Source organism: Odocoileus virginianus, chromosome 11 (genome assembly GCF_023699985.2).
Source record: "Odocoileus virginianus isolate 20LAN1187 ecotype Illinois chromosome 11, Ovbor_1.2, whole genome shotgun sequence".
NCBI lineage: Eukaryota > Metazoa > Chordata > Mammalia > Artiodactyla > Cervidae > Odocoileus > Odocoileus virginianus.
This window is the reverse complement of record NC_069684.1, coordinates 41,858,142-41,920,683: the sequence shown is the minus strand read 5'-3', so window position 1 is coordinate 41,920,683 and position 62,542 is coordinate 41,858,142. Positions and strand designations below refer to the sequence as shown.

Genomic DNA, 62,542 nt, shown 5'->3' with positions numbered 1-62,542 from the left:
TTTGTTCCATTTTTTTAGATTCTGCATGTAAATGATATCATATGCCATTTGTCTTTGTCTGTTGCACAATTCTATCTTGATACGCGCCTGTGACCACCTAAGGCAGTGATGACAGAGAGGGCTTAAAGAGTTTCACTGGGAGAATCAGACCAGATTTCAATCCCACTTACTAGCTGTGTTCTCTTGGATAAGTTTCACAACCTCTCTGATCTCAGTTTTGACATCAGGAGAATAAGGATGATAATAATAATTTTCCCCAATAGTGTGGTTGGGAGGATAAAGGAACACTGTGAAGTATGTAATTCCCAGAAGTTGGAAAGCACATAGCACATGTTGATTACTATGATTATATCTTTTCTGCCTCCAGGGCTCCTTACGTATCTCAGAGGAGCTGGCTGTTTCTCATGGCTTTAAGATATGATTTTGCTATGTATAGAGAATCTGAGAATTATCTTGTCTGAAGCATCATTGTGACTTATCCCAGGCTCCCTGCATCTACTTGCCTCCAAGCCTCTGTCTATGACTGTGTCAGGGGCTTCCCTGGTGGCTCAGTGGTAAAAAATCCGCCTGTCAATGCAGGAGACGTGGGTTCAATCCCTGGGCTGGGAAGATCCCCTGGAGAAGGAAATGGCAACCCACTCCAGTATTCTTGTCTGAAAAGTCCCATGGACAGAGGATTTGTCACAATAGCTCTCAATAAATTGTAATCTAGCACCTCACATGGGTTCTCCATGATGTCAGGCTCCTCAACAACCTGTCTTTGCTTCTTGGCTGACATTATTTGACCTACTAAGAATGCCATTCTCTTACTCTTCACTGTCCACTCTCTAAATTCCAATCAGAATCTCACCTATCTCCTTGATTCTGGGACAAAATGACTTTTCCATTTAATGAATTCCTACCACACTCTTCAAATAACATACTTATTTCTGTCACTTGTATTGTTGTCTCTTGTGTCCCCAGTTACATTATCAGCTACTGAAGAACAGGAATGGTGCCATATCCTTTTTCATCTATACTATCAGTGCTTTACAAAGCTGGTAAGCCATCAGAATTCCCTGGTGGGGGGTATTTTTACAAAATATAGATTCTGACTCAGAACACAGGGCTGATAATCATCCTCCTATAATACCGAGCCTAAGTAAGTAAGTGTTAATCGCTCAGTAGTGTCCGACTCTGTGACCACATGGACTGCAGCCCACCAGGCTCCACTGTCCATGAGATGTTCCAGACAATGATACTGGAGTGGGTTGCCATTTCCTTCTCCAGGGGATCTTCCTAACCCAGGATCGGTCCCAGGCCTCCTGAACTGCAGGCAGATTCTTTACCAACTGAACCTAGTGATCAGCTAGTTCTGAACCTAGTGATCAACTGAGCCTAGTGATCAGCATAACGTGAGCAGTCAGACTTGCTGTGGGCACTATCATGTGAGTGAAACCTTTTAAAAGCAGTGTGTCCGTAAATCTCAAGGTTACTACCAAAATTCTTGCAAAACCTTGTAACCTTTAGTTAGACTGTTTCACCATTTTTATCTGCGTGTTTTATTTGCATTTTTATTTGCATGTTTACCTAGTCTGTGTAACATGTTCATTGCTTCACTTTTCACAGAAAGGACAGCTATATTGTTTGGCTCTGTATTTTTTCTATCAGTTTCAGATAAGTACTGTGTAACTTTTTAATAACATATTTATTAAATATGTGAATCAAAGAATGGGTAAAACACATTCAGGTGATGAAGACTTTTCTGCTTCTCTGATTTTCTTCTTGTGTGTTTAGGGTGGTGGTAAGATACACATTTGCCGACTCTAGTCTGGAGTTTGTAATTGGGACAACCGTGATTGTGTATTACATTAATGTCAATAAAGTGATGGATACAGACTTTATTCAGCAAAATATCAAACACTAGGACATAGCATTTAGGGGAATCCTTTTAACTATACATTCAAGGATTGGTCTCTGGGTCCTCTGGGGGAGGGTGACGGTGGAGGGAAGGTCTAGAACCATGTGTACCTTCCTGTCTGGAGCACCAGTCTCCTGCAGCCTCTGGTGCCATCCAGAGGCCTCTCTTGGAGCTTCAAGGAAGTCCAAAAGGCTTCATCAACAGCAAGCACTGAAGACCCAGGAAATCCTATAGAAATTCCCCCAAGTCAGAGACATCTCCTGCCTTCCAACAAAGTAGAGGAGAACCTCCTCCAGTCCACAAATAAAGAGGCATTTTTATTTTTCCAGTCTGGTCTTCTGGTGAGTCATGCTCCGGGCTCTAGCTAATTAGTACCGAAAGTGACAGCCAGGTCAAAGCCCAGAGACCACCTCAGAAAGACTCAGTCCCAGCTTCTGAGCTTGTGTTGAAAGAAGAGGAAATGGAGCAGGAAAGGGTGGTGGGTGGAGAATTGGGGCTTGTGATCCAGTCCTTCTGCTCTGGTGCAGAACTAATCTAAAGGAAATTCCACGTCCTTTATTCACAAGTATTTACAGAAAACTGCAGCAAACACTCAACAGTTATAATCAAGTCTTTTCGGGAAAGCTGATGTTCAAAAATAGGATCCTGTGGCAGTTGGACGAGGTCACCAAGACAAGGACAGGTCTCTGAAAATGACAGCAGAAATTAAAATTATTGTATTTTCCTGAAAAAGATGAAAGAAAGCTCTCATCATATGTACCCTCTAAGGCTTTGTATAATCTTTTTCTAGATTCCAAATATTCTGTCATTTAGGCTATTTAGGAAACTTAACCACTCACTGAGCTTTTGGGGAGAAAGAAGGTATTATCATATATGGTATATATGATAATATAACATTATAATATATGACAATATCGTATTATTTTTTATAATTATATGACAATATCATATGATTTTTGTTTTCCCAGCAGGTTGCATAGGGAACTGGCTCCATAAAGTTTGTAAAATTTTTCTAGTTGTCATGATTTCTGGTGATCAAGCAAGGCCACAGGATCAGTACCATTTAGCAGCCAGTAATGGGAATGTCATACATCCTGAAATAAGTTATGTCTAATTAGAACATTTATATCCTGGAGTAAATGGAAATTCTCCTATGTACTCACTTTCTATAGTCACTCTATTGCTATACCTGTCTCCTACTGCCAACACAGTTTTCTGCATAGTCTGAACTTTAAAACATGCTTAAAGTGTAACTCCTGATTATATAAAGAAAAGGCAAGCTTTATATTTTTCCTTTTCCAACTGTCTATTTCCTTCAAAAATACCTCCATAGGCAACTTACCTTAAGGGCTTGGGTCAAATGCAGCATTTGTAAAAACTCCATATGTTCCTAGGTGGCTAAAGAACAGAAACAAAAAAAGATGAACTTGCCATTTGATGCTTTGTCCTTGGCCCCAGTCCTTCACATCGTTCATCCAGAGACCATGAAATACCACCCACCCCTGAAATTCTCTGATTTTAGAGGGAAAGAAGAGTAAAAATCAAAGAGATTTTCAAGATCCCAATTAATTGTTCTGGGTAATTTTCTTTGCACTTCGTACCCAAGTTATTGTTGATACTTTAGGTACTGAATACCTGCTCTGACCCCTGCTGCAGCCTCTTCCTTGTGAGAGGAAATCCTTTTAAAATTCCACCCTTAATACTTGATCATATGGCAATAGTTTTCAAAGAATGGTAGTACTGCTCCCTATAGCCATTTTTTAAAATTTTCGTAATGAGCAAGACTTACTATTGACATTTAGGCAGGGGCTAAGGATGAACTGAACTGAACTGAACTGAACTGAACTGAAGGATGCTGGATGTTCTAAAATGCCCAAGGCACAAAAGAATTGTCTTATACACTCCATACAACTTTAGAAAAGCTACTCAACATTCCTGGAGGTGAAAAATCTCTGAGCCTAAAACTGAACGGCTTTACATATAAATATTAAGTTTTTTTGTGTGTATCTTTTAAAATGCAATTACCATCTGAATTAAGAGAAGATAATAACAGGTTTTCCAACTCTTTGCTAGAATAGTTTATCATTTTAAAAAATCAGGTTGGTGTTGACAACACTTCTGATACTGTTTGACTCACTAATAGAATATTCCTGTCAGCTGACCTTTATGACTGTTGCCTTCATAGTGATTCTACTTGAATGAAGGTACAAGTATCTGATGGATGACCTCATAGCACCTGCTAGTGTGGTGCCCCAGTTCCAGTGTGCTATTTCTATGTCACTTTCCCTTATATCTTGTATTTCTCCTTTATATTATCATTAGGGCACTTAGCGATTTTTTTAAATATTATGTATTGCTGGGACATATTACTGGTAAATTTTGCTTCAGAATTAGTCTAGGGGACATTGCCAAAGACTATTTCATAAAAGGCATGTCTGTATAGTCATTCTGACATACTCATACAGTGAATTAATAATTCATAGAGTGAATTAAAAAGTCAAACTAGAAAAATTTAACCATAAAACATTTCCATCTTACCTTTGAGGGTTCAAGGGGCTTTTTCCATCATCTGAAATAAGCAAGAAGACACAGAAGATTGGTTTAAAAGAAAAAAAAAATTAGATGAAGGGGAAAGGTCATCAGCGATAGGGATTACTGGGGGAAGTCAGCAGACTGATTTCCAGGCGGGCTTATTTTAAGGGACTTATTGGGAACAATCCCTCCCTGAGAGATGGGACCTGTTTTAGGTTAAATTAAACATTCAGCAATATGTAACTCCAGAGTCCGCTCATCTTTCTTCTCCTCTCTTTCACTAACAACCTGTCCTCCTACCTCTGGTTCCTGACTTCATCCTCTTGGCTACTCTTGATATCATTGAGACCATCGGTTCTCAAAACCCATTTCTTTGGCACTTGAGGCCCTCTATGTTTGCGTTCTGTCCGTGCTCTGTTAATCATTATTTGGTGGTGGTTTAGTCACTAAGTCATATCTGACTCTTGTGACACCATTTACTGCAGCCTGTTAGACTCCTCTGTCCATGGGGTTCTCCAGGCAAGAATACTGGAGTGGGTTGCCATTTCTTTCTCCGAGGGATCTTCCCGACTCAGGAATCCAACCCAGGTCTCCTGCATTGCAGGCAGATTCTTTACCAATTGAGCTTGGGCAAGCTAATTGCATAAACAAACCCAAACCAACATAACAGTGGATGTTTTCCTTCCCTGATCATTTATACTACTGGGGGCCTCCTGTCATAATCCAGACACTGAACTCTGATCGTGGAAACTTTAAACATGGCAACATGTCTGTCAATCATCCCATGGGTAGATAAAAAGGGGATAGCATCTCATGCCTAAATACATTTAGAAAATATTAGGTGAAATGAAAAAGAACAAGTGTATTTATTACAAGGCATGATTGAACTTTCAATGTGATAATGAGGGTGCACTTTGAATTTGCAGGGGAGGGACATAGTATGCAGGCCTTTCCTAGTATTTGAACTTGGAATTCTAGAAAGTTTAAAAGCAAAGTGGGACAGATCAAGGGAGGACATTCCATACCCACAAATGAATTTTTGTATTATATAGATATTGGAGGATGGGTGGTGGCTGATCCCTCTCCATAGTTCAGAGGGTTCCCTGGAAATGTCTCAAAACTAAAGAAAGAATTTGGGGAAGATGCAGGAACAGGATTCCTACATGGCAATGGAGATTAGGATCAGGGTCTTAGGAGCTCTAGCCTCTGCCTTCTGGATTAGGTTAAGCAGGCACAGATGTTGCATGGAGGGACTGGTTGTAAATTTTTGGTCTTTAAGCAGAGTTATTGTTTATCTGTTGTCCTATTTACTCACTCACAGGATGATATATGAAGGAACTTTGGAAAATCAGCCTAATGCGATGGTGGCTTTGTGAAGAGGAGAGAGCATGAGAATAGGGAACAAGGGGTTCTTCCTCTGAGCAGTGAAAAATAGGATTTCAATAGCAGTTGAAATCTCAATTCCAGGAGAGTGCTGGCAGGTGCTTTTAACATAGCCAATTTCTGTCCCTGGATTTGAGCATTCCTGAACCCTCTGATACCCCCAGTTTCATGAAGAAAGATGAGCAGCCTCATTAGCTTATTTGAAGAGGCTTCTTTATGTCAGAAAGAGACAAATACCATATTATATCACTTAAATGTGAAATCTAAAATATCACACAAATGAACTTATCTACAAAACAGACCCACAGACATAGATAGCAGAGTTGTGATTGCCAAGGGGGAAGATGGGAGGAAAAGGGATGAACTGGGAATTTGGGGTTGGTAGCTGCCAACTATTACATATAAATGAATAAACAACGTCCTACTGTGTAGAATAGAGAACTGTATCCATCTCCTGGGATAAGCCATAATGGAAAAGGATATTTTAAAAAGAATGTATGTATGTGTAAAAATGAGTCACTTAGCTGTATAGATTGGCACAACATTGTAAATCAACTGTACTTCAATTTTTAAAAAAGAAGAGGCTTCTCAACTTACAGACAGGCTGAGCATCTCAGGCAGACAAATGAAAGGATGTTTGACCTCTTAAGGGAGGGTTCTCTTTTTATTCCTAGGCTACAGCTATCTTTTAATGAACAATTCAAGAAACACAGTTTCCCTTATAGAAAATCTTCATCCATTTGGATCACTTTCTTGCCTCAATCCTGAATTAGCTCTACAAGTTTTCATGAGCACATACACATCTCTTAGCTTTCATACCAAGTCATTCCTAAAGCAGCAGCTCTTTTACACTTCCAGCTTTGTTTTTCACTTCCTCCATTCGTTTTTTTTTTTTTTTTCCAATTCACGTGCAATAAACTATTGAACATAGCATTTTCCCAGTTATTTTGCCCTTTTAGGCCTTGTCACATGCCATTATCTCTGCTGTAACTCTATTTTGATTTTTTCCTTTGGCAAAATCCATTCCTCTTATTCTTCAAAGTTAAACTTAAAAGAGCCTCTTCTGCCCTATCAATCTGGGTGGGACCCTTCTATTTTGTGTTCCAGGAGTAGTCAGGTAGTGTTTTTGCCCTAATGCACTTGATACACTTCAGTATTAGCATTGATTTAACTTATCCAAGTCACCTACTGAATTATACATTCCTTAATATCAAAGACTATTATTTTGGGTTACACTACCTAATCAGTTGACCAATAAATGGCTATTGTGTGAAAGAATGAATGAATGAAGTATAACTCCTTTCTAGTTAGTTTTGGCAATAACTAAGGTTCCCTAGACCAGAAGCCCCCAAGTGTCAGTATGTACTCTGGCCTCGAAAATCTTAGTAGGTGGAGTTGGGGTGGGGAGGAACTTATGAAAAATTCAGATTTCCAGGCCCATCTCCAGATCTCCATTATATGAGGATCTGTGTTTTCTTTTATTATTTTTTCCCTAAATTTGACTCTGATGGGAGTTGGTTCTCAAGACCACTTAACTTGGCATTGTTTTCTTTTAATGCAAATGTTTTCAGACATGAACTACTGAAGTTGTGGTTTCACTGCCTTACCCCAAATCACATGAAAGAAGAAAATAAGGAGAATACTGTTTCCAATTTACCTTTTTGTCTGCAACGCCTTCTTAGTAGAGCCAGGAGTATCGAACCCGTCACTAAGCCTGTTGTACAAGCTGCTGCTCCACCAACATAAGTCAGGGTTTCCTGGATAGTCAGTGGCCCTGCTGCAAAACAAACACACACACACATGTGAGACATAAGAAGTGTTTTGTGCAGAAGACCATCATTCCCCAAGAAGGGCCCCAACAACGCTAAGGTGTGAGATCAAGTAAGTCCTCCAAGGTCCTGGCAGTGCTTACAACCCAGCACAAAAAACCTGGAAGTCGTAAATCACTCCAACAGAATGGGACACAAGCAGAACTTGATTTTCTTCCTAATGCTTAAGTATCAAACGTAGTTTCCAAGGAGTCAAGGTACGGACTCAATAAATGGAATTAGATAATTAAATGGCAGTTTGGACAAACAAAATACACTGGGTAATTTGAGGGGGAAGGTAATTGTAGATTCATTTTTATGACAAAAAGTAGTTACAACAAGGTACTAGAGGGGGAAAAAAATGGAAGGGGATGAAATAAACCTTACAAGCAGAGCTTGATTAAGGAAGACACATAGTATTTGGGGGAGGTATATGGTAAACAAAGGTATTCTGAGATAATGAATTAGGATTCTTCATTAAATAACCTTCAGTTTAAAACATCTTGAAACTTCAAGATGTATTAGGTTGGCCAAGAAGTTCACTTGGGTATTTCTGTAAGATCTTATGGAAAAACCCAGCTGGACTTGTTGGCCAATCCAATACTACACAAAGATTATAAAGAAATGAGAGGATTCATTTCACAGATTGGAGCTTTGAAAAAGTAGTGATGATTGTTTAAATTTGATTCCCACTGCGCTGTATAAGATTCAGAGATTCTGTTTGATTCATTGTGAAACAATTATTAGACGCAGGGGAAACCCAGTGATAGAAAGTGAGACCACTATTAAGAAACACACAGAGGAGAAAAACTGATTTCATTTTTTTCCATATCAAAGCGACTTCCTAACCTGTATGAGACATATACCTTGGCAGGTTGGCATGGTTGTTGACCACTGACCATTCTCTTGGCATGCTATTCTTTCTGAGCCACTAAGTAATTGACCCTCTGGGCAATGGAAGCTGCAGATTGATCCATAGCTGAAATTTCCCCAAGGGTTGGAGCAGTTCATCACTATTGGCTCAGTAATGGGTAGCTTGGAGCATTTGACAGCTGCAGAAGAAAAAAGAATGTAGGAAAAGCAAACATACAGAATGAACATAAAAGAGATTATGGTTTCATATGAAACATGGCTAAGGTTGCCAGTAGATGTGGTGGAATACAAAAGATCAGAAAGGACATGAGCTATTTTTGGCATTCCCACAAGGTCTTCCAATATCAAACGTACTGAGATATACACTCAAAGAATGATAGCCAAAGAACTAAGGAGGGCACACAGTGGCAATTCAATAAATAAACTTCCAGTGGATTGATCAGTCTTGCCCACAAAAATATTATTTACAGAATTTTGCTTCTCAAAAATACTGTTGTCCTAAATATTATTATTACTACCATGTGCCATGTCAGCACATATTTCTTGAGATAATAATTGTTCAGCATACCTGGCCCCTGAAAGTTTGAAAGAAGTAGAGACCACCATTCTCTTTAAACTGTTTTTCAGGGCATTTCAGTATATTCTCCCAAATTTGTGTATAGAAAACAAAATTTAACTCAACTCAGGAAACTGAATTTAGCAAATGTTGTTGGGCAATACTGACATTTGCAAAGCACTGTGCTGTGCTTCATAGGGAATACAATGATGGAAGAGACACAGTGCTTCATGAATAGGGTATAGGTCTTTAAGAGGTAACATTCACAATTTATCTTTTTAATTGGGTTCCAGTTATGAAATATGGAATGTTTACAAGGCCACATCATCAATAGAATTGTACCTTGTAACTCACAATTCATATAACTGGTTTCACGTTCAGCATATTTATGGCTCTAACACATTTTGTCATTTCCATGTGTTTCTTCCTTTAGGAGTACCAGGGCATTAGCTTGTGATGTAAGGAAGGGGAGACATGATATGCCTGTTGTTCATTACTTCTAATTGGGATTGGCGTGGGTTTCATGGAGGAGCTGACACCTGAAGTGGTCACTGGCGCTGGATAAGATTTCGGCAGCCATGGACAATGCCTAGCATGCTAGAAGATAGTGTCAGAGCTGCCTCCTATGTTTCACCTTACCTCTGCACATGGGAGCTACTGCTGTCCATTGTCTGGAAGGTCTGCATCGGACAGCACTGTCTCCCATGAGTGTGAATCCAGCTTTGCATCCAAAGTGGCAAGTGGTATTCAAACCAAAGTTCCTCAGATGATGCTGACAGGACATTGTTCCCTGCATTGGAGCGATGAGGGGTGGGCATTGCACCACTGGAACAGGAGCTGATGCTGTGTCCACTGCGAAAAAAAAAAGAGTTTCAATTTACAGAGCTCCCAACTAAGAGGAGCACAACAGAGTTAAGACTGACATGCAGTAACTGTCTTCTGGTCCTTTCATAATCAGGGAGGTTCTAGCAATAGCTCCTTAAGGAAGTTAAGGAAAACTACTAAAATCAGGCATGGAAAACCAGGGGCTTCCCTGGTGGCTCAGCGGTAAAGAATCTGCCTGCAATGCAGGAGATATTGGGTTCCATCCCTGGTGCGGGAAGATCCCCTGGAGAACTAAATGGCAACCCACTCTGGTATTCTTGCCTGCAAAATCCCATAAACAGAGGTACCTGGCAGGCTACAATCCATGGGGTCGCAAAAGAGCCAGACATAACCTAGCAACTAAACCATCCACTACCATAGAAAACCAGATGAAACAATTATCTAAAATTGTTCTTGAAGAGATGCTTCTCCTGGCCAGAAGAAGAATTTGGGGAGAGGATGTCAGTGTTACTTATATTAAGAAGAAAACGAAACCAAGAAAAAAAAACACAGAGTAATGGGTGTAGAAATATGAAAACTCAGCAAAATATGCATAGACCAATTGCTTGCCCATTGCTGCTTTATTGGGAGGTGTTAATTGTCTTCAGGCCAAAGGTCAGCATGAAATGTGAGGTGTGGAAAATGCCACTGACTCTGTCACTAACTTGCCACTTGGCAGAGAGATGACAACTGACCTCTCCCCACTTCTGTTCCTTAATTTGAAACATTCGACCAGTGACTCCACCCCTAGTACTCTCCTGGTGATGAAGAAATGGAAACCATTCAATGAACTCAACAAAGCTCTTTGAGAAAAAGAAGCCAAAATTATGAAAGAAAATTTGTGCTTAAAAATCAGTATATCTTTTATTCACAAATATGAAAAAGTCCTGCCACTCCTTATATATTTTTTAAATCCATAGGCCATGTCTCCTGTATCCCAGTAGATAACCCACTTCATGACAGAAGTGAAGGTTTCACAATAATAATAATATAATGTGTACCTGTCATATAGTAAGAGTGTATGTTAAGTATTTGTTATTTTTGTTGAGGAAATTTCTAGAAGAAAGGCTGTCTTGTGAGGATACACTGTTTTACCTTTGCAGACTGGTGGGGGTGCTGTCCATCTCCCAGAAGCTGTGCACTCAACATGGTTAGACCCCTCCAGCTTCAAGCCCTTATTACAGGAGAAGTGGCAGATGGAGCCAACAATGAATTCTCCATGCATGTCAGGACAGTCCAGGCTTCCCTGCTCGGGGGCAGATAGTTCCGGACACTTGATGGCTGAAGAACCAAATCAAGAATGTCACAATCTCCAAATTGATTCAAAACCCTGTTTTGCACCAAATTAATTCATTCACATTTTCAGCAAATACTTATTGCACTCCCACTATCTCCTGTGTTTTGCTAGGTAGCAGACATTTCACAACAAACACAAGTCGTGAAGTGCAGAGGGCAGGGGCAAGGATGGTGGGTCTGCAAAGAGGATATAGGGAGAAATTCCAAAAATGAAGGAGTCAAGGGTTTAAGCAGTCAGACTCAAGAATTCACCATCTCATCCTCTTTTCTCTAAACCTTCTGCTTCAGAGATCTTGTGGCTTCCCTGACTCTCACTATCCTCTTTGTAGAAGGGCAGTCCAGGGTTTCATCTCCATCCTTCCTTCTGCCTGAAATTACTTCCAGTTAGATACCCTGCTGTCTCCACAAATTCAGCACATCTATACCTGCAATGATCATGTTCTGTCCTAAACTACTATTCCTTCCGTTTGGATCCCCAGGCTTTTCTTTTTTTTTTTTCCCATTTATTTTTATTAGTTGGAGGCTAATTACTTTACAATATTGTAGTGGTTTTTGTCATACACTGACATGAATCAGCCATGGATTTACATGTATTCCCCATCCCGATGCCCCCTCCCACCTCCCTCTCCACCCGATTCCTCTGGGTCATCCCAGTGCACCAGGCCCGAGCACTTGTCTCATGCATCCAGCCTTTCATTTTTTAAAAAACCACAGCTTCATAGCACAAGTAAGTGCAAAACCTCCTGGTCAAGCTAAAGTATTCCCCGGGAATTCCCTTAACTGACCTCATGTGTTCTTGCCTCTGGGCCTTGGCTCCCACTGCCCTAAATTTCTTTCAGTTTTCATTAAATAAAATCCCAGCCATCCTCTGGGATCCAATCAAACACAGGCTTTCCAAAGCCTCTGCTGATCACTGCAGCCTGAAGTCTTCTCCTCTGAACACATTGGTGTTTTTTTTGAACTCTCATGCTATCATATCGCATGTCAGCTCTTCCCTCTTCTCCTGGATGGAACGCTCCTAAACCTGAGAATCATAAATCTTTGTGTATCCCACAATCACACTGCAGGATTTCAAGAGGTGGTGCTCAACAACCATATGCCAAGTGTATGAGTAACTAAATTTACTATTTCCTTCAAAAATTATTTTTTATATATTTATTGAAGTTACATATTTATCTTAGGATCATATCTTTCTCTCAGTGACATTCTCTGACACGAGACTATTATTTATCAACAAATATTGGGTTATTGGAGCTTCCCTGGTAACTCAGCTGGTAAAGAATCCGACAGCAATGCAAGATACCCTGGTTTGATTCCTGGGTCGGGAAGATCCCCTGGAGAAGGGACAGACCACCCACTCCAGTATTCTTGGGCTTCCCTGGTGGCTCAACTGGAAAAGAATCCATCTGCAAATGCCAAAGACCTGGGTTCGATCCCTGGGTTGGGAAGATCCCCTGGAGAAGGAAATGGCTACCCACTCCAGTATTCTGACCTGGAGAATTCCATGGACTGTAGAGTCCATGGGGTCACAGAGTTGAACACGACTGAGCAACTTTCACTCACGTTGGGTTATTGCCAAATTAAGTGACTGTCCTTTCTTTAAATCCAAGGGTATCTGAAAGCAATGCCTTAGTCAGATAAGGCTCCTTTTGCTTAGCTGTTTTGCTTTTTTAAAAAAAAAACCTCTCAAAGCCCTGTGCAACGCCTCATGCAAAAGTATTGGTTTTTACATGCTGGCCCACGTGTCTTTGGAGTGGGCTGTTCACTGAAGAACTGTGGATCCTGATTGTGTGAAACCATTCACATAGCCAAAGTAACATACTGAATTTCAGTTTAGAACTATGAAATGTTTGAGTAATTAATGAATCCATGCCTGGCAGATCAATTCTGTTTATCAAACTTTTATTATCTATTGGTATAAGTCATAGATATTAAATCATTTATGAACATTTTCACTAAAATATCTTTTTCAGAATCTCCCAGAAACTACATAATATCGGCTATACTCCAGGCAACAGTGCCTGACACAGAGTAGAGAGGTCTAAGAATATTTGTCGAAAGAATGAGTGTTAGTAAGCACAATTTAATTTGGATGCATTCTGACAAGTGATTTTACATGATGTGAAAAGAAACAAGAGGAGTTTCTGTTTTTAAAAATTGACTTAAGTGACCCCTAGCATACAAAGAGAATTCCACAGCATTAAATCTACTTGGGGGATATGCTTTGGTCTCAGTTCTATGAGTCTTTTTCTGCCAAGGTTATAAACATAGCCTTTTGTATCTAGGAAAGTCTCTGAACCCTCTTCTATAAACACAAACCTTGTTGAATCAAAGGCTGCTAAGAAGGATTTGACTAACTTGCACAAGAAAGCATGTTTTCCGGTCTGAGGGGCAGACTTGATGAGGTACGTGGAAGCCTAGTTCAGATCCGTCAAGTGGTGGGCACTCAGCAATCAGGGGCTGAATTAAATTTGAGGAAGTTGGTGGAGTGAAGGGGCCTAGTGCAGAGGTAGAGGAAGAGATTTTTACCAAGGGGTGACCTCTCTGGGTAACAACAAAAAGTAGTCATATTCTTGAACCTACTCTAAAACTTTATTAAAAACTGACTTATTACAAGAAGAATAGGAAATAGATAAGAGCTGCTTTTATCACCATACTTAATGCTCTATTTTCATGGACTTCAAAGCAATGCTGTCTATTGAAACATTGATGTTTTCTATAATTCATGATGTAGATGAACATGATGGCATGTGAATTCATGAATTAGTGGGTTCACTGGCATGCTATCATCAACTGATAAAATATTGCTTTATATTATTTTAATTTTGATGAATTCTTTGTCTCTGTGTATTATTATTTTTTTTTTTAGCTTGAGTCAAATGTAGTTTTGTCATGAAATTTTTGGAAAGTAAAAGTAGTATACATAATAAATTTCAAAAATTTCATTGAGTTGGTGGTTCTAAACTGAAACTTTGAAAATAAAGACTGGGAATCTTCATGGAGTCAGATAAAAGTTGGAGGAGTGGAGAAATGAAACAGAGATGTGAGCCAGGACAGAGCTTAGAGGGCAGCAGTCTGCTGTATTTTAGATCTTGGATGAGTGAGGGCGTGGCAGAAGGACAGAGCTAGGACTGGGACTCAAAACCAGGACCCTCACCTCCCCATCAAGGTGAGGTTGGTCAGTAGGAGTCAGGTCCAGCAGCTGAACAGGGTCTCCAGAGAGTCAATGACAATGTGATTGAGGGAACAGTCATCGTATCAGGATAGTGGCCCAACAGCCAGGAATGTAGGGGACAGAGCAGCCAGATGGGAGCAACTCAGTACCGCTTATATTCAGGGAAAGGAATTCAGGTCCTCGTGGGTAAAGGCAAGGGAGAAGATTAGGAAATGCAGGTGGAGCTCAAGTCCTAGAGAGCCCAGGAAACTGACATTCTAACAGAAAGGGGAATGTCTGTGGACCCAACTCAAAAAAAATGGAGCCCCACTTTGCACCATGAAACAAGAGGCTCGGTGCACTTGCCACACCACCCCATGTACGTGGTAGCCCTCAATCCCGTCTGATAGAGTCCAGGACTCTGCAGAACACCAGGTGAAAATCAGAGTTCACTGCTGAAAGTTTCAAAATTCATGGACTCAGGCATATGGGAATAGAAGAGGAACTCTGCCTAAATCTAGAGACTAAATTTGGAGAATGAGATAGAAACACAGGTCCAAAAGCCAGAGCTAACTATCAGGTTCAGACCAGGTTGGCAATTCCAAAGTCCATAGCTCACAAAAGCTGCTGCCCATGGTCTAGTTTAGTTTTAGGCACTGGGCAGGGCCAGGCCTGAAATGTCAGCTCATGTGGAGAAAAGGAGGTGGAAGAGACTCAGGAGGAATGGGGGCTTCAGAGATTACAGATTTAACAACCATGCTGATTGCAATGTATGATTTAAAACTTTCATGAGAAAAACAAAAACAAAAAAACTTCAGTGAGGTATTTCTTATATCTCAGTTTGTTTGTTTTTTTTTAGACTTAGAATGTGGAATACAGAACTCATGATAAATGCCCATGGAATAAACAAATGAGTGACTGAGAAACCTGTGATGAAGCACAAGCCCTAAAGATATCAGCTATCAAAGTCCTAGATTCCCTGGATGGCTTGTAGTGTATTTTTTTTTTTTTTGACAATAGATGATAGCATTTTGGACTTCTCAGGTGGTACAGTGGTAAAGAATCTGCCTGCCAATGCAGGAGACGCAAGATACATGTATTAGATCCCTGGGTTGGGAAGATCTCTTGGAGGAGAATATGGCAACCCACTCCAGTATTCTTGCCTGGAAAATTCCATGGACAGAGACCCATGGACAAACGAGACGAGCAGGCTACAGTCCATGGAGTCATAAAGAATCGGACAAGACAGCACACATGCATGCACAGTAGCATTTTATGTACTTTAGCCTACAGAATCCTTGTCCAGGGAAAGAGCCTCAGAGGTGTCCTTGTCCACTCCTCTCCTTTTGGAATCGAGAATATCAGGGTGTGACATGATCTATGTGACTCCATAACTTCAGGGAAGAGCAATACAAGTCTTTGTATATTAATCTAGTGCTCATTCCACAAGAAGGAATAAGAAAAAAGAAGTATTTAGCTCTTTTCACTAATAGATTTCTAAAAACATATTCACTCATTTGATCACTCATCTAAAGTTCATTTTAGAACAACTGCTACTGTAGTCGCCGCGGCAATTAGACAAGAACAGTGGAATTTACGAATGACTATCACTGCAGATGGTGACTACAGCCATGAAATTAAAAGACACTTGCTCCTTGGAAGAAAAATTATGACCAACCTAGACAGCACATTAAAAAGCATAGACATTACTTTGCCAACAAAGGTCCGTCTGGCCAAAGTTATGGTTTTTCCAGTAGGCATGTATAGTTGTGACCATAAAGAAGGCTAAGTGCCAGAGAATTGATGCTTTTGAATTGTGGTGTTGAAGACTCTTGAGAGTTCCTTGGACTGCAAGGAGATCCAACCTGTTAATCCTAAAGGAAATCAGTCCTGAATATTCATTGGAAGGACTGATGTTGAAGCTGAAATTCCAATACTTTGGCCACCTGATGCGAAGAACTGACTCAGTGGAAAAGACCCTGATGCTGGGAAAGATTGAAGGCAGGAGGAGAAGGGGATGGCAGAGGATGGTGGTTGGATGGCATCACTGATGCGATGGACATGAGTTTGAGTAGGCTCTGAGAGTTGGTGATGGACAGGGGAGCCTGGCGTGCTGCAGTCTATGGGGTCGCAAAGAGGACGCGACTGAGCGACTGAACTGAACTGAACTGAGCTGACCCGAGATTTAGAAACTGGCCACTGGGTGGCAGTGTAGTGTAGTGGTAAAAGCTCTAGTCCTGTAATCAGGCTAGACCTGGGTTTGAATCCTAACTGCCCTTTGTAGCTAAGATGTAGCACACACATCTTTGCCAGTTATTTATCTTCTCAAAGCCTCCATTTCTTCATCTTTAAAACAGGGATAATGATAACCATGTTAAGGATTTTGTGTATTGAATGCAAAAATGCAGATGTAATAGCTAGTACTTACTCAAACAATAAAAATTAGCTATTATTGCTGGTTTTATTATTCCTGACTGTAGTACATGGAACAGTAGAACCAAAGAATAAAAAAAGGTGACTTTTTTCCTTTAAGAATATTACTTTTATTCTGGGTTTCATATGTTACAGGTAAAAAAATACTGTATAATTGCTTATTCCTGCAACTTAAGTTGTGTAATGACTGTTTTATTTTAAATTAATTTACTTTTAATTGGAGGATAATTGTTTTACAATGTTGTGTTGGTTTCTGCCACACAACATGAATCAGCCATAGGTATACATATGACCCCTCTCTCTTGAGCCTCCCTCCCATCTACCACCCCATCCTAGCCCTCTAGGTTGTCACAGGGTAAAATGATGACATTTGAAAGTAAACATGAGCTATAAATGAATCCATTTGCAAACTTCTACTTCTACCTTAGAGCACATTATCTGTGGTAGCTCAGATGGTAAAGAATCTGTCTGCAATGCAGAAGACCTGGGTTCAAGCCCTTGGTTGGGAAGATCCCCTGGAAAAGGGAACAGCTGCCCACTCTAGTATTCTTGACTGGAGAATCCCCGTAGACAGAGGAGCCTGGCAGACTATAGTCCATGCGGTCACAAAGGGTCAGACGCGACTGAGCGATTAACACTTTCACTTTCATATACCAGATATGTGTCAGCCAGATGTTTCAGGGGAATCACAGACAGATAAGATCTGCCCATTGCCTTTGAGGATCCACTAATTCATTGTCAAAAAGGCTTGAGCTTGAATAAATTTAACTGGTAAATGAGAAGATTCAGTTCAACAGATACTTGTCACATGCCTACATTTGTTTCTGTCTAGCTGTTGCAGGGCATTGCAAAGGTGAAGATGGTGCAGTTCCTGCCTTCAGGGAGCTTGTAATCCACATGGAACTGGAGCAAGGAGAGGCTAGACACAAATCCGTAGACTGTGAGAGCCTCGAGGGGCTGGGATGGAATCACTGCCCCCCCCCCCAGGGAAGCTCAGTGTCTGGGACTTAGCAATGCTCAGTGAAGGAGAATGTGGGGATGAATAAGAGTGTAGTAAGAAAATTCTTTATAATGAAGTAAAAGTCCCAGTGACATAGCTGAGCTTCAGCATTAATAGTAGGAATTTCCATAAATTACCTAATCTCTGAGCCTCTATTTTCTCATCCATAAAATGATGATAATATTGCCTGTCCTCATTATTTCAGGATTGTGATAAACATCAAATGTCACAATGACACTGAAATACATTATGGAACTATGAAATGATTAAAGCTATTGTTACAAGAATATTTGGCGGGAGGGGGGAAACTTTTGGTCTAGATTGTTATGCCTTGAAGAGAAGGCTTCCTTTAGCTTGAGGTTTACATGAATTCCTGATGATGATGCTCCATTCTATACTGTTACCTGAGAAGCCATAAGAAAGGATAAACCCATCGTCCTACCTTCACACGTGGGTGGGGAACCCGTCCAGTGTCCAGATGAAGTACAGTCCAGTCTTTCTGGTCCGGATAAAGAGAATCCCTCATGACATGTGAACCAGCATGTGGACTTATAACTGGAACCTCCAAGAGGTTGGACACAAGTCTTTTCTCCGTTCTGAGGGTTTGGCAGAGGTGCGCAGGTAACAGCTAGCGTGGGCACGGCCAAGGAGGAGAGAGAAGGTTGTTTTAGAACACAGCCACTTAAATCAGCGTGTGTGTGTTTGTGTGTGTCCTTAGTAGACCAGTGCAGTATTGGGTTAGAACGATTGTTTAAATTTCATGGGACTAGTCACCAGTTAGACGTCCTGAATGTGTGAAACGGCAGCTGACAGTGGGTTGGTATCCTGAAATGCTTACCCCTAAAGAGCTTTAGAAGAGCTTTAGAGGTGATTTAAAAGAATGCTGGCACTTTTTTGGGTAAGATGGTGATGGTGATGCAGCTCATGTTAGTTACCCCTGGACGGGAGTGGGAGTGACTGCTCCCTTGACACTTTCTCCAGAGGTAGACCCAATAACCTTGCCAGAAAATAATGACAAGTGACTGGAAATAGGGAAATGGAGTAAAATACTTTCTCCCCTTCCAAAAGTTCCTTCCCCCAACCAAGTGATGAACTCTGGGTCCAAAACCTGCCTCTGTTACTCACTAGCATTGAAATTTCTGGACAATAAATATACTGAACCTCAGTTGCTTCATCTATGAAGTGGGAAAAATAACAATCTTTGCTTTGCAGAGAACCTCAAATTTATTATTATATAAAATAATAAGTTAACAAAATCATTGGCAAAAATTAAAAAATCATGGCACAAAGTAGGCAAATTATGTAACTGGCCATCTGCAAATGCTCTTTCCACCAGTCTTATCCTACAGTGACCAGCAGCAAATGACTCTACCTGTCTACTTACAAAAAATGGTCAATAAGATATCACAGTTCTTTGCCACAGTTTATCCATGTGGAGTTTGTGGTGCTAAAGGATCTGATTTGGTTGGAGATCATGCTCTGTGACTTTTGGCCAGTCTCTGAACTTCCATATGTTTATTCACCTTTAAAATGTGGATACTAGCATTACATAGTTCTCAGGATTTTTATAAGGCTCAAAAGTGAAAACACTGTGTATGCAAATGTTAATGGCTGCCAAGATATCTCTCAGCCAATTAATGAAATAAAACTCAATTAAACACACTGGCCTTTTAAAAAAAAATGAATACATGGTTTAGGGTGTTTCTTCTTCACTGTTTGACCTGATTGGGTCGTGTGTGGCTTCAGACCAGAGACAGTGGGAGTGTGGATGAACCAGGGCTGTCTTTCAGCCACAGATTTGAACTGCTTGAGGCTTTGTGAGCATTTTCTGTACCTGTCTCTTCCCTTCCTCCCTTCTCTCCAGCTACATCCCCCATCTCATCCATTTGTCCAAAGACCTGGTATTTTCCACCACTTGAAAAGTCTTTCTGTATTCAGTGTGGGGGTGAGGAGAGGGGAGAGGAGACAAGTCAAGAAGCCTATGAACTGTAAGGACAAACGGGGCGGGGGGCAGTGTGGTGCCATGAGTCGGTTTGCAGCTTTTTTGTGACTTTGCCTTCTGATAGCTGGGGTAGGAAGGTGGGTGTGGGGGTGTGGCTTTGGAAAAGGAAACTGATAACACATTTTGGGGCACGTTACAACAGCTAGTAGGTTGCAAGCCTCATGGTACCTTCCTGCCCAGACCACATTTGGGTATTTCACATGATGCTCGCTCAGCAGCAAGAGGAGAAAGTTCAGTCAGAGTAAACAAAGAACTAAAAGCGGAAGGGAACTAGAAGGTCACAGGAAGCCGTGATGAGTGTCAGCCTCCCTCCTGTGAAACACCCACAGGCAGGCCAGTATGGGGCAATGAGCTGTAATCTGTGCCCTGCACAGCCCAAGGCTGTCCGGAAAGGTGCTGTGCCCTGGAACGCCCTCAGGGACTCCCAAGTTCTTCCCCACAGTCACCGGGACTTCGTAGTGCATCCAGGCTTCAGCGTAGCCAGGGTGAGAGCTGAGGGCCCAAGGTCACAAGCCTCAGCCTGGTCTCTGCAGACCCAGCTCAGAAGGTGGGCTCAGCCCTAGCCCTCAGGGCTTGCCAGGCTCTCTTGTGTCTGGGGATAAAGGCATGCAGTTCTGTTGAGTTGGTCAGCCCCTTTGTTCATTCATTTGTTCACTGTGTTGACCTGACTTAATAGTAGTGGGCGTGTGTGTGTACTTGTGTGTGCTTATGTGTGACCTGAATAGCAAGTGGTTTCCTGTTCATTAAAAACATGTATCTGTCTGCTTTTACTCATGCTGAAAGTGGGCACAAAGTGAAAAGTGAAGGCAAACAATGCAGAATTGTCTAGTATTTTACCTATCTAATTTTATTATTAAACTTATATATGCCTCATGAAAATACTAATTGTGTTGAGGGTAAAGTGGAAAAACATTGGAGGAATTTATACAATAATGGAAAAACATAACCAGTGTCTATTTAAGGGTGGGGTACTTTGGGGACAGTATGTAAGAGGATTTTTTTGTTTATTTATTTTTCTAGAGCTTTTATAAATATAAATGTTATCTTTTAAATGTAGGGTTTTCCATAAATATAAGTAAATAATTGGGTAGAAAAAGGAATGGGGAGTATAAAAAGTATATATCTGTCTTTCAATTTCCAAACCCAGATGATCAGAACCAGTTCTATTTCATTCAATAACTGGCTTTATTTTATATCAAGTGAAATGCAGATATATATGATTATACTGAATAGGTACTTTTTTTTTCTTCTGAGAATCCTGTGATTTTGCATGTATAGATTAGTTTCTTTCTGTTTTCATCACTCTTTACTTTACTCTAAGTGGGTTTCTCCAATCTTATTTGCAACCAGGTACCTGTAAATGCTGCCCCTCCCATTCTCCTATTAAACCCATGCGTTACCTGCCATCCCACCACTATATGCTATGTTTCCTAGGACTAAAGTGCCAGATTAGTCTTGGAACAACATCCTGGGACTATCTTTTCCCCTGGCCTTGTTTCCAGAGGCTATCTTTAGCCAAGTGAGAACAGTGAACCTAGTCCATGATAGGGGCCTTCAGATCCTGGTAAAGGCCCCAGGGCAGAGCTGGCAGCAGCCTTTCCTGCTGTCAGATATCCCATCGCTTGTGGTGTCTGCCAGCCCATCAAGGCCTCTGCACTTGGGATCCCCATGTGACCCGATAATAAGGGCTTCCTGATGATAGTGTTTATTCATTTTCCAGTCCATTTCAAGTTTCTGTCCCCTAGACAGTTACCACCTTTTAAATACAGCTTTTTAAAATAAGCCGACAATTTGTTTCTAAGACACTGGAAAGAGTTCATCCTACCTTGGCATTCTGGAAAAGGAGCATCCCAGTTCCCCGTATCCAGGCACTGCAGCACACTTGCTCCCACCAGGAATGATCCTTCATCGCAGGTAAAGCTACAGGTCGACTGGTACCTGAAGTCACCAAAGGGATGTGAGCAGTTCACCCGGACCTTGTTTGAGGTCGGAAGATTCTGGCACTGCAATGCTAAGAAGGGAGGAAGTAGGGAGTGAGGAAGGAGTAATACACAAGTAATATACAAGTACTCATTGATTCCCACCCCTTAACTCTTTCTAATGCCAACAAGAGGGATCTTTGAATTGGGCATGTTTAACCAGGAAGATGAGAAAAGTATCATATAGTCACAATGCCAGTTGAATGACTTTATGAGGAAATGCCGAGTCATTGTTAAGCATTTGATAATATGCATCCATAGTTTTAAAAATATCGTAATTTTGGACCCAAGAATTGATGCTAAGTATGTAACAAGGTGCATATCAAAAATCAATTTGGAGAAATTTTATCATATCATTTGTGAGAGCAAAATACTAAAAACAAACATAAATACCACTAAGTTTTTATCATTTATCATAAGTGAAAGTCACTCAGTCATGTCCGACTCTTCGTGACCCCATGAACTATACAGTCCATGGAATTCTCCAGGCCAGAATACTGGAGTGGCTAGCCTTTCCATTCTCCAGTGGATTTTCCCAACTCAGGGACCAAACCCAGGTCTCCCGCGTTGCAGGTGGATTCTTGACCAGCTAAGTCACCAGAGAAACCCTTTTTTTTTAATCATATGTGAGAGCAAAATATTGAAAACAAACATAAATGCCACTAATTAGAGGCTGAAAATTAACTATGGTGGAGCCATGAAAAGAATATGATCTGTTGCACCTTGAAAAGATATGAGAGGTGTCTCAATGTACAATGTTAGGTGAAAAAGCAGAAAAAAAATTGTATGTATACTATGATCTCAATCATATGACGTAGATGGCTTTAAATGGAGAGAACACCTATATCTTATATATGTCTTTTCTCATCTTTAAAATGGGAGCAATGATTTTAACTACCTCATGGAGTTAGACTAAAATGCTCAATAATATATATATTGCTACTATTCCTGATCATAGTAGTAGCAGCAGCAGTGGTATCAGTAGTAGTCATAGTCTTAGAATCATTATAGCTACGCATCAGGTGCTGACCTAGCCTGTCAGAGTGGAGAGCGCTAGGAAGGCCTATCAAGGGAGTTACTGAAACTTGTATCTGGCTGCCGGTTTTCTATTATCTGCCTGCAGACAAGAAGGGCCCGGCAAGAACTTTTAAGTATGTCGCAGTGCTGTCTGCGTCTTTGTCTCTCGGACAATAGACCCCATTCCCCTCCCTAAGCCTCACCATCATGGTGCATAGTGATCTACCCCTCTGCTGCCTCACTTTTATTTTTTTTCTTCCATTTTTTACCTGTAGTAAAATACACATTGCCTAAAACCTATCTTTTACCAGTGAACCATTTCTAAGTGTACAGTCCAGTGGGATTAAGTATATTCATAGTTTTGTGCAACCATCAACACCATCCATCTCCAAAACATTCTTCATCTCCAACTGAAACTCTGTATCATTAAAAGTAACTTCCTACACCCACTCCCTTCAGTCCCCAGAAACAACTATTTTAATACTTTTTGTCTCAGTGATTTTGACTACTCTAAGTACTCATATGTGGAATCCCTGAGTACTTGTCTTTTGGTGACTGGCTTACTACCCTCAGCATAATGTCCTTGAGTTCATCCATGTTGTAGCATATGTCAGAAAAGTGAAAGTGTTAGTTGCTCAGTCATGTCCAACTCTTTGTGACCCCATGGACTGTAGCTGGCCAGGCTCCTCTGTCCATGGGATTCTCCAGGCAAGAATACTGGAGTGGGTTGCCATTCCCATCTCCAGGGGATCCCTACTCAGGGATCCCTACCCAGGGATCGAACCTGAGTCTCCTGCATTGCAGGCAGATTCTCTACCGTCTAAATAAAAAAATTAACTACCAGGGAAGCCAGAATCTCCTTCTGTTTCAAGGCTGAATAATATTCCATTGTATGGATATATCACATTTTTCCTTATCCGTTCATCTGTGTGGGACACTTGGGTTGCTTCCATATTTTAACTATTATGAATAGTGCTGCTATCAACATGGGTGTATACATCTCTCTACAAGACCCTGCTTTCAAACCACGGCCTCATTTTAAAATCAGGGTATACTTCAACCCAGGGGATTCATGTAAATTGCTTGGGATCTCACATAAGATACTATTAATAGTATTTCACTTCTGGGACATAAATTCTGTGTAGGGTACCCCTTGTAAAAGAAAATAATCCTAGTGACTTCCCTATTTTGTTCTTCAAGAGCAAAATATTGAGAACAGGAACTATTTTAAGGAGATGCTTTTGTAAAATCAGATCAGAGACATATGATTTACACAGTAATGTTATTATCATTATTTTACCTCCATTTGTGAAGCTCATGCAGTTTTAAGCCATCATTTACACACTTTAACCCACAAGCATTAGTGAGGTGGATAGGTAAGGCAAATAACAGTACCTTTACTTTGCAGGTGACACTAAGTTTCAGAGAGACCAAGAGCTTGTTGCCAGGACATGACAGAACTGGACTGCTGCTGCTGCTAAGTCACTTCAGTCCTGTCCGACTCTGTGCGACCCCATAGATGGCAGCCCACCAGGCTCCCCCATCCCTGGGATTCTCCAGGCAAGAACACTGGAGTGGGTTGCCATTTCCTTCTCCAATGCATGAAAGTGAAAACTGAAAGTGAAGTCGCTCAGTCATGTCCGACTCTTCGCCACCCCATGGACTGCAGCCCACCAGGCTCCTCCGTCCATGGGATTTTCTAGGCAAGAGTACTGGAGTGGTTTCCATTGCCTTCTCCGAGAACTGGACTAAGTTTTGTCATTACTCTTGCACTGTACCATGCTGTTCCTCATGTATCATTCCTCTGTCCCAACCCCCTCTCCTTCATGCTAACTCGCCACATCTGTGTCAGTCAATACAGCTCTCACCTTACATTTCAGGATGCTGTAATGAGCATGTCCCTTAAGACTGCCTTCACTCACTACTTCATCCTAAGTGCCCAGCACAAAGGGTCTGGCACAGGATAGATTCTCAGTGAACATTTGAGCAATAACTGAATGACAGAACTAAATGTGGACACTTATGCCTTTAATAAGCCAAAAGGCACGGAAGCAACATTATGATGTCACAGTATACCTTGACAGACTGGGGCTGGCGCTGTCCACTGTCCCGAATCAGCACATCGAACTGTATCAGCTCCTCTCAGCGTGAAACCCTCAGCACAATGAAAGCTACAGTTGGTGTTGTATTGGAATGCTCTCGAAGATGGGGAGCAAGTCATGCTTCCATGGACAGGACTCTCCAGGGGGCTCACAGGCAATGGCTAAATGGAAAAAGTGATTGTCAGAAACTGGGTGGTAGAAGGGCTCGATTCTTTTGCAGAAGAGCCCCTCAAGAGATCATGCATCTTTTTTACTCACAGTATATTCAGAACCCCAAGTCCTCCTTTTTCCAAACGAGGAGTCTTCCTGGAGCGCATTCCCCTTCCCCTCTTTGCCTGGATTGCTCACCTGCCTTTCAAGTCTCAGCTTACACTGCACTTTCCTTAAGAAACCTTCCCTGCCCATCCCAGCTCTGGGGAGAACCCCTTCCAGCATGCTCCTACAATCCCTCTGCTTGAGCTGTTCATGCCCTGTTATAACTCTGCCCCTTAGACCGCAGTCTCCTTGCGGCTGATGCCAGTCATCCAGAGTTGTATGCCAGAGCCTGGCATGTTTGGGACATTGAAGGTGCTCTTTAAATATTCATTGAAAATATTTGTGAAAATTGGATCTGTAAGGAGGAGATCTGAACTTCTAAGGAAAAGGCTAGAACAACATAGCTTATTGTTGACACTCTAATACCCAGCCCAATAAAAGGATTCTAAATGAGCCTTGTTTCTGGAACACAGGATGTCATCCTAAACAGACGTCGGTTGCCAAGTGAGTGTGCAGCCCAAGGTCAGTTCCTGAGCATAATTAAGCCCCGAGGGACCTCAGTTCTGATAAAGGCTGATTTCCTCATGCTCTTCCTTGACAAAGCATTTCATCTCCAGAATACTCCTGGAGTTTTTCAGGATACAAAAACTGCACACAGTGACCTTAGACCTCTGGGTTTTACAGAGTCAGGGTAATTTAAGTTCCAAAGATCCTCTAGCGTTTCTCTCTAACTTTGCAGATTAAAAGTGAGGTTTAGAAATTTTAAGTGACATCCCTAAGGTCTCATATGTAGACAGTAATAGAGCTGGGCTTATAATTCAGGTCTTCCAGGAATTCACTTATCCAACATTTAATTTCCCGCTATGCTATTCCCCATTTTTGCTTTATTAAGATGCGACTGGTGTGAGGTGTGAGGCAATTGCACAGAATGCAGCTTTGCAGTATTAGGAACCTGCCTTGGGTTGTATCACAGCCTCTCAGTGCAGTGTTCCTTTGATCCTTTGTCAAAGACTGCCACCAAGGACTATGCTGAGCAATCTGTCTGTGTATCCTGATAGCCGCTGTTCTGACTCTGTCTGAAGTATAGCAAGGACACTGACCCACAGCTTCTAGACACCGGTGAGGCAGACAGGGAAAAAAGAGGCAGAAACAAAGGCTCTCTGCAAGGTACTTTATACATACTATTTAATTGTATACTTTTTATATGCGTCATCCTTATTAAAGCTCCTTGCAATTCATAGTTCATATCACAGAAGCTCCTTACAGTTCAGAGCTCATTTTCCAGAGGGGAAAACCATCCCTCCTGGGGGCTGAACAGCCCATTTCAGGATCAGAGCCTGGGAAAGGTCATATTGATGTTAAAAGCCCTTGATCTTCCCCGCTGTGTCATGACTCCTTGCCTAAATAGGCAGCATGAACTCATACTTCCTGGTGGACTGGGGGCTGCTGCTGAAAAAATCCTACCCTTGAAGGCTGGCAAGGGTGGGGTCTCCCAGCCAGGGCCGAGGCAGCAGTTTGTCGTCGCCCCTCACTCAATGAGTTTTGCATTCAAATTTGCAGCGAGAGCCACTGCAAGGGAAACGAGGGCATGGACACAGTCCAGGATTCCTTTGGTAGGGGCTTCCAGGAACTCACACTGCATAGCTGGACATCACCAGCCATAGAGAAAGGTACTGAGGAAGGAGAAGAACCATGCTCACAGCTGGGAGAGCAACGGTGAAACCACCTCTGGAAATCTAAGTGGAGCTAGGAATCTGTAAGGGTCAGGAGATCCTAATGATGTTTGTCTAGACTTGTAGAACCAAGCTTCAGGAGGACCTAAATCTCCTTAAAATAAAAGTTTCTTTTAAGACTCCTTTATCAAATGTCTTTTATCCCCTTTACTGCGAGAAACCTCTCCTGGTAATTCTTCTAGCATCTACTTACAGATGGAGATATCACCGTTCCATCTTAGGTGAAATTTATGAATGAGGTCATTCTGAAATTTCTTGAGGGCAGTGAGTTTTGGGGAGAGGAGGACTTCTAAATTTTGTTTACAGTCAGTAGTAAAATCAGTCTCTTGTTCTTCTAGAGCCTGACACTCCTTTCCTATCCCAGATGAACTGACTGAGTCGCTTAACTCTTTGCGAGGCATGGATTATAGCCTGCCAGGTTCCTCTGTCCCTGGAATTCTCTAGCAAACCTGGGTCTCCTGCACTGCAGGTGGATTCTTTACTATCTGAGCCACCAGGGAAGCCCCCAGCCTAGCTGAGTGGTAGGTAAAAGGAGAGTCAAGTTGTGATTCAGACTGGTTTCATCTGTGCTCCCAGCAAGAACCAGGTGCAGTGGACATGATACATCCCCAACCTCCTGGAACTCACCTTTACACACCGGAGTTGGCGCTGTCCACACCCCTGAAGCTGTGCAATGCACTACCTCTGGCCCAAGTAATGCAAATCCCTCTTCGCAGCTGAAGCTGCAGCTGGACTGGTGCTGGAATGCTTTTGTGGAATGGAAACAGCTCATGCTTCCTTGCTCCGGAGACTTCAGAGCCGGGCACTGGACAGCTAAAAACAGCCACAGAGCAATGGCATGAGGCCTGGTGTCATGCCAAGCACCTTGGAAACCTTAGGATGCTGCAACAGCTGTGTGTGTGTGTGTGTGTGTGTGTGCGCGCGCATGCACTCAGTCATGTCCAACTCTTTGTGACCCCATGTATGCTCCTCTGTCCAAGGAATTTTCCAGCCAAGAATACTGGAGCAGGATGCCATTTCCTACGCCAGGGGATCTTCCCAACCCAGGGGTCGAACCTGTGTCTTTTTCATCTTCTGCATTGGCAGGCGGTTTCTTTAACTACAGCACCACCTGGGTAGCCAGTGATAGCTGTCTACATCTTCCCAAAGTGTTAGGCAAGGTGATGAACTTGGTTGGTAAAATGGTACTTTCAGTAACTGTTCGGAAAGACCCAAACATCCTTGCTTTGTTTACTTTTTAAAGAAGCAAGGTGAAATTCTCAAATTAATAATACCCAAACCCTGAATCATTATTGTACTCTGTTCACTTTGCAGTGAACAAAGGGAAGGGGACCTTTTTGTAATGCTTTTGCGTGAGAATCAAGAATTAAACTCCCTCACTCCACAGATGAAAATTAAAACTACTGTTACTCTGGTTGATGGGCAACAGTAATAAGCAGAATGTCCCATTTAGTGTAGATCTTCTTGTTTTTCAGATTGAGAAAGACTTTTGTGCCCTCTGAAATTCTAGTTGTCAATGAGGATGGAAAAGAATTGGGTGTACATACCTATGCACTGTGGGGGTGAATTCGTCCAGATTCCAGAAGCCAAACACTCCAGCTCCCTAGGTCCATTCAATATGTATCCTTCAGTGCAGTGGAAGCTGCACCGTGAGTTGAAAGAGAAGTTTCCAAGAGGGTGACTGCAGTTCATGTGCACATGTTGAGGAAGGTCAAATTCGCCACACTCTCTGACTGTAAGAACAAAATATTGATTTCTTTCTTTGCACATTGGAAGACAATGTCAGGTTTGCTAAAAGCTGAAACAGTTTGTATGACCCATCTAAACCAGTCTCCCTGGGCTTCTAACCCAACCTGTTCATCTTTACTTTGTTCCTTTGTATTGATTTGTTTGTTTAGTTGCCCAGTCATGTTCGACTCTTTTTCAATCCCATGGACTAAGCCTGCCCAGCTCCTCTGTTCATGGAATTTTCCAGGCAAGAATACTGGAGTGGGCTGCCATTTCCTTCTCCAGGGAATCTTCCTGACCCAGGGGTTGAACCCGCATCTCCTGCTTTGGCAGGTGGATTCTTTACCACTGAGCCACCTGGGAAGCTCTTATATTGGTTGCATCTTGGGAAATGATCATACTTTTACTGGTGTTTATTTCCAGCAAACAAAATTAGCCTGAAAGAGTTCTCTTTGTTTTACTGTCCTTACATTTGCACTTTTAAATTTTGCAATTTTAGGAGGAAGTGTTCACTCTAAAAATAAAGTGGTTTAACCCCGAGTGTGTGATTGGCCAGTTTGAGTGGGGCAGACTGACAGGTGGTAGAGAGAGGACCTAGGACTAGCCTGTACCCACTGGAGAGTCTCCAACATGATGATCTACTTCCTGGCATCGCCTGTAGAGCAAGACCATGGACCATGTTGCTATCACCAGAAGAGTGGGCTCACCATGTTCACACTCCGGTCCGTAGAACCCAGGGTAACAGGAGCAGGTGTAGTTCCCGATGGTCTCAATGCACTCTCCTTGTTTGCTGCAGGACATGTCCTGGCAGGAGGCTGCGTGGATACAGATGGGTCAGAATCACAGACATTCCAAGGAGGTACGAAGAAAAGCTGGCTTCTTATTCCAAGTCTTAGCCCCGCTTGGGTAACCTTGAGCTAGTCAGACAACAGCAAACCACAGCGTCCCCCGGAGAGCCAGCCTGTTCCCTGTGAAGGGTGCCATAGGGGCCTGCTGGAGCATTGCTTGGCTTGGATTTTTTAAGTTTTTGATTAGAGGAGAGTTGTTTTACAGTGTTGTGTTGGTTTCTGCCATACAGCCATGTGAATGAGCCATAAGTACACATGTGTCCCCTCCCTCTTGAACCTCCCTCCCATGGCCCCCCACCCCAGCCCACCCCACCCCTCTAGGTTGTCACCGAGCACTGGGTTGAGCCCCCGTGTCCTACAGCAACTTCCCACCAGCTCTCTATTTTCCGTATGGTGATGGATATGCGTCAGTGCTACCCTCCCAGTTTGTCCCCCCACCCCACCCCCTGCCCCCACTGTTCTCAATGTCTGCGTCTCTATTCCTGCCCTTGCTGGTTTGTCAGTACTGCCTGACTTCGGTTTTAGGCTGTATTTAATGTGGCCTAAGGAGGGGTTGCTATGTGGGGACACAGAGGGACGAATGGCACCACTAGTAGGTGGGCAGACAGAGGAGCTCCTCTGTGTGGTGCAAAATAGGCTGTGGCTCTTAACCAGTCACACTCATAGAGTTGTATCATTATGGAAGCTCCTGTGACAGATATCAGAGCATGGAGGTTACGAACTAGAAGAGGGGTGGCAGGGGTCACACTTACATAATCAGAACCCATGCCCCCCCCCTCTACTATTATGTGACCTCCAGCAAGTTCCTTCTTTGAGTCCAACCTGTCTGAAGTTAGGGCCAAAGCCTTTCCACTTTTTGCCTGCTTTAAGTCTATGCCCAGCACCACATGGCAGAGGAGTTGAATGAGATGTTTAAGACCTACTCATGATCAAAGACGGAGAAGGCAATGGCACCCCACTCCAGTACTGTTGCCTGGAAAATCCCATGGACAGAGGAACCTGGTAGGCTGCAGTCCATGGGGTGGCAAAGAGTCGGATATGACTGAGGGACTTCACTTTCACTTTTCACTTTCATGCATTGGAGAAGGAAATGGCAACCCACTCCAGTGTTCTTGCCTGGAGAATCCCAGGGACGGGGGAGCCTGGTGGGCTGCTGTCTATGGGGTTGCACAGAGTTGGACAAGACTGAAGCGACTTAGCAGCAGCAGCAGCATGATCAAAGACAAATGACCTTATACGGAGCTGTGTCGTAGGTCTGGATATATGAGATTTAGATGGTACAGAGCATGACTGGCCTGCCAGGCCCTCCTCCTTAAGTCTGTGCCACTTGGATGACAGAATAGAGAAGGACAGAGTTTCCTCCCTGCACGAGACTCTTTGAGGACATAGACACTGCACCTGTGGTTGGATTAGTATTAGAAATGATACTGCAAAAGCACTGAGTGTCTGTGTTGATGAGGTCATAGCTGGGAACAGGTCTGTGGCTAGGCTGTTTTCTGGTAGTGTTTCCTAAGCCTGGCCACACACCGGTCCACACTGGAGTCTATCACAAGAGGAAATCCGTATGTCACATAGCTGGTTGTGCCATTTGATCTCTATGTTCCCTCTCAACTCTCAGACACTGTAGCTCTATAAGCCGTTCAAGGTTCTATAGCAGTAAGTTCCCATGGCAGCCAGTGAGTTTGATGAAGCTTCACTGAACCCCTGGGAAGCATTTCAAGTAACAAGAAGATGCAGGACGGACTTCCCTGGTGGACCAGTGCTTTAAGACTCTGTGCTTGCAATGCAGGGGGCCTGGCTTTGATCCCTAGTCAGCGAGCTAGATCCCTCATGCCCCAGCTAAAAGATTCTGCATCCTGCATTTAAGACATGTTCAGCCAAATAAAAATAATGAGAGAGAGAGAGAGAGAAGATACAGAAAGCAACAATAGCACCTGTTTGGCCCATGTTTTCCCTCCTACTCACCTTGACCTACCAGTGCCCTACCTGCCTGCCCTATGCTCTTGAAACATAAAAGTTTTGTTCTGACTGCAGCTTCCTCAGGCTCTCAGAACTCTAGGAATGGAAAAACAGCTAGGTTCTGTATTCTACTCCGTTTCAGGGTTTCCAGGCACATTAGTAACTTATATACTTCTTGGACCTCCAGGAAAGAACATAATGGTGATTCAATGAATCATTCTTTTTTTTTTTTTTTTTTTTTTGACACCTTATTCTGAGGTCTAACCAATCCTGACATTTAGGGAATTATTCCAACTTAGTTCTCTTGTTGCAGGTTAGCATATGTATCTATTTCTCATCTATCTCCCACAGAGAACTGATGGTTACCTCCACGCTTTACCTCTTGGATGGAGAAATATCAATGATAGTGGCTGCCTAGAGTATTGTGTTAGTAGAGATGGAAGCCAACTGTGTTCAGGTATCAATTAGTGACATCTGCCATTGTCGCAGGCTAGAGGAGTAGAATTGTTCCTTATCATTTATGCCAGTAATGGTCAATCTCTGTTCTTACTGGTAACTTTTTGCAAGTTTTTTTTGAGGAAGACCATGTTGCAGATACAGATGCTGAAGTCCAAATGGGGAAGGGAAGCAGTGGCATGCTGCAACATCCTGGTGGCAGCCAAGACAGTCTGATCAGAGTGGGTTTAGGGAGCTCCAGCCCAGGAAAAGTAGGGAGCTGACTAGGAGATCAGTAGGATGAGCTAGCATTCTGGTAATGTCCATCCTGGCCTATAAGACAGGTCATTGTTTTCTTTGTTAATGTAATAATAAATAAGTTACTTATAAAATGAGATCTGTCTATATGGCAATGTGTATATGGATGTGTTTTCCCTCAGCTAGAAAGCTGTGCGAGGAAAGGGAGAAAGTAGGGGGAATGCTCTGTACTCTGTGTTCCTTTCCATTACTGCTGAGGGCTTCTGAGGGGAGGTATTTATCATCTAACATAATTTAGAACATACACAGCAGAGGGTGGCATCTGGTAGATGGTTTATTGAGGAAGAAGCTTCAGAGTACTCAGGACTCTCTTGCCCAGGGCAACCCATACTCTTCCTGGCTGTAGTATGCCTGTGCTACCCAGGGCAGGGATGGGAAGTCACTCCATCAGAGAGATGGAATCAGTTCTGACATGAGGTGTGTGGCTACCAGAAGACCAAGCTTTCACACATGTCTGCTCACTCTGGAACCTGGAGAGTAGAGGATCAGATATATTCACAGGATCTCACTTTCAGTTACCTCTTACCTTTCCTCACCTCTCACCTCCTACCAAAGTCAAATAGACCCAGAGATATGCTGTTTTTGGAGGGAATCTGTAAAGCATTGTCATCCTTGGTTATGTTCTCAAATTGTTTCCCAAGAATGTCAAGCCAAGAGTGTGGTCACATATATGGCCAAAAATACCACCTTGGAGTCAATGTGAATTTGAAACTGGCTCCATCATCAAGGGGACTTCCCTCATAGCTCAGTTGGTAAAGACTCTGCGTGCAGTGCAGGAGACCCAGGTTCAACTCCTGGGTCAGGAAGATCCCTGGAGAAGAAAATGGCAACCCACTCCAGTATTCTTGCCTGGAGAATCCTAAGGACAGCGGAGCCTGGCGGGCTACAGTCCATGGGGTCGCAAGAGTCGGACACAACTTAGTGACTAAACACCACCCCGCCCAACATCAAGGAACTTAGAACCTTGGGCAGATTCCTGAATAGCTCTGAGCCTTTCCCTCATTGGCTAAATGAGAATTGTATTTGGAGCTGATTGGTGAGGTTTTCATGAAGAAGAAACACAACTAATACTAAATGGACTAATGACATAAACAAATAATGATGCCTGGAACATACCGATTATCTGTAGGTGTTAGTTCCAACTGTATCTCCTAGAGACAAAGCCAAATTCTCTCTATATACAGTCTCTTATTCTAGGGCCCAGTGATGCCGAAAAGCTCTGGACATAAATTTGAGGAGACCAAAACTTTCTGAGCATCTATTTTGGCCATTATAAATTATAAGGGTGGACTGAATGATATTAAAATTTCCCTCTGGCTTCAAAAGGCCAGTTTCTTCTAATCTTGATCTTATATTTTTCAAGATGCTCAATAATGCTGCTTGACTGACAGTTCACTCTTTGTTTCCATGTCCCTGACTTTGAGACTCAATGTTATTGACTCGGGGGCTATATTAACGAACCAGGGAAGGCATATTTTTTTAAACAGGTAGATTTTAGAGTCGAGAAGCCCCTACCTCTATAGCAGAGTGCTCGCTTTTTTTTCCAACAGGGCTCATCATTCCACTTGCCAGGTGCTGACGGACTCTTGATGTAGATCTCCACACAGTCCTGGTTGTTCTTTTTGTTGTTAGGCTCATTGTCAGCCCAGTTCTCAGCTTCCTGAGTGAGAGTCTTCTTGGTTCCCACCCAGGTCCACTTATTGTTGATCTTTCGAATACCAATCCAGTAGTAAGAGCTGTAGTAAGGTATGGTCTCATTGAGATAAGCAATCTCGTTTTTATTCTGGATGGCCACTAAATCCGTGTAGTACTTCTGGCAGAATGCCCGGGAATAATTCCATGAATATGATTTATTGCTGTAGTGGTAGGTCCATGCTGATACTTCTTTCTGGTTCATTAGCTCTATGTAAAGGAGAGTGAGGATCAAGTTAGCATCCCTAATGAGAAAGAGGTTGTAAGCATAAGTATACTTCTGTATAGTCAGATGAGTCTGACTAGAAGAGAAATACCAAAGCATGATCCTTTTATGTCTAATCTAGCTGTTTTTAGGAAAAAGAATGGTTTCCGTCTTTTAGTTATAAGTATTGATATACTTTAAGTCAGAATAAGAAAATGTGCTCTTCTCAACTTGTGGACACAGTGTGGGAAGGAAAGGGTGGGACGAATTGAGAGAGTAGCAAAGAAACATATTCATTTGTATGTGTGAAATAGATTGCTAGTGAAGTTTCTGTGTAATACAGGGAGTTCAGCTCAGTGCTCTGTGATGATGTAGCAGGGTGGGAGGGGAGGGGTGGGAAGGAGGTTCAAGGTTGGGGAGGATATATGTATATTTATGGCTGATTCACATTGTTGAATGGCAGAAACTAATACAACATTGTAAAGCAACTATCCTCCAATTAAAAATAAATTTTCAAAAAAGAATAAAGAGGTGTCTTCTCCTGAGGATCTTTGGTATTAATATTAAAGATTTTGAATTACAAAGTACCGGCATTGGAAGGGACCTTACAGGCCATCTAACCTTCTCCTTTTAGAAATATAGGAGATGTTAAATACTTTTCCCAAGCCCAAATTAAATGACATGTCAAATGTCTTGATGGCCGCCTCATATCTACAGGTATGGCCTCTTCACATGGAAAATGAGATGCTTTATGATCTGGAGCCTACCTGCTGGTCCAGCCTCATCACCCACCCATATTTACTTTTCTTTAGCAAAAACAGAAGTCACCCACTTCCATGCCTTTGCACATGCTCTTCCTTCTCCCCCGGCTACCCTTTTCTGCTTAGTCTTGGTAAACTTTTCCTCCACCTGCTTTCCATGACTCCTGCAGGTGGGTTTGGTGTTCCTTCTTCCAGGCACCCTGTCTCTATCTGCACCTCCCTTACGGCAGCTGTTGTAACATCTGTTTGTATGACATGGACCACACCTGCTAGATTGTGAATCCAACTGGGGTCTCTTTTTACCACTGGACTCTTAACACCAAGCAAAGAGCTTGGCACTAATCAGGCATTCCCTGCATACTTGTTGAGTGAAAACACCAGGTTTGTGGCAGAGGCTCACCGTCTCTCCAGGGGTGCAATCTTACACTCATCCCACTACTCCGGGCTGTTTCCCTTTGATAAATTGCTCCACTTCCTCCATCTCTGCTTACTCACTTCTTAAAATAGCACTTAAAACAGGCCTTTAAAGGAAATATTTATGAAATCAAGTGAAATAAAGAATGTGCCCTTCAAAAGTATAAAGGGCACTAGGACACAAAGTAGTGTTAACCTAGCCAGTGGGAGCTCACCCCTACCAGAAGAGGCCAGTTCCCAAGTGGAGAGGTGCACAGTGTAAGCAATCAGGCCTGGAAATGGCTCTTTTTCCTGTTTATGAGGCCTTGCTCCTAATCAACCCTCTCCTCAGCTGCCCACATGACTGTCGGTTCTGTTTGCCTTCCCTCACAGCCACCTGTATGGCATTGTTTTGCTATAGACTTTATTCTGATATCACCAGGGCTGTATTCTGACTTGCATAGAATTTTGCCTTCAGCGAGGGTGGGATGTTTCAAGAGAACAGCATCGAAACATGTATATTATCTAGGGTGAAACAGATCACCAGCCCAGGTTGGGTGCATGAGACAAGTGCTCAGGGCTGGTGCACTGGGAAGACCCAGAGGGATGGGGTGGGGAGGGAGGTGGGAGGGGGGATCGGGATGGGGAATACATGTAAATCCATGGCTAATTCATGTCAGTGTATGACAAAAACCACTACAATATTGTAAAGTGATTAGCCTCCAACTAATAAAAAAAAGAAGAAAAGAAAAAAAAAAGAATTTTGCCTTCAGAATCCCCTTCCTCAGAAATAAAATTAAAAATTTTATAACTGCATTGGTATAAAGATGAACATATCAGTATTATATGTGAAAACATTTTCTTTGGCCTAGAAGAAAATGATCTCCAAAGAAATTACAGCATTTTTATGGGTCTCCAAAAGTAATGCGGGCCTGTGTCTATTGAGTCTAATGCATAAATTGGCCCTGGGTGTATTTCCATATGTTCTCCCTGAAGCCTCTTCTACCAGTATGGTGGTATTGGAGCCATTTTTCCCCCATCCAGGAATCTGGGCTTGGACAGTCTTCCTATGCCTCACAACTACTGGCTACCATCTTTAACTTTGCCCATTTGGAGAAGTTACCCTAATCCCTGAGAACCAGGTGAAAGGTTAGCATAAGGTTTACCGAAGATCAGGACACTGAAGCAAAGGAGTTGGACAGTTCTGAAGACCACTCTCTGAAATCGCCAGTTCCAGATGGCTTTTGGGCAGCTGGCCTGAAACAAGAAAACTTCCTTTTAGTGTCCATGTGCAATCAATGTGGCCAAACATTTGTGCTTAATAATCATGGTCTTGAGTGACCTGTTTTCATTGGGGGTGGCTCAAGTCTTCTGCTCCATTTTTATTTCTCACTACTCTGCCTAAGTCCTCTCCTAGTTGAGCATTGCATCAAGGCTCAGAACAAACTTAATTTCTTCATTCATTGAACAAATATTTATTGAGTAACAACTTGGTGTCACTAGTATTTTCTTTTATGATGCATTTTGTAATATTATGTTAAAAATACTATCATTATTGTTATATAATAATCTCCCTTTAAAAACTGGTATGCCATACTCAAGAGTAATAGGAAGTCTCAGGAAACCTTTCTGATCTACACAGTTGTCTGGCCTGTACTTTGATGCACAGAACATCAATTAATCATGCTGCACTCTGCCATCTATTCTGTATTATTGATCTATGTTTTCTTGCTTTATTATTTTAACAGATGTCTATAATATCATTCAATGCTTAATGCATGTGTGTAGACATATATAATTTTTATTAATATATGAATAATAAGCTTATTCACCTTGAATCTAGAGCAAGGATGACTTCTCATAAGCTCCCTGATGTTGGGATTTCATCAAATTTATTAACATGTTTAAAGTGTTTTTGACTGTGTGGATCACAACAAACTGTGGACAATTCTTAAAGAGATGGGAATACCAGACCACCTGACCTGCCTCCTGAGAAATTTGTATGCAGGTCAAGATACAACAGTTAGAATTGGACATGGAACAACAGACTGGTTCCAAATCGGGAAAGGGGCATGTCAAGGCTGTGTATTGTCACCCTGCCTATTTAACTTATATATAGAGTACATCACGCAAAATGCAAGGCTGGATGAAGCACAAGCTGGAATCAAGATTGCTGGGGGAAATATCAGTGACCTCACATATGCAGATGACACCACCCTTATGGTAGAAAACGAAAAAGAACTAAAGAGCCTCTTGATGAAAATCAAAAAGGAGAGTGAAAAGTTGGTTTAAAACTCAACATTCAGAGAACTAAGATCATGGCATCTGGTCCCATCACTTCATGACAAATAGATAGGGAAACAGTGGAAACAGTGACAGACTTTATTTTGGGGGGCTCCAAAATCACTGCAGATGGTGATTGAAGCTATGAAATTAAAAGCTGCTTGCTCCTTGAAAGAAAAGCTATGACCAACCTAGACAGTGTATTAAAAAACAGAGACATTACTTTACCAGCAAAAGTCCATCTAGTCAAAGCTATGTTTTTTCTGGTTATCATGTATGGATGTGAGAGTTGGACCATAAAGAAAGCTGAGTGCCAAAGAATTGATGCTTTTGAACTGTGGTGTTGGAGAAGTCTCTTGAGAGTCCTGTGGACTGCAAGGAGATCCAACCAGTCCATCCTAAAGGAGATCAGTCCTGAATATTCATTGGAAGGACTGAAGCTGAAGCTGAAACTCCAATGCTTTGGCCACTTGATGCAAAGAACCAACCCACTGGAAAAGACCCGGATGCTTGGAAAGATTGAAGACGGGAGGAGAAGAGGACAACAGAGGATGAGATGGTTGGATGGCATCACCGATGTGATGGACATGAGTTTGAGTAGGTTCCAGGAGTTGGTGATGGACAGGGGAGCCTGGCGTGCTGCAGTCCATGGGGTCACAAAGAGTTGGACATGACTGACTGACTGAACTGAACTGAACTGAACTGAACTGAGAGTGTTTTTAGACAAATAAGTTCTGGAGATGCTCATCCAGCACCCTCATGTTACACATGAGAATACTGAAGGTTGGTAGAGTCGAAAGCAACACATTGAAAATGACAGAAACAGAACCTAGCTTTGAAACAAGAACTTTTGCCACTCTACTTTTTCACTTTTGTAAATCTCCAGGTTTTCAAACCCACCCTGCCTTGCTGTTGGAGATGATGGAATACGTGACATGCCCGAGCCTGGTTGCCACATCTGTGCTCATCTAGAGCCGCTCCAGCAAAACCACCAACATAAAAATCATGCATTTGTTTTCTACTGAAGCTATGTTGCTCTTCAGCCAGATTGCTACCTGAAACCCTTCCTAGATAGAAATTCTCAATTGCCACAGTCAGAGTGCAGAGATGGATGATGTAGGGTCTACGGGGGTAAGTGGCGGTTGTGGTGGTAGCGTGTGTGTGTGTGTGTGTGTGTGTGTGTGTGTGTGTGTGTGCGCACACGGTGTATATGTACTGTTGACTCCAGTCAGACCAGATAGTGTGGGGCATGTAACACAAATCAGTGCAAACCTTCCATACAGTGGGGTTATCTTTGTATAAGAAGTCTGGCACTTTTCTATCTAGAGTTTCTGAATATTGGCTTTGATAGGCAGGCATGTTTTGTGTTCTTACTAGGATGCTAATCAACTGGCCACTGCAGGACCTATTATCAAATGTTGAGAGTATCATCATGTTATAATTTATGGTGCTGTTTCTTTGCATAGGAAGTATGGCGATAATCCCCTTAGTAGGAACTTAATCCCACAGAGTTCTCTGTGGATTATATTATATCACCAGTTACTGTTATACCACTTTCAATTCAGTACCCAACGAGTGTCATGCCGGGTGCTATAGCAGCAATCTTCAAACCAGAATGAGCCTGGCTTCCCAAGGGGTACATAAGCAGGGAGCATTTAAGTAAATCTCTGTTCAGATTCCCAACTTCATCTTCAACATGTACACTTCCCTAAAACCAATCTGCCTACAAATGTATCTACTTCTTCCATTTTACAAAAGAAATCACACCTTTTGTAACCTGACTCTTATTCATCATTAGGCCTGGCCTCTGTATGTAAAAAACATCCGATATGCCAAACAGAAACCACCCAAAGTATTGGTGTAGATCTGACAACTTGAATGCTTCAAATGATAGTGAAATAAATCCTTTTCAAGTCAAGGAGTTTTCCATTTCTCTCTTTTCATTAACTTGATTGGGATATGAAACTTGGAAGGAGTTCAAAGAATTGAAGCTTCCATTTCCATTTACTTATTCATATGAATAAAGGTCCTTAATGTTTAATAAAGTCTTTAAAAAATGAAATATAGGAATAGTATTGATGGTGAACTTGTTTGACTGTATCAATAAATAATATTCACACAAGCTTACATGGATAGGGAAAAAGCCCCTCTCCTTATGTAGAGATATGTCCTCAATACCATTTTAAATATGGAAGTTTAACTTACTTATTAAAACTTATAGTATGTTTATGCTATTTTTAAATTATGTACTAAAAGTAATTGTTATGCTAACTCAATCAAAAAGGAAAACATTTAATACATATAGATTTATGATTTCATAAAATTGAATCTTTTACATTTCAACTTAATTATATTTTTATTTGTATAAAAATATATGATATAGTTATCAATAAAATAAGCTTAAGATGTATTAGGTTAAAATTCTGTACAGGAAATGAAATAGGTATTAAAGAAAAGACAACAAAAAAAGAAAAAATATATAAACTTCCCTATTATTAGGAAGTAGTTTGTATTTTTTTAAGTGATAAGTGTTATCAGATCATTGTGGTATTTATTCCATTGGCTAAACTCTAGGAAATGATGTAACATTTATTGTGAAATGCCAATTTTTACAATTCACTGGAAATTCCTTCTTTTATTTTAAAACTTATGACTAAAACTTTAGCTCTCCACTTAGAAGGATTCAAGAGGTTATATAATTTTCCAGGATTTTGATGGGAGGCAAGTACAGAAGCAAAAATAAAGAGCTGGTAAAGAGCACAATAATGGAGCTAGTGAGATTCAATATTTGCCTTTGAATCTGCTGGCTTTCTCTCAGGTAGACCAGAGGATCGTAGTGTTTATCATCTAGGGGTGCTCTTCCTGTGCCCTGAGAAAGTGATTTTCTTCCTGTGGAGAGTATTTCTACAGGTTTCTCTGGCTTTGGGGCCAGCTCAAGGAAGAGTGTTGTAATAGTGAGCCAATGCGGCTCCTACCCCCATCTGCATTTCCAAGTCCACCCACTGTCCCAGCAGAACTGTTTTATGTCTTGTTTGTGTAAACTTTTCAATATGGTTTGGCTTAGCAAAATAGAGACAGAGAGAAAGAGAGTGTGTGCTGGTTTTAAACTTTTTAAAATTTTAGAGGACTGGCAATTGCTTCTGATTAAGACACAACACCTGAGAAAGGAAAATACAAGTCATTGTATGTGTCTCCTGCTTTAATCTGACTATCCTTTTCTGTTTTCTAAAATCACGATTATACCAAGAATCACCTCTCATTCTATAAGAGCGGCAGGAGACTGTAAAGATGACTACCAAGTCAATTAAGCATTTCCCCAGCATTCTATAGCAGGTCTGGGACTACCATCACTGCCTATCACTGAGACTCAGTGAGTTCAGATGATCTGCCGATGCTTGCTCACTGGAATGTATGTTGGCTTAACACAGTGAGTCTTTTTTTTCCTCCTAAATTTAATTTTCATTTTATCTTGGAATATAGTTGACTTATAATATTGTGTTAGTTTCAAGTGTACAGCAAAGTGATTCAGTTACGGATATGCATATATCCATTCTTTTTCAGGTTCTTTCCCCATATAGGTCATTACAGAGTGCTGAGTAGAGTTCCCTGCGCTGTACAGTAGGTCTTTGTTGGTTATCCTTTTTATATGTATAAAGCACAGTGATTCTTATTCTCACAGAACTCATGAACTCCTTTGAAAGTCTGAAAAAAAACATAATCAGGATTCTTTTTTAACAATTGCACACTTGCAGTTTTTCAGACAATTTCAGAAGGCTCATGGACTCCGAGAGCAAATCTCTGTGTTAACTGTAAGACACTCCTTGACTCATTGGCAGCTGACATGCATTTGGTATGTGGGTGTGGAAGATGAATGATGTTTAAAAGCCTTCCTTCGGGCAATAATTTTCCTCTGAAACTTCCTTGGGGTGAGGAAGCTTTCTCACATTTGTCCCTTCTCTCACTGTCACCTTTAGGACAAAGCAGCGCTAGGTCTAGGATGGTGAAGAGTTAAGGGCTCTGTCTTGATGTCTGTGACTAAACAAGTGCTGAAACACCAGGAGATACCTCCCGAGAAGCAGCCGTGTGCTCTGCTCATTTTTGCTTTAATATTCTTTGGCAGCCTGCATCAAACCGGAAGTCACTGGGAAGGAGTCTGAGACCGGGTTATTGGAATAACATCCTGTGCCTGTGTAAACCTTCATGAAAGCTGCTTTCCACTATGCTGGTCTTTAATTTTACTTTCCAAAGAACTAAAAGTGAGTGTGGGGTGAAGAGAGAGGCAGAGACAAAGTAGAAGGGGCAGGAAGTGTTTCTTTCCCCTCGACCTTTGCATAGAGTTTTTAGATGCCAATAGTAATCCCATGTCTGCCAGCATGAGTTGTCAGGAAAGGTGCCGCAGAAAGGTGATTCTTCTCCTGCCTATGTTGTAGACCACAGCCTTGCACTTTAGAGGAGGAACCTTCAATGTCTCTCCCTAGACCCCCTGTCTTCTGCTTAGGTCCTGTCTCATTCTTCTCTGTCCTCTGCATTTCAGTTTTATTAATTTCCTTGCCTCCTCTTTCTTCCTCAACCCCTAGTCCCACCAGCCTCCAAAACAGCTCCTGCTGACTTTACCACTGACATCCCAATGACCAACCCCAATGCAGTTTTTCCATTATCTTCCTTGACCATTCTGTAGCAATAAATACTACTGACTACTTCCTTTTGCTTAAAATGCTTCCCTGGTTCTTCTCTTGCTTCTATCTGACATCCTGAGTGATTGTTCTCAGTCTTTTCCCGAATCCACCGTTAACACTCTGCCTTCACTTGCAGAGACAGAGATTACCCTAGGTTTCTGCCTCCAGGACCTTCTTATCTTATCAATCTTCTGCTTTCCTGAGGCCTCCTTATGGTCATCTGCATGTCAGTGGCTCTCCATCAGCATCTCCACCCCTGACTTTCCTCCTGAGCATGAAGTCTGCAATCCAAATGCAGAAGAAACCTATTTGCACTCAGCTGGAGAGAGCGGCTGGCAGAGCCATGTTAGGACAAGGTTCAGATGACTTACATCTGAACCCCAGCCATAGTAGAGAACAGATGCTTACTGCTTAATAAATGTGTTACAGAGGGTTTCCCTGGTGGCTCAGTGGTAAAGAATCTGCCTGCCAAGATTGAACTTGTGTTCAATCCCTGGTCCAGGAAGATCCCACATGCCAGGAGCAACTAAGCCTGTGTGCTGCAACTATCGTGACCAACTAACTGTGGTCTAGAGCCTGGGAACCACAAGATGAGTCACCACAATGAGAACCTATGCACTGCAGCAAGGAGCAGCCCCCTCCCCACCACCTGCTCTTTGCAACTAGAGAAAAACCTGCACAACAACGAAGACCCAGCACAACCATAAATAAACAAATAAAATGATATTAAAAATATGTTACAGATTAATAGATGAATGAATAAGTGAAAAAATAGCAAGGGAATGACTGAAAATAAGAATGGAAAAATGTTGGGAAAATGTGATAATTAGAATTAAGTACAATAGGGTTACAACAGTGATTGTTGTAATTTAAAAGTGTATTGTATGGGAGGTGGGAGGGAGGTTCAAGATAGAGGGGACATATGTACACCTATTGGCTAATTTATGTTGATATATGGCAGAAATCAAACCAATATTGTAAAGAAGTCCTCCTTCAATTAAAAAAAAAGTGTGATTAAGTAGAAGAGTATAAGAAGGCTGTGCAAAAAATATGTTCTAGGCACTTTGTCTCATTCTCTTGGAGTGTGAGAGAAACAAGGGCATGATGGCTCACATCCCATGTGAGAGAACAGAGGAGCAGGACTCACTCACTGAACTCCATGTGGGTGGCTTTGGGGCCAGCTCAAGGAAGTGTGTTGGGACAGTGGCCAGTGGAGGAGAGGTAGAGAATTCAGAACCTACCATAGCTGGTGTGTCTCGAGAAAGCTTGGAGAAGCATCAGATAGCAGCAGCTCTTAGAAGAGGGAGAGGAGACGGCAAATACCATGTAACTTTCTGGAGTGGGTGTGTCCCTTTGAAAGGCTCCCGCACCAAAGAGGGCTTGTATAAAGAATGCATGTTCTTATTATTAACAGTATCCCTGACCCAAGTCCCACAACCTACTTGCCCACAGAGACCCTCAAGTCCTCCATCAAGTAGGACCAGGGAAGGAAGACCAAGGATTCCTTCACATCAATCTGCCATCAAACCCTATGGACTTTACCTTTTGATCAGATACCTGGCCATTCTCCAGATTTCCACTTCACTGCTGCAGCACTAATTCAGACATTATCACTTCTTTCCCGGACCAGAGAAATCATCTTCCCCTTGATCTCTTCTTCTCAAGTTTACCCATCTCCAGTTCTTTATCTCTAATGCCATCAGAATGATATTCCTAACACAAAATCTGATCATATTGCTTCACTACTTAAAGTCCATCAGCTGTTTCCATTCCCTGAAAAATACATACCAACTTCTTAAGATGACACTTTGAGGCTCTGCAAGATGAGGCTTCTTTTTATTTATCTAGTCTCATCTCTTGCCATTACTCTTCAATTACCCCTCTCCTCCACCACAATCCTACCATGCATTTATAACAAGACATCTTGTACTTTTCAGAATACGCTGTATGTTCTCTATGTTCTTTTTATGCCCAGAGCACCCTCTCCTTCTGTGGGTGCCTAGCTCTAGTAGACCAAGAATCTCCTCCTTAAAGGAGCCTTCCCCATACTAACCTCTTCCTCCCCACACCAAGATAGGCATGCCCTTGTATTGCCTGTGTTCTTTCCCACTACGTATTTCAATAACTATTAATTTGTTAAGTGCCTATAATGTGCCAGGTACTGTTCCAGGCAATGGCATTAAAATGATTAAAAGGATACAGTTCCTGTCCTCATGAAATGTACATTCTATGGAAGACACACAATGAAACAAACACCAATACATATACAACAGTACTGAACAAGTATATGTAAAACACAGAAGATAGTGATAAGGGGTAGTTAGAGAATTAAAGCCAGGTTATGTGATAGAGTGATGGGGTAGTGACATTAGACAGGAGGGAGGTCAGGGAAGACCTCTCTAAAAAGGTGATATTTAGACTGAGAGCAGAATGACCAGAAGAAAGCAGTGAGAAACAGGAGGAGGAGCATTAAAGATAGAAGGAATGCTAATATGAAGGCTTTAAAATGGAAGGAAAGTGTGTAGTGTTCAAAGGACAGGAAGAAAACAGTGCAGCTGGAATGGAATGAACAAGGGGAAGCAAAGCATGAGATGATGCTGAGGACAGATCACTCTGGGCTTTGGGAACCAAAACAGGGAGATGAAATTTTTGTTCTAAGTGCAAGTCAAGTAGGGCAGCAAGCAGATTTTAAGAGAGGGAGTGATGTGGTCTGATTGCTGCTGAAAATTGGGAAGTCCTGGGGGTTAGTTGAAAAGGAGTTGGCTTATGGCCAAATTGTGTGAGTCAGAAATACTGGTTGCAGAAGGAATCCAACTGCCAGGGTTTTGAACAGAGAAACATCCTGAATAGATGGTGTTTCTCTGTCTCTCTTTTTTAAAATTTGTGGTAATAATCTGTAGACTTTCAAATTAAAAATGTAACAAGTCTGTGCTCAGTCTGAGTCATGTTTGACTCTTTGTGACCCCATGGACTTCAGTCCACCAGGCTTCTCTGTCCCTGGGATTTCCCAGGATTTCCATGGGATTTCCCTTCTACAGCAAGTCTACAGGTGATTTTAAACAAATTATTTCTCTTCAACATTTATTTACGTGTGTTTCTAGCATACTGCTAGGTACATGGTGGGGCACCAGATGAATATTTGCAAATGTTGGGTATTATAATATCTACAAAATCAGTTTGTTTCATCTTAGAAATTTCCTATGGGAAGGAAAGAAAACTAAAGAGGGTCAATAGGAATGCAAAGGCGGTAGGTAGATATGAGAGTCATTGAGGAGATAGAATTATGAAATTTCTTGGTGGCAGATTTGAGATTTTCTAGGTAGTACAGCTGATCATATAGTTTCCTTTAAGTTTCTGGGTGGTGGTGGTAATATAGTATAGCTTTTAGTGGCCCCAGCCTAAAGGCAGAAAATGAAACAGTGAAACAAAGAGGTCTAAAAGCCAAATAACCAATAGAAATAAAGACAAGATGGAACCCAGGACATCAAAACTAAGAATCAAAGCATATGTATATATTTAAATCAGACTCCTGATCACCATTATATAGGGTGAAATATTAATATTAAAAATAAAGTAGCCATACTTAAAAGATTTTAAGTCATCTAGACCTTCACTGAACTATATCTCTAAAATATAAAGGATTCATTTTGTGTATTTGACTTTATAAAATTTCTATTTTGTTTTTCAATCAGAGAAATGAATTACTTAGAAGACCATGTAATAAATGCCATTTATGAAACACCATATGCTACCCTCTAGGGTCAGGTCTAGGGTCTTTTCCCAGGGCTGCCTGTTGAGTAGTAAGTCACTTTGATGTTTGGGGGTTTGATTAATAAGTTTCCACTTACAAAATTCTGAAGCTGAACTTTCTAGGAGCCAGCAGCCAGCCCAGGAGAATATGAACCATTTAATTACATTTTGAAAAAATAGGTAATGAAAGGAAGAGTAAGAACTAGAATTAACAGACCTAAGATGGTTAAACCTACAATGCGGGAGACCTGGGTTCAATCCCTGGGTTGGGAAGATCTCCTGAAGAAGGAAATGGCAACCCACCCCAGTACTCTTGCCTGGAAAATCTCATGGACGGAGGACCCTGGTGAGCTACAGTCGCAAAGAGTTGGACACGACTGAGTGACTTCACTTTAAGATGGTTAAAAGGCATAGATGAAAGTGAACCCAGACCTCCTCTTTAGCCCACTGATACACCCTAATGCTGGCATAATTTAACTGTAAGTTCCCTATTTAGAGCTCCCACACTCTGAGATCCATCTGGTTGAAAACGCCCCAGCAGATAAACCTTAACGTGTTTCCTCACACCCTAGGGTTAATTGAAGCCATTCTGAACTTGAAGTTGAATTTACATGCAGAGTTTGAGGTTCCTGAGTCCCAAGAGACAAATGTGCTCTAGGGCAAAGGAAGAGATCTTGTCTTCAGAATATTTAAAACAATTCCAGGGCTGGAGTTCTTAGCACTTCATTGCAGAGTCCCAGCCTAGTTCCAAGAAATCAATGGAGAAACTTCTGAGCTTAAAACATAGGAGGTGAAAGGGTGGGGTTCTTAGACATGGAAGTTTGGGGACCCTCTGCAGTCATCCATAAAGCTCAATGTTTATGTGGATGTCTGACATTTTCATCTGGGAAAGGATTCGAACCTTTCTTCAGAATCTCAAAGAACTCCATGATTCAGTCTGTTAACATTCCTCTAAAATAAAGGAGGATCCCAAGGAGAATAGATGAAAGAAAGAAGTAACTGTTCAATCATTTAAGTTGACCAATTCAGGAAAAATATGCAAGAGACAAACAGATAAAAGAAATCTACATTTTTACATCACTGGAGTTCACACTCAGAACAGACTCAAATTCCTTCCTTTCCTTTTCATCATCCTTTTATCCCTGTTCAACCCAACCTGGAAAATCCTCACTAAAGTGTTTGAAAATTGTTCTATGGTAAAGCAAAGAAATGGGGGTGAACTGAATATAAGCACTACTTTCTTCTGGTATTCCATGGAAAGGGGCTCAAAAACAGGGATAGCCTGCCTCCTCTCTAGCCACAGACTAAAGGATTTTAGACCCTAGGACTGTATGAGATACACCTCATAAGTCAAGGCTAAAACTGTGTGTTTGTGTCTTACTTAATGAGTTCAAGAATGCCCTTTTCCTTGGATCTTCTCTGGATTTCAGATCCTACAAAATCCCAAGAATCTTCTCTTCCTCATAACAATAATAGCTAACATCTACTAACCCAGAGCTATATGCCAGGCTCAGACCTACTTGTTTTTCAGCTTAAATAATCCCCACAATGATGCTACAAAGTAAAGTACTATTATTCTGTCTGTTTTACAGATGAGAAAACTGAGTCACTAGCAGGACTGAGAGTTATGGCAGAAACAGGAACTGTGTGGCTAGTCCACATCAGTCCCAGCAGACTCCTAGGGCACAGAGAAAGAAAGGGGAGAGCTGGGATGAGAAACCATTTGACAGTAGTCTTGTACCAGGGCACTTGCTCAGCCTTGCATTCAAGCCGGACAGAAGAGCAGTCCTGGAGAAGAGTTGAGGGTTAACCAGGATTTGCTCCAAGAGAGTCCCCGTAAGCCCTGCTAGGAAAGACAGCGGCTGTGGAGCAAGAGGACAGAAATTCAGATCCAGACCACATCCAGTCCAACAGTGCACCTTGGGTCAAACACCTAGCCTCTCTGGAAGGCACAGCGGCTTCATTTGTAACATGGACATAGCAACTCAAAAGGATGCTGGGAGGATCAATGTGGGCAGCAGGCTTTGAAATTCTTACAAACTCCATGGGGCTACTCAATGTAAAAATCCATAACTACTGCTATTCCACATTTTAGAAATCCTTACCTGCTTAACTCAGCTCCAAACCTCTTCCACCCAACCACTTCCCATAGCAAAAAGAAATGAACTTACCATCTCTTTTGCGACACGGCTGGCTTTCTGCTGTCTGTCCGGCCCAGACTTCTTATAATCTCGCTGCCACCCCTCAGCTGTCAGGCTGTTTAGAAAAGCACTTCCTATTCACTTTCCTGAAAGTCACCACAGCCCTTCCCACAAAGTTAGAATGTTGATAATACGGGAGCAATGTTGGCAACTTAGAAATAACAGTCACTGAGGAAGGGGGAGGGAGGGGGGTGCAGACTTCCATGGGAGGTGGTCTGAGGACAGACGGGGGCAAGTGTGAATCACTCCTTGGACATTCCAGGGTGGGTAGTGCAGAAATCATACCCACATCCCCCAGTGGTCAGGTTTCCTTGATATGACCTGTGATAAGTTACTCCAATTTAAGATCATATATCGGAAAACACACTTGGTCTTAATCGTTAATGTAAATTTTCCAGTTACTGTAAAATCTCAGTAATGTTTTCTATTCCAGCAGCCTTCTGAGCAAAAATAGCTACAAAAAATAATTAAGTGGGAAAGGGAAAGCCACTGAGGGCTTTCTGGCACCTGGAGGGATTGTTAGAAAGAGTTTTGGAGTGAGATATAAAACAGACATGGGTCATTATTAGAAGGGAACTTCTGCTTCTTAAATTAGAAAAAAAACATGTGAAAAAGGTTAGTGTTGGGAAGTAAAAGACTGTGTATCACAGTGGTTAAGACTTGGGCTCTTTGAGTCAACTGCCTGAGACCCCTCTTGGTTCCATGTGTGGCTGTCCTCTAGGCAAAAATGCTTAAACTCTCTATGCCTCTTTTTTTTTTTTTAAACCTGTGAAATAGAATGGTAATAGAACTTACCTTACAGAGTTGTTATGTGATTAAATGAGTTGATATGTGGAGTGCTGGAAACAATAACTGGCCCACAGTTGGCACTCAATGAATATAGGCTATTATTACTTTTCAGATAGGCCATCAGACAGTAAAACCAAGTATCAAGCATTTAGTGTCAAGTCAGAAAACGTAACTCCAGTTTATCCCTTCACAATTCAGTTGTGCAGTAGTGGGTGTTCTTTTCCATTCACTACATGATTATTACAGCTTGTAAGCAGGCATCTCATGGACCAATTGAAAATGGAATAAAATGGAAAAATCTGGAAGTCCAAAGATAAAGATGATTTAAGGATCTTGGAGCTGCATTTGAACTGAGGAGTTTGGAATGAAGAGGAAAGGATTAGCACATGGTAGAAGTAGAAAGCCTGGTAAAGGAGGCAGTGATGGAGGAATGGAAGCAGGGGAACAAGGGATGTTGAGAAATAGGAAAGCACAGGGATCTTTGAGCAGCGTGATGCAAGGGTTTAGAGCCAGACTGCCTGGCTCCATCACCAACAAGCTGTGTGACCTGAGGAGGTATTTTCCTCCTGTGACTCAGTTCCCTCAGCTCTACTAACAAATAAGAGTAATAGTCACCAGTCATCATCACCGCATGGAATTGTTTGGACAGTTAAATGGATTTACATTTGAAGTGCTCGAAACAATACCTGACCCAGTGCAAGTGCAGTGGATGCATTCACTGTTATCTTTCTAAGACTCACCCCCCCTTCCTCCAATTCTTATTTTTACTCTCGAGATTCTCCTTTTGACATTGCTTCATTTAAAAACATTTCTCAGATGGATATGAGGGAAGGTGCTAGGTAACCTCTAGGTTCTATCAGCAATAAGTTTTAAGTGGGATAATGTTAAATTGTAGGGAGTGTGAGGGAAGTAGAAAAGAATTCCAAGCAATAGGAATGGAAAGAAAATACCATTGACTGTTTAAAAACTGTTCAAGATGAAATCATTTGCTCGAATGGATTTAGTCTAGTGGAAAAATCTATATTTCTAATTAGGTGGCCACTAAAAACATGATGATTCTAATATAATCTGATTAATAGTATTTCTTCTATGTTCCATACATGTTTTCTCATCTTGTATTGTACTAGAAATTCCCAAAGGACGGGACCTCTTTTTATATTAATCTTGATTCTCCTGTAGTATCTAGCAGAGGGCAATCAGACACCCTACAAAATACTTGTTGATTCATTGATTAGATCTATGACTCTGGGTAGGCACAATAAAACTGTCCCCTTCATCTTCCTCTCTGATTTCTGTTTATATTATTTCAGTGGTGCATTTATATACACAATAAATAGTTGAACTTTCCTGGTGGCGCAGTGGATAAGAATCTGCCTGCCAATGCAGGAGACACAGGTTCGATCCCTGCTCCAGGGAGATTCCACATGCTGCCAAGCAACTAAGCCTGTGTACCCAAAACTGCTGAGCCTGCACTCTAGAGCCTGTGCTCTGAAGCAAGAGAAACCCCTGCCGTGAGAAGTCTGTGCACTGAAAGGAAGCATAGATCTTGCTTGCCAGAAATAGAGAAAGCCCATGCAGAGTAATGAAGACCTGGCACAGCCATAAAATTAAAAAAAAAAAAACAAAAACAAAAAAAGCTCACATCCAGGATACCTTAAGACACAGAAGTGCATGCAGCTGAGAGCAGACAGAAGTCCCTGACCAGCAGAAAAGAATAGATAGACCCACGCAAAACTTGAGATCAAGCCCTGAGCCTTTGGAGTGGGAGCACTGACTCAAGACCCCAGACCACCAGAGAACTAGCCCTGGGGGGGATCAAATAGTGAGAACTCACACAAAGGAAACCACTGTGATACAAGACCCAGCATCACCCAACCACCAATAGCACCCTGTGCAGGACGCTGCATCTAAACAACAAACAAACCAAAGTACAAACCCAATCATCAGCAGACAGGATTACCATCTCACTCAGCCTTGCCCATCAGAGGAAAAACAAACAAACAAAAACTCAGCACAAATATCACCCTATAAGAAGCTTACACAAACTACTGGACCAACCTGAGAGGGCAGAAACCAAAAGGAAGAAAGAATTCAACCTTGAGGCCTGGGAATAGGAGACCTCAAACACAATAAGTTAAAAAAAAAAAAGTGAAAAGGCAAAGAAATACTATACAAATGAAGGAACAAACCAGAAACACAGAAGTCCAAATAAATGAAGAAGAAATAGGCAAGCTACCTGAAAAAGAATTCAGAATAATGACAGTAAAGATCATCAAAAACCTTGAAAACAAAATGGAGAAAATGCAAGAATCAATTAACAAAGACCTAGAAGAATTAAAGAATAGACATGCAGAGACAAACAACACAATTACTGAATTTAAAAATACTCTAGAAGGAATCAATAGCAGAATATCTGAAGCAGGAGCACGAATCAGTGAGCTGGAAGATAAAATGGTGGAAATAACTTCTGAAGAGCAGAATAAAGTAAAATGAATGAAAAGAACTGAGCATAGTCTCAAAGACCTCTGGGACACTTACCAAATGCACCAACATTCAAATAATAGCGGTTCCAGAAGAAGAAGAGAAAAAGAAAGGGTATGAGAAAATTTTTGAAGAGACTATATTTGAAAATTTCCCCAAGATGGAAAAGGAAATAGTCAATCAAGTCCAAGAAGCACAGAATACCATACAGGATAAACACAAAGAGAAACACACCAAGACACATGCTAATCAAACTAACAAAGATTAAACACAAAGAAAGAATACTGAAAGCAGCAAGGGAGCAACTAATAACATATAAGGGAAACCCCATATGCTTAACAGCTGATCTTTCAGCAGAAACTCTGCAGACCAGAAGGGAATGGCAAGATATATTTAAAGTACTGAAAGGAAAAAAATAATCTATAACTAAGATTATTGTACCTGGCAAAGACCTCATTCAAAATTGATGGAGCAATCAAAAGCTTTTCAGACAAGCAAAAGTTAAGAGAATTCAGTACCATCAAACCAGCTTTACAACAAATGTTAAAGGGACTTATATAGTCAAGAAATACTAGAGAAGAAAACAGATCTACAAAATCAACCCCAAACAATTAAGAAAATGGCAAAAGGAGCATATATGCCAATAACCATTTTAAATGTAAATGGATTAAATATTTCAACCAAAAGACACAGACTGGCTGAATGGATGCAAAAACAAGACCCATATATATGCTGTCTACAAGAAACCCACTTTAGACCTCAAGACACATATAAACTGAGAGGATGGAAAAATATATTCCATGCAAATGGGAAGCAAAAGAAAGTTGGAGTAGCAATTGCCATATCAGACAAAATAGACCTTAAAATAAAGATGATTACAAGAGGTAAGGAAGGACACTACATAATGATCAAGGGATCAAGCCAAGAGAAAAACATAGCAATTGTAAATATCAATGCACCCAACACAGGAGCACCTCAATACATAAGACATAAGACAATACATAAGACAAACACTAACAGATATAAAAGGAGAAATTGACAGTAACACAATAATAGTAGGAGACTTTGACACCCCACTCACAGCAACGGACAGATAATCAAAACAGAAAATTAATAAGGAAACACAGGTCTTAAATGATGCATTAGATGAGATGGATCTCATTGACATCTTCAGGACATTCCATCCAAATGCAGAAGAATACACCTTTTTCTCAAGTGCACATGGAACATTCTCCAGGATAGACCACATCTTGGGGTCACAAATCAAATCTCAGTAAATTTAAGAAAATTAAAATCACATCAAACATCTCCAACCACAATGCTATGAGACTAGATATCAATTATAAGAAAAAAAAACTGTAAGAAACACAAACACATGGAGATTAAACAACACATTTTTAAATGACCAACAGGTTACTGTATAAATCAAGAGGGAAATAAAAAATTTTCTAGAAGCAAATGACAATGAAAATACAACTCAAAACCTATGAGATGCAGCAAAAGCAGTTTTAAGAGGGAAGTTTATAGCAATACAATCCTACCTCAAGAAAGAAGAAAAACATCAAATAGACAACCTAACTTTAACCTAAAACAACTGGAAAAAGAAGAAAAATCCCCCCACCCCCCAGATTAGCAGAAGGAAAGAAATAATAAAGATCCAAGCAGAAAAAAGAGAAAAAGAAATGAAAGAAACAATAGTAAAGATTAATAAAACTAAAACTGGTTCTTTGAGAAGATAAGCAAAATTGACAAACCTTTATCCTATCTAGATAAAGGTTACTGTCAATTTTCATCAAGAAAAACAGAGAGAAGAATCAAATTGACAAATTAGAAATGAAAAAGGAGAGGTTACAACAAACAATGCAGAAATACAAAAGATTAAGAGACTATTATGAACAACTACATGGCAATGAAATGGATAACCTGGAGGAAATGGACAGATTCTTAGAAAAGTTCAATCTTCCAAGACTGAACCAGGAAAAAATCAAAATTATGAACAACCCAATTGCAAGCACTAAAATTGGAGCTGTGATCAAAAATCTCCCCAAAATCAAAATCCCAGGACCAGATGGCTTCACAGGAGAATTCTATCAAACATTTAGAGAAGAGTGAATGCCTCTCCTTCTAAAACTCTTTCAAAAAATTGCAGAGGAAGGAACACTTTCAAATGCATTCTATGAGGCCACCATCACCCCAATACCAAAACCAAAGACTACCCAAAAAAGAAAACTATAGGCCAAGATCACTGATGAACATAGATGCAAAAATCCTCAACAAAATTTTAGCAAACAGAATTCAGCAACACATAAAAAAGCTCATACACCATGATCAAGTTGGATTTATTCCAGGAATGCAAAGATTCTTCAATATAAGCAAATCAATCAATGTGTTATGCCATATTATCAATTTGAAAGATAAAAACAATGTGATAATCTCAATAGATGCAGAAAAAGCCTTTGACAAAATTCAGCACCCATTTATGATTAAAACTCTTCATAAAATGGGCATAGAAAAACCTATCTCAACACAGTACAGTCCTACTATGATAAGCCTGCAGCAAACATTATTCTCAATGGTGAGAAACTGAATGCATTCCCCCTAAGATTAGGAACAAGATGAGGGTGTCCACTTTCACCACTGTTATTCAACATAGTTCTGGAAGTCCTAGCTACAGCCATCAGAGAAGAAAAATAAATAAAAGGAATGCAGATCAGAAAAGAAGAAGTAAAGCTCTCACTGTTTGCAGATGACATGATACTGTCCACAGAGAACCCTAAAGATAGTATCAGAATATTACTAGAGCTAATCAGTGAATTTAGAAAAGTCACAGGATACAAAATCAATATACACAAATCACTTGCATTTCTATATACTAACAATGAAAAATCAGAAAGCACAGTTAAGAAATCAATCCCATTCACCATTGCAACAAAAAGAATTAAATATCTAGGAATAAACTTACCTAAGGAGACAAAAGAACTGTGCACAGAAAATGATAAGACACTAATGAAAGAAATCAAAGAAGACATAAACAGATGGAGAGATATTCCATGTTCCTGGGTAGGAAGAATCAATATTTTGAAAATGATTATACTACCAAACGCAATCTACAGATTCAGTGCAATCCCTATCAAACTACCAATGGCATTTTTCACAGAACTAGACCAAAAAATTTCACAATTCATATGGAAACACAAAAGACCCTGAATAGGCAAAGCAGTCCTGAGAAAGAAGAATGGAGCTGGAGGAATCAACCCTCCTGATTTCAGATTATATTGCAAAGCTACAGTCATCAAGACAGTATGGTACTGGCACAAAAACAGAAATATAGACCAATGGAACAAGATGGAAAGCCCAGAAATAAACCCATGCATCTATGGGTGACTTATTTTTGACAAAGGAGGCAAGAATATACAATGGGGCAAAGACAGCCTCTTCAATAAATGGTGCTGGGAAAACTGGACAGCTACATGTAAAAGAATGAAATTAGAACACTTGCTAACACCATACACAAAGATAAACTCAAAATGGGTTAAAGACCTAAATGTACAACAGAAACTATAAAACTCTTAGAGGAAAACATAGGCAGAACACTCGATGGCATAAATCAAAGCAAGATCCTCTATGACCCACCTCCTGGAGTAGCGGAAACAAAAACAGAAGTAAACAAGTGGGACCTGATTAAACTTAAAAGCTTTTGCACAGCAAAGGAAACTATAAGCAGGGTGAAAAGACAACCCTTGGAATGGGAGAAAATAATAGCAACTGAAACAACTGACAATTGATTAATTTCCAAAATATACAAGCAGCTCATACAACTCAATGCCAGGAAAACAAACAACCCAATCAAAAAGTGGGAAAATGGTCTCAACAGACATTTCTCCAAAGAAGACATGCAGATGGCTGACAAATACATGAAAAGATGCTGAACATTGTACACTATTAGAGAAATGCAAATCAAAACCACAATGAGATATCACCTCACACCAGTCAGAATGGCCCATCAAAAAGTCTACAGACAGTAAATTCTGGAAAGGGTATGGAGAAACAGCACCTCTTATGCTGTTGGTGGGAATGTAAATTGATACAACCACTATGGAATATGGTATGGAGATTCCTTAAAAAACTAGGAATAAAACCACCATATGACCCAGCAATCCCACTCGGAGGCATATACCCTGAGGAAACCAGGGTTGAAAAAGACACATGTATCCCATTCCTCACTGCAGCACTATTTACAATAGCTTCCATGTAAGCAACCTAGATATCCATCAACAGATGAATGGATAAAGAAGTAGTTGTACATATACACAATGAAATATTACTCAGCCATAAAGAGGAATACATTTGAATCAGTTCTGATGAAGTGGATGAACCTAGAACCTATTATACAGAGTGAAGTGAGTCAGAAAGAGAAAAATAAATATCATATTCTAATACATATATGCAGAATCTGAAGAATATTACTGAAGAACTTATTTACAGGGCAGCAATTTAGAAACAGAGAAAATAGACTTATGGACAAGGGGAGAGGGGAGGAGAGGGTGAGATTGTGGAAAGAGTAACATGGAAACTTTCATCACCACATGTAAAATAGATAGCCAACGGGAATTTGCTGTGTGGCTCAGGAAACTCAAACAGGGGCTCTGTATCAACCTAGAGTGGTGGGATGGGGAGGGAGATGGTTGGAGGTTCAAAAGGGAGAGGATACATGTATACCTATGGCTGATTCATGTTGGGATTTGACAGAAAACAGCAAAATTCAGTAAAGCAATTAACCTTCAATAAAAAATGTATATATATTTTTAAAAAGGGATGGGATATATATATCCCTGTGACTGATTCATGTTGATGTTTGACAGAAAACAACAAAATTCTGTAAAGCAATTATCCTTCATTAAAAAAATACATAGAACTAAAAAAAAAAAAGCTCAAATCCAAGAGTTCCAATGAAATGATTAAAAAAGAAAGAAAGAAAGAAATGTTTATGCTCCTTCAAGGCTTTGGGCATTGTGCTAACACTAGGGATTCAATAATGAGTAGAGTGCTCATGGAGCACAGTTGTTTTATTTGGGTGGGGGGGGCATTAGATATTAAATTAAAATCACACAGTTAAATGCAGGAAGAATAAAAGTACTATGTGGAAAGAACATTCTGGGCCAATTGAGGCTTGGAGCAGCGTGGGAGCTACCAAACAAGCACAGTGGCTGGGTGGTGGTGAAGCAGGCTGGAGACTTAGGGAGCACCTAGACCATGCCAGATCTCACAGGCCATGTTAAGTTTGTATTGTCATGTGTAGCATCTGTCGTTGGGTCAAACAGAAGACAGTTAATTCCTCAGGGAAGTTCCACCTGTACAGCTGATCCTCTATGCAGAGAAGGGACATTTCAACAGAATAGTCCATAGGATGATGACAAGTTAGAACTTCAAAAAAGAACATGTAATTTTTCCCTCTTTTGGTTAGTATAATAGATGTTTGTTGTAAAGAAAAGCATGGAGAAGGGAAAAAATATTATCCAAAATACTGTCATCAGTGTAATTGGAATCACATTGTATGTTCAACATAGTGCTTTTTTTCCATTTGATAATATATCATACTCTTTTTTGATATAATATTTTTTTCTCTAGTTACAACTGAAAAAAAAAAAAAACACAACAAAAACCCTACATGTCTGTTACTCCCCTGATGGCTGACACAGTCATGGACAAAGATGTTATCTCTCCCCACACAGTTTTTGAAAGATGTCTGACACACATTTCATGAACTGCTAACTCTTCCTGCTGAAGTTCTATTTAAATTGGTCTGTGGTATTCAAAGTATTTCATGTCTATATCTTTGCTCTCCAGTTTTTGAAAGGGAAGGAAAGGCAAAGGAAAGGCAAAGTCATCTGGGCAAAGGTCTCAAAGAGCAAACATGAACATTCATAAAACTGTCTACCCACATAGCCTTAAATAAAAGTCAGAGTCTCAGGACACACTCCACATTATCCTATTTATACCTACTTAGCCCCATCCAGGGTTTCATTTATTTGTTCTACACATTTTTACAGGGTCTATTCTGTGCATTTCATGCAAAGATGGGTTTGATAAAGGACAGAAATGGTATGGACCTAACAGAAGCAGAAGATATTAAAAAGAGGTGGCAAGAATACACAGAAGAACTGTACAAAAAAGATCTTCACGACCCAGATAATCATGATGGTGTTATCACTACCTACAGCCAGACATTCTGGAATGGGAAGTCAAGCGGGCCTTAGAAAGCATCACTACGAACAAAGCTAGAGGTGATGGAATTCCAGTTGAGCTACTTCAAATCCTGAAGATGATGCTGTGAAAGTGCTGCACTCAATATGCCAGCAAATTTGGAAAACTCAGCAATGGCCACAGGACTGGAAAAGGTCAGTTTTTATTCCAATTCCAAAGAAAGGCAATCCCAAAGAATGCTCAAACTGCTGCACAATTGCACTCATCTCACATGCTAGTAAAGCAATGCTTAAAATTCTCCAAGCCAGGCTTCAGCAATACATGAACTGTGAACTTCCAGATGTTCGAGCTGGTTTTAGAAAAGGCAGAGGAACCAGAGATCAAATTGCCAACATCCACTGGATCATCAAAAAAGCAAGAGAGTTCCAGAAAAACATCTATTTCTGCTTTATTGACTATGCCAAAGCCTTTGACTGTGTGGATCACAATAAACTGTGGAAAATTCTGAAAGAGATGGGAATACCAGACCACCTGACCTGCCTCTTGAGAATCCTATATGCAGGTCAGGAAGCAACAGTTAGAACTGGACATGGAACAAGAGACTGGTTCCAAAAAGGAAAAGGAGTACGTCAAGGCTGTATATTGTCACCCTGCTTATTTAACTTATATCCAGAGTACATCATGAGAAACGCTGGGCTGGAAGACGCACAAGCTGGAATCAAGATTGCCGGGAGAAATATCAATAACCTCAGATCTGCAGGTGACACCACCCTTATGGCAGAAAGTGAAGAGGAACTAAAAAGCCTGTTGATGAAAGTGAAAGAAGAGAGTGAAAATGTTGGCTTAAAGGTCAACATTCAGAAAACTAAGATCATGACATCTGGTCCCATCACTTCATGGAAAATAGATGGGGAAACAGTGGAAACAGTGACTCACTTAATTTTTGGGGGGCTCCAAAATCACTGCAGATGGTGATTGCAGCCATGAAATTAAAAGACGCTTATTCCTTGGAAGGAAAGTTATGACCAACCTAGACAGCAGGTTAAAAAACAGAGACATTACTTTGCCAACAAAGGTCCGTCTAGTAAAGGCAATGGTTTTTCCAGTGGTCATGTATGGATGTGAGAGTTGGACTGTGAAGAAAGCTGAGTGCCGAAGAATTGATGCTTTTGAACTGTGGTGTTGGAGAAGTCTCTTGAGAGTCCTTTGGACTGCAAGGAGATCCAACCAGTCCATCCTAAAGGAGATCAGTCCTGGGTGTTCATTGGAAGGACTGGTGCTGAAGCTGAAACTCCAATACTTTGGCCACCTGATGCAATGAACTGACTCATTGGAAAAGACCCTGATTCTGGGAGGGTTTGAGGGCAGGAGGAGAAGGGGGCAACAGAGGATGAGATGGCTGGATGGCATCACCAACTCGATGGACATGAGTTTGAGTAAATTCCGGGAGTTGGTGATGGACAGGGAGGCATGGTGTGCTGCGATTCATGGGGTTGCAAAGAGTCGAACACGGCTGAGTGACTGAACTGAACTGAACTGATTCTGTGCTATCATTTAAGCTACTCTCTGGAAACATACAGATAAATCAGATACAGTCCTGGACTTTCCTGGTGATCCTGTGGTTAGTAATCCTCCTGCCAATGTGGGGGACATGGATTTGATCATTGGTCCAAGAAGATTCCACATACCAAGGGGCAACTTAGCCCATATGCTACAAGAGAAGCCACTGCAATGAGAAGCCCATGCTTTGAAACTATAAAATTGCTGCTCACCATAACTAGAGAAAGCCCACACACAGCAGCAAAGACCCAGAGCAGCCAAAAAAGAAAAAAAAAGAAGCCATATTAAAAAAAAATACAGTCTTGGTCCTGATGAAACTCAAAGACCAAGTGAAGAGATGAATATAGAAATTTAATTGTAATGATATAGAGGAGACTGTGTATACACATGCATTCTTGTGCGAGTCCCACAAAAGGGTATCTAACTCAGTCTGATGGTGGCAGTGGACAGGTGATTGGAAAGGATGCACAGAGAAGGTGACCCTTGAGCTGAGTAAAATAAGTCAGAGTCTTTAGTGCAAGTTCAGTGGTTGGATATGCACTCACAGAAATACTCTAAACTCAGCAGATGAATTAGGAAGTGGTTTTTGTATTAAAAGTATTTTTATCCTTCGAGGAGCATATGTGTCTGGGGCCCTTTGATTACCAGAAGGCTGTGATAACCGCAGAAAGGTTATCACCCCACAGTTGAACACTAAAAACTCAATTCAATGGGTGACCTGTTTGTACATGAACACCATGGATAGTCTCTCAAAGTCGCTAAGGAAGTGAAACAGAGATAGTGTTATATTTTTAGTTACTATTATGGAGCCCCTGTTTTTGGACCAGACCCTAAGAGAAGCATTTTAAAGCCTGTATATCATTGAATTCCCAAACTGGTCTTATGGGTTAGTTCCCTCTGAATAGCTGGCTCATCTACTCAGAGATTATTATAATATACATTTTATTAAAAAGTAAATTGCAACTTGGAGGATTGTAGCATGCCAGAGCTGATAAACGAAGAGGGGGTTCAAACTCAAGTTTAGCTGAAATGACCATACTAAAATGTGGGTTTTCCACTAAACTCATTAAAAAGCACTTTCTGGAAAAAGAAGAAGTGGTCTTTCTGACCCCCTTCTCTTGAGTTTCTGGTGAGTATTCCATGCATGAACTCTGGTAATTAAAGATGAATCAAGAGTGAAACTAAATCAAACTACTTCTTGTATCAAGACTAATAACAGCTTCACACATTCTCCAGGTTGATTTCCCCTACAATATTCTAGAGGCAAGAGCACCAAGTACAGAATAAAAATATAACTTTAGCATTCAGAAGCACTGCCTCTAGTTCAGAAAAGTACTCCTCCAGTTAATTAAGCTTTTTATTTAAGGATTAAGCGATTTGTGCAGTCAGGCCTCTCAAATCAATATCCAGCTATGTAATAGCATTCCCATCAACAACCATTTATTGAATTACATGGAGGGCATTGTTCTAGGACTTGGGACTTCACAAAGTTATGACACTTGGTCTGCTAAGTCTGCATGGAAAGCTGCCTCTAGGAGCTTTCAATCTAGTTGGAGATATAAGGCGGATGCAAAGAAAGGAGAAAAGCCTAAATGAGAGAGTGCATGCCCATGAGGATAATGAGGGCCACCAGGGTTCAGGAGAGAGCAAGCTATGAGCTAGGGAGCATGGAGGATATAGAACCAGAGGTGCATTGTGGTTTCTGCTCCAAACCCACAAGTTGAGGTGAGGCCAGCCTCACGTGGCTCACACAAACAGACAGCCTGTTCTATCATAGTTGACTTTGAACAACTATAAACAACAATCGAACAATTGAACAACAACAGTTAATAAAGTATTAACTTTATGTTTCATGTGTAATTTACCATTGGCCCTTGGTATCCATGGTCCCTCCACATTTGGTTGGGGATTCAACCAACCACAGTCCATGTAGCACTGCAGTATTTATTATTGAGAAATACCTGGATATGAGAGGATCCAACCAGTTCAAATCTATATTATTCAAGGGTCAAGTGTATTTCTTAAAATGCTAATATTTATTAGGATTTAGAAATTTAACAACTTCAGATTAAGAAGAGAGGCATTGAAGGGGAGAAATTTATTCTACACTTCCAACACACATACAAACACATGCACACATATGTACACACACTATACATACACTTTTTTTTTTTAATTAAAGAGTGTTATTTTTAACTATGGGAGCTTCCCACATGGCTTAGTGGTAAAGAATCTGCCTGCCAATGCAGGAGATGCAGGAGACATGGGTTCCATCCCTGAATTGGGAAGATCCCTTAGCCAGGGAAATGACAACCCACTCCAGTATTGTTGCGTGGAGGATCTGATGGTCAGAGGAGCCTGGTGGGTTATAGTCCACAGGGTCACAAAGAGTCTGACACGACTGAAGTGACTGAGCACACACACATACATTTTTTTTTTTTTTACTGTAATGAATGTATGAATCTGGTGAATATACAAGTTTTCCTTTTTCTTTATTGTTTGTCCCTATTATAAGTTCCTAAAGTCAGATTCAAATGTATGTCCTTCTTTGAGACCCTAGACTTGTACTGGCAGGAAGAGTCTGAACCGTATTAAGGGGCCAGCATCAGGCCAATTTCAGCTTAGGACTGAGTCCATGGAGACTGAATGAGGGAGACCCTAGAGGGAAAGAGACTGGAGAGTCTGGGACCAAATCCTGAAGGAGATCAGGAGCCAAAACCCTGAGACTACAAACAGCATCAAGGCAAAATGGTAGGAGAGGAGACCAAAGGAGACTGGGCAGACAGACTAGAATGCAAGGGAGGGCCAACCGTCTTTCTTGGTTGGCTTAAGTCCAGGAAGGTCAGAATGGTCAGAAAGGTCAGCGAAGGTAAACACCATCTGCTTCACTCTACAAGGAAAGCTTCATGAAGGATTTGGAGAACGGGAGTGATTCTGCTTTGGCATCAGCAGTAACTCTTCAAGTACTTCAAGGACTGCTGTGTGGGAAAGTATCTATATTTTCTGTGACACCCGATGTGGCCGGCGTGGGACCGGCACACAGCTAAAGGCTGTACAGGCAGCGGCAGGCTCCGTAAGGAAAGCAAGGCTATGGCCTTTCATCTGAGTGCCAGTACCCTGGCCAACCACAGGTGCCACCTCTGCGGGTTGGGCCTGATCCCCACTCTCCCTCAGAAGGCTGTGAGTTTCTCCAGGGCAGGCACCATGTCTTGGTCACTTTTGTAACCTCTGCCTCTTAGGGTACTTATCAAAAACCTCTTCAAGTCACATCAGATTCCTGGCATCTGAGATGTTTTCTCCTTCAGCCAGCCATCTATTCAGAGCAGTGGTACTGTCTTTGCCTGTCACAGTCCATGCCCTTCCATAGCCCTG

At 41.3% G+C, this 62,542-nt stretch overlaps 1 protein-coding gene across 1 annotated transcript; it reads right to left on the bottom strand.

Moving 5' to 3' along the window:
• Positions 1–1,865: 1,865 nt before the first annotated feature.
• SELP (selectin P) lies at positions 1,866–48,229 on the bottom strand. Its single transcript, XM_070474339.1, is given in 20 exon segments — positions 1,866–2,586; positions 3,243–3,298; positions 4,439–4,469; positions 7,473–7,592; positions 8,490–8,675; positions 9,692–9,904; positions 11,012–11,197; positions 18,242–18,427; positions 21,627–21,812; positions 24,874–25,045; positions 25,047–25,060; positions 26,619–26,665; positions 26,667–26,724; positions 26,727–26,798; positions 27,515–27,700; positions 28,435–28,620; positions 29,323–29,430; positions 33,691–34,077; positions 36,393–36,483; positions 48,107–48,229. Coding segments are annotated over 19 exon segments (2,487 nt in total). The 5' UTR covers positions 48,110–48,229; the 3' UTR covers positions 1,866–2,586; position 3,243.
• Positions 48,230–62,542: the final 14,313 nt, after the last annotated feature.